The following is a 70,289-nucleotide window of genomic DNA, read 5'->3' as shown; positions in this document are numbered from 1 at the left end:
GATGCTAAAAATGGGCAAGAAACTTTTAATCACTGTCCAACTCTCTAAACTGTTTTACTGACAATATATCCCATCACAACAAGCCACATACCAATGTGCTATTCACTGGCCTCAGAGACAATCTCACATTAGCAGACTACAGCACATCATATTGAAATATCATAAAAACTATCAATTATGCAGGTGGTTTGTGATGTTGTATAACGTCTAACTAGCATCTGATTTCCCTGAGGTACACTAAATAATTAGGAAGTTACCATGGGAAGGGATTTGCCAAGAAAAGTTGCTAGTGTCTGGTAAGATTATATACAAATGGCACCTGGCAGTTGAATCAAAGGAGTTGGAGAAAAAGATATGAAAAACAAAAAGATTAAAATAAAATAGAAGCATGTATATTCTTCAGCACTGATTTGTCACATAAAAGGCCATTAAAAGTCTGTGGAAATTGATAGCAAGTTCTACTGAATTTTGCTCCAAATTTTGTGAGGAATTTTTAAAGCAAATTCATTGAATACACACTGAACATTTATTGGAAAACTATTTACATTTTTAATGGATATTTTAAAATAGAATGTACTTATTTCACCCAATCCTGGCTGTTTTGCAGTTGTTGCTGATGTTTTGGAGGGGTTGTAGAATCTTTTCATTGACAGTTTCACTTTAAAAATGGCACACAGTTTAGACCCCGATCATGCAATGAGCTGACCCATGCACAGCACTGTTGACTTCAGTTGGAGCTGCAGAGACTCACACCTCTGAAAAATCAGGCCCCAAAATGAGTTACATTAGGCCCTAAAAATTGAGGACCCCAAAAAATAGTGGCCACATTTCAAATCAGGGGGAATTCCAATGTCAAGTCCTTTGTTTGGTCACTGTTCCCCCAGAATACCACTTGTCAAAAGCACTCAGATAGGGTCTGATCAAAAGCCTATTGAATTCAGTGAAAAGATTCCCTTTAATTTCAATAAGCTTTGGATCAGGGTCATGTTGCCTAAAAATATGACAAAGGGTGGCATCGGAGCCACCATGCAAGCTATTTGCGATTGGAATGCCTTCTTTCACTGGTGGGATCCTCCATTGGCCAGTTCATAGTTCACCAGTGGCAGAACACCATGTAGTTGCATTGCACTGGAGGTTCTGGACCAAAATTTTACCTACTCACCTAAGAACATGAAATAAAAATATTTGTCTACACCTCTTCTCTTTTAGGTTAATTAATTAAGCATAAGAAATGTGTGCCAGATTCTGCTATTTCTTTCATTGCTGTGATTCCACTGCTTTCTATGGAGCTATCTCTGATCTATACTGCTGTGAGACTAAAATCACATTCAGTGATTGTCTGTTGTACAATATAATGAAAACAACCTGGATAAAATTTAAAGCTCAAAGAAATGTTTGAATTTAGTCTTACACTATGTCAGCACATCATGAATCCAAGACACATTATATCCATAGCACCAACTCATATTTCAGCCCTCATGTCAGTTTTCCTTTCAGTTTCATCTAAGAAAAGAAACACTTAGCATTGTTTAAATCAATTATTGTAACATCTGCTGTTTAATCTCTTTTGGATCGTTCTGCGCCTCAATTTCCTCTTTATTCTCTTTAGCCTTGAAATCAAATGTTCTCCTGAAGCACTGCAGCATGCAGTTAGAGAAATCTGGTATATTGCTGGTTGAAGTAAGGCTTGTCTTTATGGATTGACAAAATAGAGTCATAATAAGATTAAAATAAATAAGTTCTTATGGGATCTTGCTTGTAAATCATTCTGTATTGACACAAGAGCCTTTGCAGCTTGAGGCTTATGCTAGATGGATACTGAAGGACAGCTAGTCAAAAAATGATATATCAAAGGGAAAATTCACTCCTGTGCTGAATGCCTGACCAGGGCCCATAGATAAATGTGGTGACAAACAGTCCCTGTCCTGGAGAGTTTAAAGTGTAAACAAACAAAGGCTAAGATAGACAAAGTGTGGGAGGAGAAACTGAGACACCACTGGTGAAGTGACTTACCTAAGGTCACACAGCAATGAGGTAAATGGCAAAGCTGGGAATAGAATTTAGATGTCTTGAGTCCCAGTATCATGCCCTAGCCACAGGAACACATTGTCTTTCCAGTGCATACACTGACTGTAGCACAGTGGTACCTCCTTTGTTAATTATAGGATGATACTATGATTATTGCAGGTTCCTGTGCTGACAAATGTTGAACTTTTAATGCAACCTACTGAAAAATCATTCTTCTTACTGTTTTCAAGTGTGGTTGGTTGCAGAATTTCAAAGGGCATTCATACTGTATTTTACATCTCTAAATTCCTTGTTTCCAGGTATATCATCTTGGTTAGTAACTGCAAGAGTTTCACAAGGATTCTCTTGTTGACTGTCCTCCTCATTCAGGAACCTCTTGGGGCATACCATTTTCTTATTCTTTCTTGAATAGTAAAATTTGTCTGTAGGCCACTGATGGCCATGTTCTGCAGTTTCTGTAAACTGGTTTCTCTCCTTGCTTGTGAACATGCAAAGAGAGTGCAAGAATTCTGATTGGGTAGTTTTTCACATTCAGTTTGTACCAAGGAAAATGCCTACACAAGGTGCAAGACAGTGAAGAATCAAATCTCCTAACTTGCTGTCCAAACTTTAAGATGCTGAGCACCCACAATTCCCATTAAAGTCACTTAGATGTGCAGGTGCTTGGCAACAATCAGAATTTAATCCTATATTATGAAAGTATAAAGCCAGAAAAAGAGAGAGAGAGTAAAAGAGCAAGGTCTCCTACATAGTGGTCACCACTAGAGTCTTTGTTCTTGCTTAATTAACATTACCAGAATGTTATCTACACTTAGCCAGAGGACTACCAAGAACACCACAGTAAAGTTGATTACTTGCAGCCAGCAATTGTTGCCATTAACATTTTTAGTTCTTCTGTTCCGCTAGGTATGCTGGCAGGGGACAGCAGCAGTAAGTCTAGGCGGTTGAGTACAAGAAAGAAGCAGATGTTACTGTCCTTTGCCACAATTCTTCCTGGACTATCAGTGTCCAGTAGAAAAAAGCAACTCACAATGAAGCTCATTTAGTGCTGCACAGGGAAATCAAATGGTACAGTCCTTCCCCTAGCAACCCAAGCACTGTCTATCCTGTGTTCAGCGCTGCCTGTTCCCTGCACCATGGAGGTGCAGAGTGGGGTGAGGCCATGAGGCTCTCTCTTCCCTATCCCTTCAAGGCAACGTGCTTGTAGGGGTACACCACAGAGAGAGCAGAGCTCCTATACTCTTCCAAGTGCAAGGACTGTGACTGTGTCTTTGCGTGGGGCACAACAGCCTGTCATAATGTGTCCCACCCCTAGGAATGACACTGATGCTCATGTATAAAAATTTTTTTTTAATGCAGAAAATCAAATGAGAAGAAACCTGACACATTATATACTTGATTATAATAAAAGATGACTAAAAGGGCTACTATCAAACACAGCCCTGAATTGTTAGCCTCACCCACAAAACCATAGCTGGGATGGGGGCTTGACCCACTATTGCCATGGTGCCGAATAGTCATTTTTGTCTCAGACCCTAGCCCATGCTACTGAGTTTAGGGTGACCTTCCTGGACTAACAGGAAAACAGAAGACATTGCTAATATACCCAACCATGTGTTGGACACAGCTGACTCATAGTTAACGTTTGGAAAGCACCTAGCACATTAGTGGTGCTACTAGAAACAAATAATCGCTAGTGGTCTGAGAGCCTTCCACAAAAACGCACAACCAAGTCAAACCAAAACCATAGACATTTTATGAATAATCATCCATTTTTGTAAACCTTTCCACCCCGCTTCCCCACAACTCTCTTCTGACCATCAGATATTACCACTTTGTTTTCTCTTACCCCAGGACTCAGCCCATATATGAATACATTAGTGTTCAGAATCCCATACATCAAAACTGCTAGAAGAAAAGGAAAAATACAAAACTCCTCCCTCCCAATTTCACTATATGAATTAGTTGACTAGAGAATAGTACTTTTCCATAGATCAAGAACTGGATTAAAAAATATGCACTTAATTTACATAATGGTAGAATTCCCTTGTTGAACAGGATATATGAATATACCTTCATAAACACATTCTGGAAAATTAGTGGGACTGCTGTTTTTGGACAAGCCACCTTACTTTCTCCTCCAAACGTGGGAAAGGCATCAGAAATGCAATTTCTGGGAAAGCAAACTGAGGTTTGGACTAACATTTGGTAGCCACTGGTTCTTTTGTGCAGCTGCCAAAAGAATTGTTTATAAAACCCAGGTATTTGGCCCATGTGGTAAAGAATATGAATTTCATCACAGACATTTCATCACATAAACAGTTTTAACAGAAGCATCGTTATGACACAGAATACAAGCATTTTGTGTAGAAACTCTATTCTGGCACAGAATTTAGGTTGATATTTTATAGCAACCAGCTTTCTGCCAATATACTGTAAATACAGTATTTTACAACCAAAGTAAAAGTATACCCTCTGTATTAGAGAGCGAACAGTAATATACATATATAAATAGCGGGATTTTACAGAAGAAACTTTGTACAATAGTCTTATTAATTAAAAATGAGACATGCTTATTTTCAACAAGGCAGATTAGACAAAGTGAAAACATATCAGTATCAGTGTAATTTTGCATTAGTAAAATAGCTCTATCATAGGTTTAGAGGATGTATATTTTTTCCTCAAAACTGTTTAAGAAGTCTTAATTAGTTTTGGCCTCAGCCTTGTCCCTTCAAGCCCCACTGACTACACAGATATGACAAATCAGGAGACAAGAACTGGGTCCAAAGGCACACAAACAAAGCCAGGGTGGTCCCCTCAAGCAAGTCAGGGTTTATTTGCTCTCAGTACCCCTGGTACATTAGCAGCCTGTGGAGAATGGGGAGAATTTCCCACTTTTGACAGAAGCCCTATGTTGAATTGCCTGTTGCTTTCTTCCTATCAGTGACTCCCAAATGACGTATAGAAATCCTATCTCTTGCTTTCCTGGGCTGGGGTACATAAGGTATTATTTTCCCCTCTCTCTCTCTCTCCCCACCAGGAAGGCTGTAAATGTATTTCTACCTAGTTGTCTTCCTGCTAGAAGACTATTTTGAGGCAGGGATTTCTTGTCAGCTTGCTTAGGGAATTTGGTTCCTGGTCATTCATGAAAGCCTTAGCCTATGCAAACTATCCTTACTTGTGTATTGTCTGTGTGCTTTGTGGAAAACAGTCCTCTATCTTGTAGTCCAGGGGTAGGCAACCTATGGTACAAGTGCCAAAGGCGGCACACAAGCTGATTTTCAGTGACACTCACACTGCCCAGGTCCTGGCCACCGGTCCGGGGGGCTCTGCATTTTAATATAGTTTTAAATGAAGCTTCTTAAGCATTTTAAAAACCTTATTTACTTTACATACAACAATTGTTTAAGTTATATATTATAGACTTATAGAAAGAGATCTTCTGAAAACATTAAAATATATTACCGGCACACGAAACCTTAAATCAGAGTGAATAAATGAAGACACAGCACAGCACTTCTGAAAGGTTGCCAACCCCTGCTGTAGTCAGTCTCTACTGTCTCAGGGTATATTCATATCCTGTGACCGTTTTCCCTTTTTCGCCATGTGTTTGGTCTCTTTGAATATCTTTCTAAGGTTCTGGTTGGTATCAGGTCCCATCATGGCCCTTTTCTCCTATCTGGTCAGATGTGCCAATTCCTCCAAACTGAGATTACTAGGGCAAACATTTCTGGATTCTCAGTTTCTCTTGGGGAATAGCCACTCATGCCTCGTGCTCAAGCTCTCGGCTTCCATCTGCCTTTGTTTGTGGGCTGAGTCTCATGTCTTGAACAAAGAGGGAGCAGTGACACCTCACATCACTGTAGCTTGCAAACGCCTCTTGGAAATTAAGTTTTTTTCTCCATTTGTGACTGAGTGTTCTCAGCTCTATGATTCTGTACAGTCTCTTGAGAATGTGCACCATCTTGTGCTTTTAGGGCCATTTTCAGTGTCATTTTTAGTTTTGGCTTTGTGAACTGGCTTGCCTTCTTCTCTTTTCATTGATTGGCTGTCCCTTGACTTACCACTTCAAAACACATGACAGTCAAATTTATCTCTTCTTCCAATGCAAGATGAAACAGGAGTAACTAATTGTAGATTATCAGGGGATCATTTTGTGGATGCTGGTGTGTGTGTTTTCAGCACATAGCCTTTACAGAGATGAAGCATTGGAGGATACTATAAAAAAAAGGCCCCCCATTTACCATGAACAGATTTCCTGTGTTGTTTTTTTGTTTGTTTTCTCCAGTTCATCCTGCAGTATTTGCAGGCTCATCCTAGAAGGAGTGCTCCCCTTACCACAGCTGCAGTTCATTATTTGTGAATAGAACTTTTTGCTCTCTGTAACAATAGTCATTGGTATCAGTGGATACTGATTCCTGTCATGTGACAGGATGTAGGCTTTCAGACCCTGGCACATGTCAGATTACTGGAAGCAGGAAATAAAGTTCAGTCAAGTTTACCTGCACTCGCTGTGTGTAACACCTTTAAAATATGCTGTTTTGATGTTTTCACTCAAGTAGCGCCATTTAAAAATACATAAAATTATTTTGTGTAAAATTTCAAAGTTGTTTCCTTTTCACAGTGTTCAAAACAGACTCATTTTTCATTCCTATATGTGTCTTGCAAAAGACTAACTAAGTAAAATTTTAAGTGAAAACCTTATCAAAATCCAATCAACGTAGACAAGACAGTGAATATGGTACTGTGGAAGCTGGCAAGCAATGATGATTACCACTCAGTGAGACATACGTTTGATCTAGACACAACATGTGCTTGTGTGACAGAGATGTGTCTGTCAATAAAGTCCTGCAGAGGCATGTGATCCAAATACAGTACATATCTCCAAGATAATGGAAGTGTTTGAGCACCAAAGGAATTTCCCAAATTGTGGAAATGCTACAGATGAAAGAGGTTTATTCATTCTTCATTCACACAAGGAAGCAATGGAGAAAAGGAATCAAAAGAGTTAGTGCTCCATTGATGCAACCCCTGGTGTATCACTAGGGCTGGTGCCTGATGTTCATGTAGGCAAGTTGACCAAAATACCTGTGCATATGCACCTTTTCTAGAACGCTAGCCTGTTTGAGAAAAGGCAGAATGGCAGATTGTTCTTTCCTCACAGTAGTGATAGATGTGGCATCTGGCTACACTGTGATTCTGAGACACCCTTCTCACCTGCTACTCCTTTCGCTTACCCCATCAGGGACAAAAGTTGATCCCACCACCAACTCAGGTGGTGCAGAATGCTGATTAAATGTGCCTTTGGCAAGCTCAAGACTTGATGAAGATGCCTCTCTGAGCAAATAAATTCACAGATTTTAATCATTATTGCAGCAGACTGTATTTTTTGTAATATTGCAGAAAATACTTTTCTTCTACACAACACACAATTACCTGTGAGGCTCATTACCGCAAGACACCATTTTGGCCAAAAACTTGAGAGGATTGAAAAAAGGATTAGATAGTTGTATGGATAACAACAACATCCAGAGTTAAATTAGCATTGATAAAAATAACATTGGAAAGGACATAAACACTCACACTTCAGGATATAATGTAGCCCTTAACTGATGGGGTATAGTAGGAAACTTTCCCTGCTATTGTTATTCCCTGGCTACCTACTGAGAAAGCTTCTTGCACCTTCTTCTGAAGGATGATACTTGCCATTGTTGGTGACTGGATACTGAACTAGATGAGCCCCTGGTTTGTTTCACTCTGGCAAAGGTTACATTCCTGTGACATTTGTGAGAGCATGGGGGAAATGTAATACACTAGCATAAGACACCATCCTGTCTCCACCGAAGTCCATGGGAGTTTTGCAATGGACCACAATGAGAGTAGGATTAAGCCCTCAGTACACATGCTTCTATCTTCCTCTAATGGCTGGTTGGAACAGAGATTATAGCAGCCTGCTACATACTTTCAGCTATAAAAGTTCTCCTTTAGCTCAAGAGAAACCTGTAGTTTTGGTGCTGAAGGTTTTCGGTTGGATTCTCATTACAACCATTGTGTCTTGATGTATGCAGTCAGCTACAGCTCATAAGAGAAGCAATGCAAGATACAGCATTTTATTAGTAAGAAGCCCATGGAGTTTCGGGAATCCACCACTGCTGTCAACAACTGGCAGCATAGTTAGGAATAGGTTTCAGAGTGGTAGCCATGTTAGTCTGTATCAGCAAAAACAACGAGGAGTCCTTGTGGCACTGTGGAGACTAACAAATGTATTTGGGCATACATTTTCATGGGCTAGAACCCATTTCATCAGATGCATGAAGTGAAAAATGCAGGAGCAGGTATAAATACATGAAAGAATGGGGATTGCTTTACCAAGTATGAGGTCAGTCTAATGAGATAAATCAATTAACAGCAGGATACCAAGGAAGGAAAAATAACTTTTGAAGTGGTAAGAGAGTGGCCCATTACAGACAGTTGATAAGAAGGTGTCAGTAACAGTAGGGAGAAATTAGTATTGTGGAAATGAAGTTTAGGTTTTATAATGACCCAATCACTCCCAGTCTTTATTCAGGCCTAAGCTGATGGTATCCAGTTTGCAAATTAATTCCAGTTCTTCAGCTTCACACTGAAGTGTGTTTTTGAAGTTTTTTTGTTGAAGGATTGCCACTTTTAGATCTGTCATTGAGTGACCAGAGAGACTGAAGTGTTCTCCTACAGTGCATCATCAAGGATCTACAACCTATCCTGAAAGATGATCCCTTACTTTCACAGACCTTGGGAGACAGGACAGTCCTCACTTACAGACAGCCCCCGAACCTGAAGCAAGTACTCACCAGCAACTTCACACCACATAACAAAACACACCAGTCTAGGAACCAACCCCTGCTACAAACCCCGATGCCAACTCTGTCCACAAATCTATTCAAGGGACACTATCATAGGACCTAACCACATCAACCACACCATCCGGGGCTCGTTCACCTGTACATCTACCCAGGGACAACGCTAGCTATTTTGGTGCCCTATGCAGCCCCCCCACGGGGGGGGGGCTGTGTGGGGCCCCAGGCCTCCGTGGGAGGAGCGGAGGGGGACACCCTAGGCCTCTGGGGGAAAGCGAGGGGGCGGGGGCTGGCCCCAGGCCTCCGTGGGGGATGGGAGCTGGCCACTTCCTGTAGGAAGTGGAGTGACCCAGCCCCAGCCTGCTCTGCTCCCCTGGTTCCCAGTCTTGGGGGAAGGGGAAAACTGCCTCCCAACACTCATTGGCGGCACAGCTGGGAGCCAGGGGGGTGGAGCAGGCTGGGGCCAGTCCACTCTACTTACCGGTGAGTGCAGGACCGACTGCTTCTGGAGTCCTCAGGGGAGAGGGAGTGGGGCAGGGGTGGGAAGAGGTGGGGCTGGGGCAGAGCAGGGGCAGGGGCCCTGGGGAAGAGCCAGAGCAGGGGCTGGAGCAGCATGCAGGTGTGCAGGGCACCAGGAAATTTGGGGCACCAAATTTCCTGGTGCCCTACACAGCTGTGTACTTTGCATATGGGTAAGGACGGCCCTGCATCTACCAAGGTGATATATACCATCACGTGCCAGGAATGCCCCTCTGCCATGTACTTTGGCCAAACCAGACAGTCTCTACACAAAAGAATAAATGGACACAAATCTGACATCAGGAATCATAACATTCAAAAACCAGGGGGAGAACACTTCAACCTCTCTGGTCACTCAATAACAGACCTAAAAGCGGCAATTCTTCAACAAAAAAACTTCAAAAACAGACTCCAGTGTGAAGCTACAGAACTGGAATTAATTTGCAAACTGGATACCATCAGCTTAGGCCTGAATAAAGACTGGGAGTGGTTGGGTCACTACAAAACCTGAACTTCATTTCCACAATACTAATTTCTCCCTATTGTTACTCACACCTTCTTATCAACTGTCTGTAATGGGCCACTCTCTTACTACTTCAAAAGTTATTTTTCCTCCCTTGGTATCAATCAGTCCCTTAATTGATTTATCTCATTAGACTGACCTCACACTTGGTAAAGCAACTCCCATCCTTTCATGAATTTATACCTGCTCCTGTATTTTTCACTCCATATATCTGATGAAATGGGTTCAAGCCCACGAAAGCTTATGCCGAAATAAATTTGTTAGTCTCTAAGGCACCACAAGGACTCCTCATTGTTTTTTATAGTTAGGGATGACACCCACCAGTGCTACTGTGATTCCACGACTTGATTTTATTTACACAAAAGTTAGACTGGTGCCAAGGCAAGGTCCTGTGCTGGAAATGGTGATCAGGGTGATTACAGACAAATGCACTGTAATGATCATTTTGGGCACTCACGTTTGCTAACAGTGTGGTGATCACTCAAGAAAAATAGCATCACAACATTTATTTAAAAACCCCACAACTGTTAATGAACACTAGCAAACAAAGCAAAATCAGAGAGAGGGGAAATTAACTCTATTGCTATTAGCCAGGAGGAAGCGGGGACACAACCAGACTATAGTTCTGGCACTTGTGCTAGGAGGAGGGTATAGCTTGCAGGACGTCACTGAAGTGGTAACTGCTAGAGTAAAGCTGATGGTAGATAATCTCTGGCTATGTGGTAGGCAGATGCCAGGACAGTATGGAAACCTTCTGTCATGTAGAGAATAACCATGGCCTGATTTTGCAGTTCCCTTTTGTGCTGTATGCACTCTCCCTCCCACCCCAGCTCTGACCCTCTCCATCTGCAGCTTTGTGCTCCAAAGAAATGGTTTGAGACTGTCACTTTCCTTGTCTCATGTGTCTGTTCCTGCATCTCTCTCCTGCATCTTCTGTCTCCTTCATGTCCATCAGACCTAAACACTTCATGTCCCCCTGCCAAATCTCCTGATCTCTTCCTTCCTCAGTTGGTTCAGCTGCTCTGGGTGACTCCACTTTTTCACTCTTTTAGCAGCTACTGGAGGGTTTGCAGACCAATCAGCACAGTCAATTTCTGTTTTTTATGTGCAGGTGCAGCACCTATGAGGTAAGGAAAGTAGCATGGATTAGCAAGAATAGTTACTGCAATGCCACGTTCACATCCCCACTGCTTGCTACCAATATGGAAGGTGTAAAAGGGAAGTGCCACCATCATTTCTACTTTGGTTCCAGAATAGCAATCAACAAATACAATGTAATTTTTCCTGATTTTCCTTCCTTTTCTTCTGTGTAAATTCTTTAATTCATTCCAAAGAGTGAACCACATAAAAGATCAAAATCCAGACCAGGAACACAAGGCATCTTGGTAAAAGCACCTTTTTAAAATAACTGAACACTTTTACATTTTTAGGAAGGGAGGAGGGATATATTTTCCAGTTCATAGACACGAAGTATGGCCAGAGCCACTGTGCAGAGAAGCCTGTAGATGCAACATGGTGCTGTGTAATCATCACTTCTGTTAGTAATCAGATTCTTACAACACTCAAGCCCTGGCTGAACTGGGGCAAAAGGAACTAGCATGGGACCAGGAAGCAGATGAACTTGTGCTTCTGTATGCACAGAATGCACTATCACCACCTATTGGCAATAAATAAGAAGTGGAGATTATAAAATCTCAAAATGTGAATACAAAAAACCTGATTGACAGATGCTAAGATTTTAATGGCAGGCACTGTATTTTCAGGGGGCGGGAATTGAGACAGAATTCTGTTTGTAAACAAATATCCAAAAATTGAAAATAACCTCATCTTTATTATAGGACAACCATTTCAAAGTTAGAAAATTTGGACTAAGTTCCACACACAAAAAAACCCCTTAACTTTGCTCCTTTATCGCTGTTCATAAGTGTCCTAGTGGGATATCCATATATTGAAACTTCGGAGTTTCAGGTTAACAAATGTTCTAAATCACTGATTATGAACAAAAAACTAAAGATACTCTTACAGGTATATTGCCTGCCTTCTCTCCTCCATGATAAATAAGTAACATCCTCACTTGGCTTGGTCAATGGGGTTCTCTGAGGTCTATGGCGTACTCAACTACAGTGAACTAGATAAACATATGTATCTGATATATTGGGAGAATGTGATCTTGAACACATGCCCGGAGGGTGAATATGGAAGATACAATGGGATTTCTTGTCTCAGGTTCAATAATTCTAACCCATCCGAGGTAGGCTGGGGAGTGGCAGTCTCCCATTCAAGTTCACATGACCTCTCTCAGCATGACATTCAACAGAATCAATAATTACTGGAATGTGAGAGGGTAGAAAATACCTTTGAGGAAGATATTTCCCCAACATTAGAGTCTTTTCCTTTTCAGATTCCTTGTGAGCTTCCATAGCTTCTGTTTCATGCTCTTTTCCCCTTCTTCTTGGTCTGCTTTTGAGGTATCTTCAGGGACAGTCTTGCCTCTCAATTGCTTTGAGCTGGACTTGAACTTTAATGGGATTTCTCTGTCTTTAAAAATCTTCATCTTTCTTTGAACAGGCAGAGAGCAGAAAAACCTCCTCAATCCGGAAAGAGGTTCTGCTTCAGGCAAACAAGCTGTCTCAATATTTGTTATGGTGTCTAAAGTTGTAATGCAGACTGAGGCTACAGGGTCATATTTGAGATCATCAAGAGCTGAAACCAAGAAGAAATGCAAGTCAAGGCACACAGTATTAATGAGATGACATTTCATTAGGCTCCATTATCTTATGCCATTTTCCTGGACCCCATGCCATATCCCAACATCAGACGCAGAGAATATATATTATTTCTAATATGCCCTATGTGCCAGGATGAGAATTTAGCCTTCCTCACCCCCCCATCACCACCTTCAGGCCAAAGCATTCAGTCATCACACTAGTTAGATGCCATAGATTGAGAACTACCTAGTTCAGGGGTAGGCAACCTTTGGCATGGGAGCTGATTTTCAGTGGCACTCACAGTGCCTGGGTCCTGGCCACCGGTCCGGGGGGCTCTGCATTTTATTTAATTTTAAATGAAGCTTCTTAAACATTTTAAAAACCTCATTTACTTTACATACAACAATAGTTAGTTATATATTATAGACTTATAGAAAGAGAATGTCTAAAAAGGTTAAAATGTATTACTGGCACTCAGAACTTTAAATTAGAGTGAATAAATAAAGACTTGGCACACCACTTCTGAAAGGTTGCCAACCCCTGATCTAGTTCAATTTGTGAAGTCTTCATTTCTCCTCTGTAAATGGGAAAGCTGGAACACACTCACACCTGGGAACTCTCCTTCTATCAGAAGAGGGGTTAGGAATTGTAAAGGGATGTAACTAGAAATAATGGGATGACATTAAGCACAAAAGATGTAGACTAAATGTGAAAAAAATGACAAATAGTGAAGTCTTTCAAACTGTAGTATAGTCTTCAAGAAAAAGGGGCTGGATGCCTTATGACTTGACTGATGTTTACCACATTACTACACAAAGCACTGTAGGGTACATTCCTGAAATAGTGCTTTTTCCCCCATTTCTAATTCATTTTATAAGCCTCATTTGAATCTATTTTAAATAAGAATAAAGACTTCAGTGCTGAGGATTGGGACTGGTCTATAAAGGCTTTCATTTTCAAATCATTGGTTCGAATTCTATTGGATAACTATGTGAAATGAGTTAAGAATACAAAAGGCGTTGTAGTGCAATAGTCTAGTATCCTATCATGGCAGTGGCTGGTACCTGATGCTTCAGAAGAAAGCAAATAAAAACTCAATATGCCTTTAAGCTAAGTATGTAATACTATATCATAAGGGAAATAATATTATGAGCCTAATTTCGATCTCAGTTACATTCGTTTTACAACACTGTGACACTACAGGGCTACATCACTGGCCCCTTTTTGCCAGCCCACTGGGGCAAAGGGGCCATAGAGCTGTTTTAATTGATCTCCTGAGCACTTCCCCAGTGGAAGGGTATTCCCAAGAAAGGCAGAGCCAGTAGTGGCACGGTGCTATCCTCACCCCTCAGCAATGGGGCCTGACCAAGGGAAATAGCACATGACAGGAGGGCCATTGCCCAGGGGAGCTGGACGCAACTTAGAGCAGTCCTGAGACTATACAAGGATTAGGGAGCAGCGGAGGTGATATAAACCACCCCCTGCCCTGCCTCCAGACCTGTGCCAAGTGCAACTCAGCCAGATGGCCAAATATTCCTCACTGACTTTAATAAAGGTTCTCCTATTTTATACCTGTCAATGGGAGCAGAATTAGGTCCCTTATATTTATATAATGGGCTTTCATCCTGAAGGATCACTAAGCACTTTATACACTTAAAAATTCAAATACAAACTATACACAAGGATTCCTTCAAGTGCACAATCCCGCTACACACATTTCAGGACACAAAATGAAGACAACTTTTATCCTTCTGCAGCTCCAGGAGGATTTAGATATGCACAATGTAGTTGCTCCCACTGAAATTTGGCCAGGACACGAAAATTCAAATAGTCTTATTAAGGGCATCTTCAATAATCAGAAAAGACTGAGATCTCAGCTTTGGGTAATGCCTGCAGCAGCATGCTGCCTCCTAGAAACATAGTCTGGCATCAGTTTAGAACTCATTCAGAAGGAAGAGTGCTGCTCACTGAATCATAATTTTCAGAGTACTAGCCATGTTAGTCTGTATCCGCAAAAAGAATAGGAGTACTTGTGGCACCTTAGAGACTAACAAATTTATTTGAGCATAAGCTTTTGTGGGCTACAGCTCACTTCATCGGATGCATGTAATGGAAAATACAGGAGGAAGATATATATATATATACACACACACACACAGAACATGAAACAATGGGTGTTACCATACACATTATAAGGAGAGTGATCAGTTAAGGTGAGCTGTTGTCAGCAGGAGAGAAAAATAACTTTACACAAAACTATTTTCCATGCTTATCTTCCCCCCGCCCCACCCCCACAAACACAGTTCCTTATATCTCCTTGTCAAGTGCTGGAAATGGGCCATTTTCATTACCACTACAAACAGTAGTTTTTTTCTCCTGCTGACAACAGCTCACCTTAATTGATCAATCTCCTTATAATGTGTATGGTAACACCCATTGTTTCAAGTTCCTTGTGTGTGTGTGTGTATCTATATATATATATATATATATATATATATATATATATATATATCTTCCTTCTGCATTTTCCACTACATGCATCTGATGAAGTGAGCTGTAGCCCACGAAAGCTTATGCTACAATAAATTTGTTAGTCTCTAAGGTGCCACAAGTAATCCTGTTCTTTTTGTGAATCACAGTTGCTATCTCACACACTGGACCTACACTGTTGCTTGAAGATTTCCCATCCAAACGTGCAACCAGCCCAACACAACATTGCTTGGCTTTGTTGAAAGCGAAGGAGATAACAAACCAAGGTAAAACATCCAAATATGGTCAACTGTACACTGCAGAGCCAAGAAAATAAATTAGCTTTACACCACCTCAAGATAAATAAAGTTATCTTTATTAGGAAGTGCTAAAAAGCTACTGTGCAATTTATCCCAGCACTTATGAGTCTTCACTGAGCTGTTCATAATGACATCTCGGTCTCCTTCCTGAGGGACACGACCAATTCATAGCCCCTCAATGTGCCCATTTTTATCTAAATTGAATTTTCTCCCTCATCATGTTGCCTGATTTTCTAGTCTTAAAAATTCCTCTTCCTTCTTCCAAGTCTTAATTAATCTAAATGACTGAGTCATCAGCAAATTTCACCACCTCACTAGTCATCCCATCTTCCAGGAGGATATTAAACATATTGAAAACAGGTCCTATTACTGATCCTTGAGAGACTGCAACATGCTTTTTGTGTTGCTTTCTGTCTTTTAACAAGTTATTAAAAAATGCCAAAAATGTACTTCTCGCTCTCTGGTTACTAAGTTTCCTTAACAGTCTTTTGTCAGGGACTTTATCAAAAGCCTTTTGAAAAGCTAAACTTATTTATTTCCTCATTTATCCATTACTTTCTTAACTCTTTCAAATAACTCTTGTCTTAGAAAGGCAGCATTCACTATGACAGAAACTATGCTACCATTACTGATCCTGGATTATCTGGACATCACTCCTCTAAGTGCTTTACAAATGTAACCATTTTCTCATCTATTTTTTCCAGGCACTGAAGTAAGTTGTCAATAAATTCTTAGAATTTCCCTTAGCACCATTAAAAAAATTGGTACAAGGTTGGCAATCCTTCAGTCCTCCAGGGATGAAATTCTTTCTAATGATATATTACATATTTTTGTTGAACTCTTGCATAAGACCCATCCATTTCTGGTGATTTATTGCAAAAAATATAGGAATTATTTATAATAAAAATATTGCCATCTCAGTCCAGTAACTTATTAGACAGATTTCAAACACACAAAGTGCACTCTTCTAGACAGCTGCAGCAAAGATGCCACAAAAAGGTATGGCCCCTGGAGCCCAAACTCCAGTCTCAGCCCTCGATGATGTCGCTCCCAGTCCAGGTTGAAGCACATTGGTGAGGCAATAGGGGTGCGCAGGGGGTAACATGCATGGTCACTACTCATGCTGTACCTATTCTGCAGATTAATAGGAAGATTTCAACTTTCTGGGTTGGTCAATGTCAGTTTGGCATTTTTCAACACTAAAGTAATTGAAAAATACATTAAATCCCACAAATTCATTAGAGTGTAAGAATTTAAACCCGTCTAACTAACCCACCCGTCCCACCAGCTTTTTCACAGAAGGGAAAGAGGCAGAAGAAAAGATCAAGAAGTCTGACTTGCATCACATGCTGCTGCAGGGTCCCCTGGACAGGAAGGAGATTGAGGCCTCAGAGAGCAAACAAAAAGCAAGGCCTTTAGACGATATAGATGCCAAAGACTCTGCCAGAGAAGTTGGCCCGCTCTGTGGTACTTCCCTGCTTCTTTGTCTTCCCTGTTAATACGGCTTTGGCAAAAGCTGTGGTTTCCCTCCTTGCACAAAGCCTCCTTCTGGGAGAGGATGGCGGGAGAGTTAATGCTGCTTGGATATGTCATATAAAGATGCCATGGAGAGTTGCTGCTTCTCCTGGCTCCCTCCCAACCCCAGCACGTTCTTCCCTGATCAATGGAGCACACCACCACAGAGCAGCAACACAAGGGCTGCCACAGGCTTGAACAAAAGACAGAAGCATACTGCTTAGCAACTCCTCCAGTTCTGTGCTTACTGCCTCTACTTTTTGCCATTGGAAATGCAGAGGCACTTCAGACCCAAAGGCAGGGGATTGGAAGGTAAGGAGTGAAATTCTGTTGCCATTGACTTCATTGAGGGTAAGATTTCACCCAAGACTCTGATGATTATGCCCATGTTGCACACATTAAGATATACATTTAACTCACAACTGAAATACATATAGCAATGGGAGGATCCAGGATCAACTTCTTTTTTTTTTATGTCCATAATTTTGTTATCCCTGATTTCATACCAGTTTTACCGGAAATCCTGTTTTCAGGGAGAGACTTCCAATTTGCCACCTGCAGAGAAACCCTGTCCATGCTGGCCCCTTTGTAAGAGAAAACATGCAGTTCCCTCAGTCCTCTAATGTAAACAAGTAGAGGATAGTCCTTCTAAGACTGTAAGCTCTTCAGTGCAGGGACTGGACTTTATTTTGTATTTATACACAACATAGCCCTTCATCCTTAACTTTTGGCTGTTACTGTAATACAAATAACAAACAGTGATACTTTTTTAGTTTCCATTAAAATCTTAGCACATGTCCACTGAGCATGCTCTGATACTATTTTTCACTTTAGTTTAATTATTTTCTCCAAAACTTATTTTAACTCATGCAAAACTAGCTGTGCAAAGATTTAAAATTTAGCTGTTATGCATTATTGATGAATAAAAACTTAGCTTTCTTTTAATTCAAAAGTAGCAAAAGGGATTTTCCTCAGCATTTTCAGAAATTCACCTGTGGGTTGAGACTAAACATGGAAAGTTAAAGTCTTCTTGAGATTTTTTTTCAGAAGGTTATGAGCTGAGCTGAGAAAATGATTGATTTGTGACCCTTTCTATTTTCTGTAAACCAGGGATGCTCTTTTTTCTCACACAGCAAAAGACTCACAAATATTTGTGAAAATAAGCAACCATAGGAAGGTCCACACCACAAGCATTTGCATGAACAATTGGAAACCTTTGATTTCCCACTCCTGTTTACAGAAGTTTCATTCTTCCATTCAGGAAGATGTGATTTGTGTGAGCAACCACTTATCACAAAAATAGCAAATAATGAATAGCAAATTTTTAAATAAAACAAGCAGAATAGATCAATGATAACTCATAGGCTGAATGAGGTTTGTATGAACAGTACTGTTTGCATTTTTGGAATAATGAACAAAATCTGTAGAAAACTGAAGTCTGCTCACAAATAATTTGCAAGCAAACTAAAGGGCAACATTTACTGAATAAATTATCCATTACAAATATTGCAGTTTGCCCTCCTAATAATAAACGAGAACAGGTGTAACAAGTATCTATAATGGCACTCTCTCTGTTTATAGCCTTAATTATTATTTTAAAATGTAATTGGTACTGTCTCCATTTCTATAAACTCCTCCTGAATTACTGCCCAGAGGACAGGTGGGTGGGGGAGGCAGAGGCCACCTGATAACAATAAATGAAGACGCATTATAGATTGCAAAAGAACCTGGATCACAAGCAATTTCTTACCATTGAGCAGTAGCATCACATCATCTCTGTCAACTTGAATTAAGTTCAAATTCTTTAGTGTGAACTCTGGATATGCAATACAAACAAAAATCAGGTACTTTACATAACTTCTAAAGTTTCACTCCTCTCAAATGAAGGAGGTAGGAAGATGCTTTCTCGGGAAATCTGACAAATCTCCAAGTCCCAAGTTTCCTAAGAAGTTCCCAATAGGCCAAATTCTAAAGGAGGCTAGAGGCCAGGCCCTCAGGGAGTGTAAAATGATTTTAGTGGAGCTGCACCCATTTACAACATCTGAGGATCTGATCTCTACAGAAATTCCCATGGGACCAGCTGAAGAAGAGCAAAGGTAGGGCAATTCCTCTAGAACAGCAGTTCTCAATGCGCAGCCCAATTAGCACACAGCTGTGGCCCAGCTGTGTGCTAAAAAAAATTCAAAATTTGCCATTCTGGTCTGGCAGGGAGCAGGGCTGGCTGAGGGGGAGACAGCCTCTTGCAGCCTACACCACCGCTCTTGCCAGCACGGGACTGGTAAGCGCCACAGTGGGGTAGGGGGTGGGAGAGTGGGTAGGGGTTTTTTGGTGGGGGGGGCACTCTGGGAACTAGGGGTTTGCCCCAGGTTTTAGATGGGGCTCCACTCCAGACCCCCTTCTCAGGTCCTGGCTGCCAGCCCGTCCAGGCACTCTGCTCTTGGCCAGTGCTGGGGGTTCCAGCCGCTGCTCGGCTCCCCACTGCAGCATGGGGTCCAGCTCTGGCTCCCTGCTGCATCCCAGCCCACACTGGGTGCTGGGCATAGGGGACTGTGGGCAGTTTTAGGGTAGGGGCATTGTGGTTCTCAACTTGTAGCCCACAATGATAAACGGGTTGAGAACCATTGCTCTAGAAGGAAGAAAATAGAGAGAGTCTCTGGGGTAACAGGAGAGAGGGACTCTCCTAGATGCAGAGGACTAAGCCGTTAGGACATCAATTGCCCCATTTTTTGTACAAAACCCTGGGGTCTGATTCAGTTCAGTAACTTAGGAGCCAAGGATGCAGTTCTCACAGCTAGAGGAAACAGAGAAGAATGATGAAAAAAAATGGGTTTGAGCCATTGTGTTTACCTATAAACCTGGCTGCTGCCTCTCGTAAAAGGGGCTGAGGGTTGTTTAGGTAGGCTATGCTCTTAAGTAAGAAGTCCCCCACCATTCTCCTGCATTTCCTCACCTAGAAAACAACAAGAAATACACCATAGTAAAGACTCTCCTTCCCACTTGGGCCAGTCATGTGGGAGAGCACGGAGTTCACCACTGTCCCTGGGTAAAAGGACACCTTCACACAGCTTGGATTCAAATGCAGAGAGATTCGATTAATCACCTCTGATTGGGGGACTATTTTAATGATGCTTTCAAGGCTCTGACATCCTGACCTTGATGGTATGACATCTGGTACTGACCAGCAGGCACTGAGACTAGGAATGTCCCTACAGTAAAATAAGCATTTAGAGTCAAAGAGACATCTTTTAAAAACTGGAAGTTGAATCTTAGTGAGGTAAATAGAAAGGAGCATAAAGTCTGGCAAAAGTTAAAGTATGGTTGGGCAGGCCAAAAAAGAATTTGAAGCACAATTAGCAAAGACACAAAAACTAACAGGTAATTTTTTAAAAGTACATCAGAAGCAGAAAGCCTGCCAAACAATCAATGGGGCCACTGGAGGAGAGGTGCTAAAGGAGCAGTCAAGGAAGACAAATCAGTTGCGGAGAAGCTAAATAAATTCTTTGCATCAGTCTTCACTGCAGAGCATGAGGTGGAGATTCTCACACCTGAGACATTCTTTTTAGATGACAAACCTAAGGAACTGTCCCAGATTGAGGTATCAGTATAAGTGGTTTTAGAACAAACTGATAAATTAAACAGTAATAAGTCACCAGGATCAGATGGCATTCACCCAAGAGTTCTGAAGGAACTCAAATATAAAACTGCAGAACTACTAACTGTGGTATGTAATCTAATCACCGAAATTAGCCTCGGTACCAGATGACTGGATGATAGCTAATGTGTTGCCAATTTTTGAAAAAGGCTCCAGCACCAATCCTGGCAATTATATGCAGTAAGGCTAATTTCAGTACCAGGCAAACTGGTTGAAACTATAGCAAAGAACAGAATTATCAGACACACAGATAAACACAGAATGTTGGGGAAGAGTCAACATAGCTTTTGTAAAGGGAAATCATGTCTTACCACTCTATTAGAATTTTTTGAGGGTGTCAACAAGCCTGTGGACAAGAATGATCTAGTGGATATAGCGTACATCAGTCATTCTCAAACTTTGGTACTGGTGACCTCTTTCACATATCAAGCCTTTGAGTGCAAGCCCCCTTATAAATGAAAAATACATTTAACACCATTATAAATGCTGGAGGCAAAGTGAGGTGAAGGCTGACAGCTCGCAACCCCCAAGAGGTCCCGACCCCCAGTTTGAGAACCCCGGATGTATGTGGACTTTCAGAAAGCCTTTGACAAGGTCCCATACTAAAGGCCCTTCCATTAAGTAGGCAGTCATGAAATAAGAGGGAAGGTCCTCTCATGGAACAGTAACTGGTTAAAAGATAAGAAAGAAACAGTAGGAATAAATGGTCAGTTTTCAGAATAGAGAGGGGTAAATAGTAGGGACCTCCACGATCTGTACCGGGACCTGTGCTGTTCAACATATTCATAAATGATCTGGAAAAAGAGGTAAACAGTAAGATGACAAAATTTGCAAACAATACAAATTACTCAAGATAGCTGAGTCAAAAGCTGACTGAAGAATTACACAATCAGCTTTCGACTTAACTTTGACTTGTGAAGAGTTACAAAAGAATCACACAAAACTGGATGGCGGGGCAACAAAATGGCAGATGAAATTCAATATTGATAAATGCAAAGTAATGCACGTTGGAAAACATAATCCTCCCAACTATACATACAAATGACGGGGTCTAAATTAGTATTTTACCACTCAAGAAAAAGTTCTTGGAGACAGTGTGGATAGTTTTCTGAAAACACCTACGCAATATGTAGTGGTAGTCAAAAAAGCTAACAATGTTAGGAACCATTAGTAAAGGGTCGATAGATAGTAAGACAGAAAATATGATAATGCCACTAGATAAATCCATGGCATGCCCACACCTTGAACACTGTGTGCAATTCTGGTCACTTCATCTCAAAAAGGATAACTGAGTTCAAAGAAGAATTAGATAAATTCATGGAGGATGGAGGTCCATCAATGGCTATTAGCCAAGATGGTAAGGGATGCAACCCCCATGCTCTGGCTGTCCCTAAATCTCCAACTGCCAACTGTTGGGACTGGACTACAAGGGATGGATCACTTGATAATTGCCCTGTTCTGTTCATTCCCTCTGAAGCATCTGGCACAACCACTGTTGGAATACAGGATATTGGGCTAGATGGACCATTGGTCTAACCTAGTATGACCATTCTTATGTGACAGGTTTTGTTGGTATTTTTATAAAATGCTATTGTCAATAATTAATTATTCAAGAAGCTGAGCTTTTTGCTTCACAGGAAACTGCTCTTGCTGCTGTGTGGAATGAAGAAGCTTCCATGTAGCAGCATTAGTTGTGTAGAAAGGAAGTAAAATGGGAACATGGGGTGGGGCATCTGTGGTGATGAAAGACAGATTCTAGTGTCTTCTTAGTGAGCTTAATACACTGACGAGGACACATTATATTGCCTCTTATGCTTCTCCAAACTCAGAATGAGGGGAAGCACTAGCTTGCACCTCCTGTTCCCAACCCCATTGAAAATCCAGAGTTCACTTACCAGAAAAGTGCACATCTCTTGCAAGACCTGAAGATGGTCACTCAGTGTCATCTGTCTGAACAAGTTTCTGGGATGGTTCCACCCCATTACCTGTGCACACTCTGCCAAGGTGTCTCCACATGCCTGAAAGATAAAGAAAGATATGGAGGAGTTCCCGAGGTTACAAGAATTGAAAGCTGATGATTGGTGAGAAAATACAACCGGAATGAAGAATAAGGTCAAAGACTCCTAGGACATGGGAAGTGAAGGGAGAGGTCAGGTGTCTCTTGCCTCTCATCACAGGGTAAGATTGAGGATGGTTGAGGATAAGATTCTCTACTGGAACCTGGATGTAGAGAGGAACTTCCACATGGCTAGTGATCCTAAAAATTCAGGTTCCTTAGCTCTGACTCACTTTTAGTATCTCATGATTATTCCCCTGCATGACGAGCATCAGAGGCACCAGAGCATAGTAGATTTCATTATGGATGACAGGTCCAGGTTTATATTTGTTCACACATTTCAGCATTTTGCCAAAGGCAATGATGGCAGAAATGCGCACTTTCTCTCTCTCCTGCAAATGACAAAAGATGGGGAAACCTCTCAGGGTGAAAGACTCCTGCAATTAACTACTGCAATTATCTCCACATAACATAAGTGACATCATCAACACTGCCAATTAGCATACTCTTTAGATATATAGAAGCAAGGTGCAAAACAGCATAAGCTACATGTCAGTCAGCACTACCACAGCATATGAATTGTCTTATCGTGGTGGATTCGGTCCAGTGGCTGTTTGGTGATTTGATTGAGTTTCCTCAGGTCCTTATCACAAAAATCATGACCACAACCAGCACTCTTGCTGGCAGTCTATAAGAAAGCACCAAGAAATGAACAGACCATGCACACTGGACTTCCCTCACAGTCCTTCCAAGTCAGGACTGAGGCACATCAGCAGGGCAGCATGGAGCTCCTTGCAGTGCCATTGTTTGTGCGACCCCTTTTCTGTGGATAGAGGGCAGCAGTATCCTGTGTTGTCACACAGATACTTATCACTAGCACTAGAATTCACAATCTCTTTGACTGCAATTATAAAATGGCTGAAATGAAACACAGAAGTACAAACTGTAAAAGGGACAGAGTAGGGACAAAAGCAGCTAGATTCCCCAGCACAGTGCTCCACCCCTGGCAATTCACCGCTTGTTTCCTAGTGAATTTTTCAATGTATAGGTCTGTGGGGCAGTGCTGGGGACCTTGTCCTGACCAAAATGCAGTCAAGAAGGGAACAAAATATGCATTTTAAACAAGTGCTGCTTTCAGGCCAGGCTGCAGTAGTTTACCTTAAACAGTCCATCCTAGTGAGATACGATGTTGTGTCTACAGAAGGTGTGCTCAGCAGTGAGGGGGTAGGGCAAGGTGAAGAGGAGGGGATGGTGATCTCTGATTCCCTCTCACTTTCCTCTTCTGTCCTATCTGGGAGAGGGCAGTGAAAAACCCATGATTCCTCAGACTGAACCTGGGAAGGAACTCCCACCAATATGGCTCCATGGTCCTCAAGATCTGAAAGGGTGCCAGCAGCTGAAACCTCTTTCTCCCCCTTTCTGCCCAACCCTCACCTTGCACATGCCAGGGCCATGTAGAAAACAGTGAGTGAACTATGGGTGAGGAATGCAGTTTGACTGATTGGCAAGTGCTAGATGCAGAGAGGAGTGGGTAGAATGTGTATGTGTGTAGGAGGGGAGATAAGAAAATTAAAGAAGGGGAAGGGAAGAGAAGGGAATAGATTAAAAGAGAAGAATGAAGAGAATAGCAGACAAGAAGAAAGAAAGGAAAGAGTATGTACAAAGAGGGAAGATAAGGAAAGAAAGGTAAGGGATGAGGAAGGCATGAAAGGGAAAAGATTAAAAAAAGAATATGGGTGAAGGAAGGAGAGAACACCAAAATACTAAAAGGAAGGGGCAATAGGAGGATGGAAGAAAAGAAGGGATTATTAACCATTATCGAAAAATTACCTTGCAAAAAGATACACCAAAATATACATAAAGAAAGAAAAAAATGTTGTGAATGAACGGAAAATGAAAAGAGAGGAACAAAAACAAAGCAAGACCAATTAGTAACAAGATCTTTTATTCATTCCACAATACTCTGCTGTGTACCTGAAGTTCTGTTAGATCAGCAATGTGATGGTAGAATTCGGTGGCCTGCTCAATACATATTACCTGGGTTGCAGGGCTCTATTTATGGCCGTGAAAACAGATGTAACTAGACGTAATGGGATTAAAAGACAACGTAGGCTGGTCCAACTGGAAACATACCCTATCACTGAGGGTCTTTTGGACTGTGGAGATCTCCCAAGGGAAATGGTGGAAATCTGTTTGCTTTAATTATTGAAAATTAGACTAGAGAAAGCCCTGAAGGAACAAACCTCCATTTGCTCCCTCAGATAACGAAATGACTTAATAGGCCTTTTCTATGCCCTATCTGTAGGATTTTCAGCATTACTGCACTGTCTGATGTGCCCTGCTTGTTTGTTATTTGTATGCTGAAGAATTTCTGACTCTTCATCAATAATGCTTTGTGAAAGTGCTCATCATATGACCTGAAAGGCATGAACAGCACAGGCCCATTTACTCAAAGCAAATTAAACAAGCAAACAAGTATTGGAGGCTCTTTGCCTTCAGCCACTCCATTAACTGTATCCTCTGTAACTACCACACTCCTTTGTATAACATTGTGCACACATGCGGAGTCATTCATGCTATTGCCTTACGTCAGTAATTAGCTGCCAAAGAGGCCGGACGATATGGCAGAATGCAACCTTGACCTCTTCCCCTTCCATGTAGTAAATAATATTTCTTAGGGCTTTCACAGCCTGCTCTGCAATCCTCTCCTCTTTCTCTTTTAGGAACTCCCGGAGGACTGGAAGGTGATTTCTGAGATGTGTCGCCTGCACAGAAGCAGCAGCCTATTAAAAGCTACGAGAACTGGTAGAATAGGATTAGTAAAACTAAAAATGCAATTAATTTAGTCTTTGGGGGGATTTAATTAGTAATTTGTAAACTATTTCTCATTTTGGAAGATGCATTTGTTATATTTGCAAGTATTCCCTGGATTGTCTGAACAAATAATTTTCAGACTATGAGTGGGTTATCCACAGTTTGCCAGCTGTCTGCTCCAGTTATCCATAACTCTGGATTTGTGATTGGTCACAAAGTACTGTTTCTGCTCCCTGATTGATGACTGAAGCTATTTAACAGGAGAACAACAAAAGGTGAGTGTCCAGTCTTGAAAAACAAACTTCCATTACAAGTTTGTGACACTTTGAGGATTTATGAATATTTCCATACTGGTAGCCATCGTAATAGTCACAAATAACCAATTGTCAGACACTATGAATGCCAGTTAATCAGTGGTTTATTCACTAAAAAATTAATAAACATGGCTTTTCATTATGCGATCAACTCTAAAAATTACCAGTGACAGAACAATTTACTGTACAATGTCTTATCCTAGGTTTATTTTATCCCTTATCTAATGTGTGTTTTACAATTTTTTCTTGTTCCAGGACTGCATTATCACCTACTGGAGCTCATCTAATTGTTACCCCCTAAACTATGATCAAGCCCAGTAATTTTATTTCTTCTTGGTTTGGTTTTACTCTGTTTCAGTGACACTGACACAAGTGCCTTAGTTCTCACATAATTGCTCTGCATTCGGTTCTGCATTACCATCATTTCTAGTGTATTTTTCTGGGGTTTGTTTTATAATTGAATAATATATCTCTCACCTTCCCTGGGTGGAGAGCTAAATTACTAATTCCTCTGAGTCCCAGGAGCCTCATGATGGGATTTGGCTCTTGGATCCATTTTTTCAGTGGGGCCAAGACGTCGAGTTCCAGACTTTGGGCCACAGAACGGTGCCAGAGAAGCTACAAGCAACACAAAATGAGATGCAGCCAATTAACAACAGACTTTCCAGTTCTATTCTCTGGGTAGATATCATCTTTTTCCTGAGAAATAAACTGTGCTGTGTCGAGAAAGCTCACACCTCACCCAGAGGTTTAAGCCAGCCATTTTGAGCTCTGGGTTAAACAGCTGTTTTCAAGATCAGATTAATATTTAGATTTGAAGGGAAATCTCCCTTACTGAAATGGTGATAGTGATGGTTTTCACTGAGTTAGATTAGGGGTCATTTAGTAGAGATGACCCTAAGAACTGAAAAGTGAAAACCATGGATAAAATGTGCCATTTAATATGGTCCAAGAGAACTAGAACCATCTCCTAGGTGATCTGTCTCCATCCCAATAAGACTTGCTGTTGAAATCTTCTACTGCATATGCCCCATTCACTTTTGGGATAGGTCTGGAGCAAGATGCTCTCTAGAACTCCAGCTCTGCAAGTAGCTAAAGAAACTTACCTGAGCATAGAAGGCCCTGGACATAATTTTATCATGCTCATTCTCACTGTTGAGCAGCGGGATCAGCTTGTTAAAAATCCTGTGCAGATGAAGAGGCTTCAAATGCTTCACCATGGCACTGCAACAGGACACAAACATACCTGTGCGTTTTCAGGTGAAAAAAGAATTGTGTAGCAAGTTCCTGGAACAAAGACCCCAACTGATTCCAGGCTGATAAATGAGTGACTTTTGTCTCTTACCTTGTGATCTCCATTATTCCACAATAGTAGTCACTGGGGCTGGAGAGAAGGTCCCACCCTCTGTGTTCCTCTACATAGTCTAACACCTCGAAGTAACCAGCGCCTGAGAGGAGGATCTTCACAGCCTCCAGAGCACAGCTAGATTCAAAACAATTCCAGTGTTACTGAGTGACATCAGTGCCGCTCCTTGTAGTTACGTGAGTCTACAGAAACCCCACGACACAGATACTGTATTATAACATAATATAATATTACGCAGGGTGCTGAGAATTCAGGTTAACAAGAGAATGGAGAGACCAGAAGTGGGCAGGGGGAGCTGAGTGATCACTGAAGTAATGGGAGAAGGACTGTGGGAGCCTTTTCTTCTCATTTCTGCTCAGATATTGCACTTAGTTTCTGTAGGCATGATACAGAGACTATCCATTTTGTCCATTCTTTGTAAGTAAAGAAACCCTGCTGACTGTATGGAAATGTAACACACAGTGAGATAAACCACACGCTCATCAGAACAGAAATACTATAGGAGTTACAACCAGACTAATAAGAACCTTGACTTTTCAGTAATTACCTGGAAGGATCGAATGCCTTTGGCCTGTGCCCCTGGCCACACTCTTTCCTGTAGACCACCATGTTCTCTAATGGGTTCTGCTCAATGACTTGCTGGACATGACTAAGCACTGCCAATAAGAGGCTGGGGTAAAGTTCCTGCACTGCATCTCTGCAGCCAGGGACAGAGAGCATCTCACACAGTGCACACGTTACCTGAAAAGGGTAAAACAAGATTCTGTTACTCTTCTTTCTTAGGCCTGGTCTACACTAGGGGTGATAGATCTAAGATACGCAACTTCAGCTATGTGAATAACTTAGCTGAAGTCAATGTATTTAGATCTACTCCCCATGGTGTCTTCACTGCAGTGAGTTGACTGCTGCCACTGCCCCAATGACTATGCCTGCACCAGTGGAGTACCAGAGTTGATGTGAGAGCGCTCGGGGTCGATTTATCATGTCTAGACTAGATGCAATAAATCAACCCCCACTGGATCGATTGCTGCCCGCCGATCCACTACCCTTAGAAAGAAATGCAAAGGGTATTAAATTGACTCCACATGATGCTCAGACACAAGGCTCATCTAGTTCTCAAGGCTTTAAGGAAAGGGAGGGCCAGTATAAATCTATGATCTAATGAGGAATTTTCCAGGCCCTGAGAGGATGGCAGAGTGTTCCCCTTATATACTAATAAAAAGAAAGCATCCTAAAGGCTTTGCATTTCCAGTTATACCTTTTGCTCTCAAAAAAACAGCCTGTGAAATGCTAGGATACTCACAGCAACAGGCCGGAGGGAGGTCTCATCATCAGAGATACTGCTATTGACTTTTTGGACTGGTTTCTCCTCCAGGATTGTTATCAGCAACTGAAGAACATTGAGGGTGGTTTCTCTTCTGGTGCCCAGGAACCTCCATAGCTCAGTTGTGTTGCTACGAATTTAGAGGCCCAATAAAATAATACTTTGTACTTATCATAGATTATCAGGGTTGGATGGGACCTCAGGAGTCACTTCTATAACAACTTCCATTCTAAGATCTCAGAGGGCTGCAGTGAAACAAGTCTCACAACACCTATGTGCGGTACTGTAAGTAAGTATAATTATCCGCATTTACAGATGAAGAAACTGAGTCTCAGAGCTATAAAGTGATTTGCTCATGATCAAACAACGAAACACTGATAGCTGGGTAAAGAACCCAGGGGACTCATGCTTAGCTCTGTGCTCAGACCACTAGATACCATTTATCCCTCATGAATGGACCATCTATGTGGATCAAACCTATACTGCTATAACTCGTCTCCCTATCCAAATATATTGGTGATGTCTTGAGTAGAAGCATGCCCGGGGTCAGAGAGCAGAAAAATAAGAAACAATGTGTCCTGGGAAAGGAAAAAAGAAGGAAGAAGGGATTCCCCACCAATCACATGGACATGACACTGGTTCCATTTGCCACAACTGTGTGTTATTACACCAGGAAAGTAGGCTGTCTCACGGTTTCCAGTAAAGCCAGCTATGTCATTTCCATACAATCAGCTATCACACGATATAGATTATAACACATCAAATAATCACAATTAGAACAGGTCAAAACTTTTAAAAAATTGACTGAATTTGTTGTTAAAATTTCAACTTTTGCCAAATAAAAGATGAATTTTTTTGTGAAAATTATATCCTATTTTTCAACTAGCTCTAATCACAAACCAGTGCAATGAGGAGAGTAACATGAAATCCGAGTGCTTAAAATGCTGAGACAAAGAGAAAGAAGGAACATACATTTGGAGACCCAAGGCAGGAAGAGCACTGGCAAGCTTTCTACCTGTCCCATGGGAGATGGTGGTCCAACAGGATAGGCACCACTTTCTTGGTATTGTTTCCAGCCAAGAAGCACACTGCCCTCAACATTTCCTGCCTCGTAATGGGTTCATGGATGAGGCTGAGGCGCTTGTAAATGCCAGTCAGAGTGTCATCTACCTGCAAGAAAAACAGTTAAAGGTTTTTTCCTATACTTGGGTGTATGTGTTTGTATGTTTGGGATGGAGGATCTTGTTCTATTTCCCCCTCCTGGTGAGTTTAAATCTCAGTACCACACTGATGATCACTCAGCAATAGGATGAGTTCCCCTCTCCAAAGAGGACACCTTTCTAAAGAACAAAAGAGGTCAATTTCTGGAGTGCAGGGGACTCCCAGAGAAACACCAGATAGGTAAATATATTCCCAGACAAAATCCTTTTTTGGGCAGGCAGAGTTACAGCTGGAATTTTTCTACCTACCAACCCACCCACCCACACTTACTTATGTCTTTTATACAAATAATTTTATATACACACACATACATATGTGACACATATATATACACATACATACACACACACACACTCTCCACAAAATAGCAAACATATTTCTATTACATGGCTTATTTCAGATTAAGACAAAACAACAATCAGTGGAGGAAATCTAAAGTTTTGTTGGGAGAGAGGACAATATGATCCCTCTATAACATTTTGTATCTTGAACTAACTCTCATTCCATAGGAAGCTGCACCTCTCCACAGGCTATGGACATCCCCTTTACAATTAAAGCTGCAGGAATTGGAATAAAGAATGACAATATTTCCTTTCACTTACACACACATATGCCATAGACCATAAGAATCTCATTAGAAGGTTGTGGTTCATGAAAAAAAAAAAAAAACTTTTGAAAGTCATGGAATTGAACAAGTCAAGGATTCACAAATCACCTTAACTATAACCCTACATTTCCATCTAATGTATATAGTATAACTACTGCAAACCCTGTTTAGAAACCCTTTTCACAACAGTGAATGACAATGGAAGTGCCTCTCTTCTCTCCTCTGTGGCAGTGGTTCTCAAACTAGGGCCGCTGCTTGTTCAGGGAAAGCCCCTGGCGGGCCGGGCTGGTTTGTTTACCTGCCTTCTCCACAGATTTGGCCGATCACAGCTCCCACTGGCCGCGGTTTGCTGCTCCAGGCCAATGGGGGCTGCAGGAAGGGGAGCCATCACATCCCTCAGCCCGCACCACTTCCTGCAACCCCCATTGGCCTGGAGCTGCGAACCTGCAGACACGGCAGGTAAACAAACCGACCTAGCCCGCCAGGGGCTTTCCTGAACAAGCAGTGGCCCTAGCTTGAGAACCACTGCTCTATGGGGATGTGGTAAGGCCTCAGCCTGTTTGCTGAATATTTCTGTAGTGTGGATAGGATACAGTGTGTATCAGCATTCCTGACTCCTTTACTACCTTTATTCTACTTTCAGGTGCAACTCTCTGCTTCTCTGTCCTCAGAAGGTCATTCAGTGTCTTGGGGGAGAGACAAAAATTGGAGACTCATTTTGTCTCCCTTTTCCCTAGCAGTGTTATGGATCCACACAAGTTCTCCCCGGTATCATGGCTGGGTGCTGTGTCCCTGCTGCAAAGTTTGCCACCACCTCAGTCCAATGTTATTCGGTTTATTGAATTTACCAGCTCAACAAAACGTAGCAAGAAGTTTATAAACTCCATAATTCTCACACAGCTCTCAGAGATGTAAATATTCACAGCTAATAACTCCACAACTAACAATACTACCTTCTAATATCAGTCTATGTACCAGATCTCATTGAGAACAAGTGACTAAAATGGACTCTGTGGATCAACTTGTCAGATACAACATTTCAAGAAAAGCAAAGTCAGAAGTCTGCTAAAAGCAGAAAATATCTTTTTTTCAAAGTCATAAATCAAACATATATTGTCTGATTCACCTCAATCTTCCCCAGCCAAGAGAGCACATATGCTAAATTTCGGGGGGGGGAAGAGTGTTTTGGAGTGATGGAGTGAAGTACTTGTTTTGAAGTGATGGGGCATCAAAATCAGGTGTGTAATAGAAATGCTGATATTGCTTTGACCTAACTATTTTGCATCACTGTACTTTAACGTTTAAAGATATCCTCTCACTGCTTATAAGGCCTTTCATGCCTTTCTCAAAGATTATGAAGTTTGTGGAGAACTTCAGAAAATTCCCAGTTTCAAATTTTCACATCTAACAACTACCGTATTTTCCATATAGCCTTACTGAAAATTGTCCAAATCCTCTCTTCTCTTTACTTCTCAATGTACAAAGCAAACTGGCCCAAGAGGAAGCATGAGAAATTTCAGGGAGAAAGGAGGTCCCTGCCCCTCAGAAATCTAGAAAGACTTCAAAATTGGGCTTATAATAGAAGCTACTTTATGGGCTTACCCATAGAGTCATTATTGTGGCTCCATAAGCCACTCTAATCTACACTTTTAACTAGAATATGAGATAATGGCAGTACCTCAGCAAAACCAACGTCTGCACCCAGATTCTGGCTCCCCGAAGAGAGGAGCCATTTCACGACTTTCTTACAAAGTGCATTGGAACTAAGATACTGCACAATTTCAGCACAGAGAGCCGGCAGCCACACCTCCTGGCTCCAGAACAGAGAATTCTAACAGCAGCCTCTCTCACCATCTCCTACCTTCTCCAGGTCAGCTCCCCGTTCTTCCAGAATCGCACTGAGCAGTTCTCCAGCTGCCCGCGATATTTTTTCCCTGGGATCTGTCAAGCCATCAAGTGCTGTCAGAACCAGGTTTGTTAGCTGAAGTGGGGTAAAATACTCTGCAAAAGCCTAAAACAAACAGAAAAGAGCATGTTATGGTAACACAGTTCCTAAAAGTCTTTGGTTTGGGGTATTTTGTTTTCTGATGAAAATTCCAAGTTTTCTGAGCAAACCAGATATTTGTCACATACAAAAAAATTGTTTGGTCAAAAACCCAGTTTTTCAGTTGATTAACAGCATCAACGGAAAATTTTTGAATAGCCATACTCATACTATAACTGTTATTGAGCAACTCCAAAATCAGGTTACTTTTTCATTACCTGTAACTCAAAAAAAACATTTTGGCTAATTTGTTTCAAAAGAAAAAGCTTCCTTGGACTTTACAGTAAATGCAAAATTAGGACAAATCAATTTTGCTAGCCAAAGTTGAAGGGGAGTTCAAAAGGGCTTATAATGATATGTGGCTGCATCCTTCACTATAGAGCTGTGATCAATGGCTCTATACTCCTCACATAAGGAAACACCATTCATTTTTCAGTGCACTGAGTGTAATTACCTTAGCGATTTGTGAGGTGTTGTTGTAGAACACAGAGGGACTGTATGTTCCCAGATTTTGTAGTGTGTCTACCTTCTCCACTCCATGTCCCTTCTCAAGCTCTGAAACAGATACACCCATTTGTGTCATTTGTCATTTCTCAGGTGACATTTCTTTCCGTTCTTGTCAATGTATCTGAATGTGGCCATGATGCTAGCTGGAGACAAGTCTACAACTGGTTCAAAATTCAGTAGAATAGCTGGTGAGGGATATAACACAAGCCTTGCCCTTGTATCTAGTGTATGAGCACTATTCACTGGACTGATATCAGCCTGTGAATTAATCTGGAAAACGGGCTTCATTCTGAGCTATTCCTTCCTAAAATAATGTTTTCCTTTTGAAACTGAGCTTCCCACCCTTCAGGAAAATTAAACCAATCATATTGGAGCATGAGCTTTCATGGGTGAATACCCACTTCATCAGATGTATGACCAAACATGGCCTCCCTCAGCCCCATCTCACACTGTTAAATGCTCCCCAAAAGGAGCCAGTTATGCAGAGTAAACTGAGATTTTCAAAATATACTTCCTCCCCTTACATACATTCAGCAGTGAAATAGTTAACAATGTTGACACATAAAATATCTTTATTGGTACCTGAATTAGCACCCATTGAAATGAGTGGCACAGTTCACACCTCAGAGATATTGTTTCAGGGTCTCTGCAAGCTCAGGCATACACCCCTACATTGGTTATACTTGGTAAACATATTTTCAAGGTTTTCTTTTCAAACCATAATGACCAGCGATTTTTTTTTTAATGAAAGCGGAGATTCTGGAGAATGACTGAGAGGCTTATCCACACTTTCTTCCTACACCATAGCTACTCCTTCAAGCCCTCCCATGGCGAGGTACTCCTCAGTTTGACAAATATGACCTTAATACTAGATACTTGTTATAAACAACTGTATATATTGTATTTCATTTCTCTATGTACTTTGCTCTTTCCCTTTCACTTCCCTTCCCTTATCCCTCCACCCTCCTCAGGGAAACTTGCATCTATTTCAATGACACTCCCAGGCACAACAGTTCTGTATGAGCACTGATAAGCTCATCAAGGCAGGGAGCCATGTTTCTGTACTCCATGCAGGGCACTGTGGGCTCAACTGGAAACATATCCTAAATAATAAATAAATAAATAGCTAGTAGCAGCTGTAGCCCATTTCACTACTTTCCTGATGATGCAGTGCCGCGCTATAGAATAACAGAAATGATTACATTAGGACTTTGAAACCAAACTGTTGGTAATAATAAGAAAGGCTTGTAAGGGTTAGCTCCAAGGAGGAAGTTTTCAGTTTCCAGTGATGTAGAAAAAGGATGTTTACTTACGTTTTTTAACCAGCTGGATACAATACAAATTGTATACTGCCCGGGCTGCCAAGAAGCAGATGTTGTCCACAGGGTCATGGCATCGAAGGGCAAGCAGCCTAACCAGGGGACCCAGTCTGCTGAATTCAATTGATGTCTAATTAAAAAGAGAAGAATCCAATTAGCAATAGATAACATATAACAGGGTGTGTGATCATCAGGGAATATATGGGCACACCTGGGCCTTGTGCCTGTTAACATGCTTATGATGGGTATGTGTAGACTGGCTGTCGAGCATATTACTGTGCTTATGTAAGCAGAGTCAGGATGAGCTCTACCCTGACATCTGGTGGTGAATTATGGGAAGTGCGGAAAGAATTTCAGGAATTGTGAATGCTCAGGTATTTGCATGGGCATGCCCAGCATAGCCCAATGCAGCCTGGGAGGGTTATTTTGACAGCTCTGGGATCCCCAATTTCTTTGTTATTGGGGCAGGATAAATAAAGTGTTGCCAGCTGGTTATGTGAATGAGGAACTACCAGACTGCTTTATAACAGAGATGTCTCAATATAACTTAAGTGACACTTGCTAAACAAGGGACATGGGTTCCAATACCCAGTGAAGAGAGAGAGGTTGGGGATTGGTGTGTGTACTTGATGGTATGGGCCCCTTTTTAGGGCCTTGAACACCAGTTGCACTGCCTCCTCTCTCCACTGTAAAAGAGTAGAACTAATTTTGATTCCATTAGGAGTCTATCTAGAGACTGCTGAGCTGAGTTCATGTTGGGCCAATGGTACACACAGGGCTCCCCTACTAAGAGCTGAAATCACTGAGTGCTGTGTTAAGTAGTGGGGGAGCCTGAAGACCTATCGTTAAGTGGCTGGCAGAGCGGAGCAGTTTGCAGCATGTTGGAGCAGCCCATGGAACAGTGAGCGTAGTGAAGCGGTTTGCAGGGACAGCTGGAGGAGCGGCACAGCTGGTGTAGTGGAGCTGGTCATGGTGAAGGCTGCAGCAGAACCTGCGGAGGGCAAGAGCAGTTGGCACCTGGCCCACGTGAAAGGGTGCCGCCTTAGACACCCTGTGGTGTGACTCCTCCCACCCATATTCCACCCAGGCTGGGAGTGGGGGGTAAACTACGCAGAATAACTGCTTGAATTCTGGGGTGGCAACTGATCAGAAAAAAAACCTTTGGGGTTTTTTTTTTGTTGGACCTTTGGGTGATGGACTTATAGACCTCTAAGGACGAAAAGGCATTGCCAAACGTACTTGGAGGTGGGTTTTTGTTTATGGTTTGTGTTATCCTGTTTGTGGTGTTTCTCAATTGGGATAAACCGATTGATCCTTCCCTTTATTAAAGGATTTTTGCATACACATCCAACCTCTGTGCTTGTGAGAGGGGAAGTATTGCCTCTTAGAGGTGCCCAGGGGGGTGTGGTATGTAAGTGTCCCAGGTCACTGGGTGGGGGCTCGAGCCGGTTATGCATTGTGTTATTGAAACGGAACCCCTGGATACTGAACCTGGCCCTTGTTGCTGCCAACTCAGAGGGGCAGAAGGGTTACCCAGATTTTATAAGTGTATCTTTAAACACTGAAAATGTTTATGGTATTTAAATATGCCAACAAAAGCCCCATAATTAAACAGGATATCCAATAACAAAGAGTCATCAACAACAAAAAGGTAAAGGGCCTGATTCTCTGCTTCCCTGCACCTTGTGTTTCGTCATTTATACCTGGGCAAACAAGGGCCAAAACGCTATTATTTTGGCTACATACAATTTTACATGTTGGGGGAACTGCACTAGTGTTAGCAAAGTGGAAATTTCAGAGAGAAGAGGCCAGTTTAGGCAAGCTCTAAGAATGCAGTGTGAGCCTTGAAGCTTTCCCAGTTTGTTTCTGAAGAGCCTGTGGGTGATTTGACACATCTCACTAATGCGACACAGGTGATTTCAGTGCTCTCCCTCTTAACGTACACTGCATGAGACTGGATTCAGGCCCAGAGGCTGGGGTGGTCCTGTCGTAGGGTTAGTTAGAGATGTATTGTTTTTATTTAATAAGAATGAATTCTGAATAATGTTTATTTTGTGTTTTAAGCATTTCCCTCCTAACAGAATATGTTGCTTCAGTTATAGTCTCAAATTAGCATATTGTAGTTAAAAATAAAATGGTTTGAAAGCCTGAATATTTGAAGTTAAGGTTCTTCACACAGTCTTCACTGTGACCTAAATCTGGTACTCACCACCCACCTAATGGTGGTACAGGTGTATTAGAAGCACTGCCTATGATGACAATGGGCCAGACCCACAGGTGCACTAGAGTACTACTTCGCACATCTGAGGGGAAGAGCAAAGGGTGTTTTTTCTCCTTCCCAATTGATACGCAAGAATTCTAGGCATTGGGTTGGTCCCCAGCACAACTCTGAACAGCCTCAATATTCCTCTAAGTGGGGCTCTTACACCAGTGGGGATTGATGGAGCATAGAAAGCTCCTTCCATGTCGCTTTTGCTGGGGCATAAAACAGCACTGTGAGGGAGTGGCTTAAAGCCAGCTCTAAGAGCCTGACATCTCTCCTGAATTCCCTCATGCCAGAGGAATCTCCAGCTGCCCACTTAGGAAAGCTTAAACCCCCTTTGCACAACTGGCATAGTACAAGGGACCAATAACTTTAGAAACTGTTCCCATCACTGAAAATATAATATATTCTACATGGGTGCCTCAATGATTGTGGCTCTCTGGTAACTTTAGAGAATCTGTGTAGCATGCACAGGGTCAAAGTCTATATCAGGCCTGTTTTTAGATGGAGCCATGTGGGGAGGATGGAGAAGGTATACTGAAGAGGATTTCTACTCTATATGTTGAAGGTGAATTAAGAAAATTGGGTTCTCAGGTTCACAGTGGAATGGAAGATCAAGAAGGAGGTTTCTTTACTGTATATAGGTGAGAGATGTTGGTGTGTTTCTCCATGAATGGTTAGGTGAACTAAAAAATGGCCAAGCTGATATGAGGTTTGTAGTACTTGGTTTATGAATGGCAACCATCCATATTGAAAGATGATAGCGTAAGTGTTAAAGCAGTTATGTTGCTATGTGTCATGCAGCAGCATCGCGAGTGGCTAAAAAGTCCGATTCTCAAGCAACAGTCCTTGCCACAGACAATGCAAGTGTAAAGCGTAGGGCTAGAAAATGAAGCCAGCGCACTACTAGTCTGTTGCTAGCTGCATCTTCCCAGCTTCTGATGTTGACGTTGAAAATTTTCTAGTCCCTTTTGCAAACACTTTTGAACCTGAGCCTAGGCTGGTCTAGTGGCCTTTGAGCATCCAGAGGTTCCTTATACAGGCAGTCCTTTGGAATACATCCGTCATCCATCTGGTGCAGATGACCAAACCCATAGAGATATCTGTGTATAGGGATTAGACTTGGTAATTTATTTTTCTAAAGTACTTCAGCGTCAGGAACTTTGGTTTCCCACTTGATATTTAGAATATGGTGAAGACAGCACACATGGGAGGTATTTAGCCTTCTCTCATGCCTGCTGTGGCTGGTCCAGGTCTTGCCATCATACAGCAGCATGCTCAGAATGCACATATGGAAACCTGTATCTTGGCATTCGGTGTCGGTTTCCTGTCACCCACGCCTGGTTAGTAGGCTGAATGTGGTGTCTGCCTTTCAGATGTGAGCATTAAGTTCACCATCTAGAGAGAAGTTATCCAGTACAATTTGATTCTAGAGAGCAAAACTTGCGCACAACTTCAAGCTAGGTACCACTATTAGAAGTTCAAGTGGATCATGTTTTCAACACATCTTGTGCCATAATCATTGTCTTCTTTAGACTGATGCTTAGTCCAAACTCCTTGCGACCTATCACAAAGTTTTTGGAAAGTTGATGGAGCTACTCTTCACTGTGCGTGACAAGAACTGCATCATCAGTGAAAAGAAGTTCTCTTAGCAGCAGATGTCTGACTTTGCTTTTTCCTCTTAGATATGCAGTGTTGTGAGTTTTCCATCTAATTTTGCATGAAAACCTACACCTTTGGTGCTAGATGAGAAAACGTGACAAAGCAGCAGAGAGGGGAATATACCAGGTGCCAAAACACCTCCCAGTTTGATACCCCAGCAGCTTTCAAAAAAACTGTCAGATTGATCACCATCACACTGGACTTCAGCCTTCATGCCATCATGGAAGTACTGAAAAAGACTGAGGAGGATCGGGGGGCAACCAATATCTCTAATAGTTGGAAGTGGCCCTTTCTTCTGACCAGGTTAAAATCCTTTGTAAGATCGATGAAATTCAAAGAGAGGTTTTTCTTGTTCTTGACACTTTTATTGTAATTACCTTAATGAGACAACCATGTCAATAGTGGATCTACCAGATGGAAGCTGCACTGACTCTCTGGATATAACTGGCTTCTAGGCTGTTGATTACTACACATGGACCCAAACCAAAACCCACCACTCTGTAAACTTTGGGAAAGTTCAGATTCAAATTTTTCAGCTCAGATCCATCTTTATTATACACAGAATATGAGATGAGATTTTATGGTTACCACTAGGAATGTAGAGATATATTTTGGAGTGACGTGCGGGGGTTGTGGGTAGACAGAGATGGGTGTTATTTAACTGGGCCATATTTAAAGTTGTTTACAGAAACTTGTCTCAAACATTTCATATAACTATGATGTTATAGTTAATTAAATGATACTTATAATGTTACCTATATAGTGAAGTTTTTTGTTTAGCAATTTAGAAACATTTAAAACCATTGATATGTACTTCTTGTTACTGCAGCACCATTCAGTACACTTAAGGAATACCAATATATTTTGGGGTAGGATTATACAAGGCAACAACCAGCTTTGTGGGTGATTAAATTCCATTGTAAAGCTGGTGGTACAACTGCAATAAATATTATTTCAAGACAAAAAAGATTCAACAAAAAACAGCCTGAACAGGAGAGGAAATAACTCTTTTCTTGCCCTGAGAAGTTTTGAAAGACCAGTGCTGTTTGCATTAACTTTACATTGACATCACTTTGGGGAATGGATTGAAGTGAATAACTTCTCCAAGGAGAAGTTTGAGCAGACAAAGTGCCTGTAAAGATTTCAGGGTAATTTATCAGAAAAATAAGATCTGTCATAGCTTGAGTCCACTGAAATCACTGGCAAATCTCCTACTGACTTCAATGGATGCAGTATCAGGTCCTACATTTTGTTTGTTTGTTCTGGAGTAGTAGGCTGCTTATTTGGGCAAGTGTGTGTGTTGAAGTGTATGTTCTTTATTGAGTCAGGTCAGTACAGGTGAAGGGTTACTCACGTCAAAATTGGGAAGCTTGGCCACACATCTTAGGATCCGGGCACTGCACCACATTGCTCGTTCCCGCTCATGATCCTTTCTGGAGATTAGCCAGGGCTCGAGGTGCTGTAGGAAAAAATGAAGATCACTGCTCACAAAAACAGTAAACTCCTAAAAGATTGTGGCCCAAATCTACCAGTAGCTGTTGTAAACTCGGAGTAGCATCGCTGACTTCAGAGAAACTACTCTGATTTACACCAGCTGAGGGTGTAGTGGGTCCTTTGTCTAATGGTAGGTCAGATAAAAAATGTAGCATTCTCCTCTATATGTAAATAAAGTTTATGGGTTTTTTGAAAAAGGGTTCTCTTCTGTGTTTTCCAGAAATTCATCCCATAATAGTTCCACTGAGAAGGAAGACTGGCATAATAATCTGCTCTGCCAAAGAGTGACTCCTTCCTTCGCTCTGAATCTTAGTCAGTGGATTCAGAATTTGATAGGGTATAAAATGAAGTCTATTTTTATCTCTGGAAATGAGGGTAACACCACATAGGAGGCTTATCCTGCCCAATTTTTCTAGGGAAAGTGAGATTTGCGGGGGGAGGGATGTCTCTCCTGCCTACAAGTCAAGATCTGGGGGAAAGCACTTCAGAGAGGGAAGAGGAGGGAAGTATATTTCTCAGTTGTTATAAAAGTGTTGACATTTCTTTTACATACATTAGATTGTTCTAACACCCTGACATAGATGCCAGAACTAGGGGTGCTTGGGGTGCTGCTGCACCCCCTGGCTTGAAATGGTTTCCAATATATACAGGGTTTACAGTTTGGTTCAATGGCTTTCAGCACCTCCACGATACAAATTGTTCTAGCACGCCTGCGCCCTGCAGTATTATAATCTCTCTAACATATAATCTCTGAAAAGAGAAGAGTATGGGAGGGCTAATTAAGGCATAAATATTATGGCCCAGATTTTTAAAGGTATTTAAGCATCGCTGCATGCAACATTGCAATGAGTAACTGATTTAGGAGCCTATGTATCAAAAGGGATTTAGGCACATAGGAGCCAAAATTTCATTGGTCTCCTAAATGCCTAAATCACTTCTGAAAATGAAATGCTTAACTAGTTAAAAAATTGGACCTATAGGCTTGTGCCCAGGACCCCAGCTCTTGGAGTTGTCTCATGAGGGCACAAGCTCAGCTTTCATGATTGTTAAGAAAAGTTTGAAAACATGATCTGACCATAGTGTTGTAGAGATTCCCGCCTGCGTCTGCAAAGAGCCTGAAACAACAGCTCTCAGAGGTATGAACTGCTCCATGCATCTCAATGGGGTATAGACTCCAAGGGAATACAAACCATCCTGCCAAAACAGCCCAGTAAAGTACTCTATGTATGGCAGAAAGAGAAGAGTGGGCCCAGACCACCCACCTAACCAGATATACTCTGGCTGCTGGGTTAAGTACTGGGAAGGCCCTTTACTGCCATCCCTGTCTCTCTGGAATTAAGAGCCCCCTTCCACCCACGCTTCTCTCCAGCGTACTAGGGCTCTGGTGCTGATCCCAAGGGTCACAGGGGTCCCATATGACTGTCCCTACCTCTTTGGGAGAGAAGAGGGAGCTCCCTGCCACTGCCACTCCCTTTGATGGGGGGATAGGGTCAAAATGCTGGGGCACAGAGCTCCCATGTTGTGGTGTGCCTAGAGCCTCAGATTGTCTTAATTCAGCCCTGAACTCAGAGGGTACAGTCGAACCTTGATTGTTTAATCTCTCCTCTATAACTCTCTTTTCCTCTCTTGGATGCCCCTCTACTGCTTACCTCCAAAATCTTCTGGGCCTCCACAGGACATTCAAATACCAAACCCTCAAGCATTCCTCTCAAGGCATCTATAGTTTCCTTGTACAGAGACTAGAAGAAGAGGCAGTACAATAGTCAGTGTCATACAATCTGACATTCTACAGGCAACGAGAGGTGTAGAAATACTTCTTTAGAGAGATAGGATGAGTTCCTTAGTCTCTCTATGCCTCAGTTCCCTATCTGTAAAATAGGGATAATAGCATTTCCCTACCTTACAGGGGTGTTGTGAGGATAAATACATTAAAAATTGTGTGGTGCTCAGACACCTGGTAATGGGGGCCCATATAAGCATCTACGATACATAGGGAAAGTTTTCTGATCTGATAAATAGGAATAATTATTTCTCTGCTTCAGATATATGTACTCACTATTATTTTCTTTAAAGGGACAAAGAGTCCTATGGCACCTTATAGACTAACAGACGTATTGGAGCATAAGCTTTCGTGGGTGAATACCCACTTTGTCAAATGCATGTAGTGGAAATTTCCAGAGGCAGGTATAAATATGCAGGCAAGAATCAGTCTAGAGATAATGAGGTTAGTTCAATCAGGGAGGATTGGCCAGTGAATGGCTAGCCAACTACAAAAGCAGTTTCTCCTCCCTTAGTGTTCACACCTCAACTGCTAGAAGAGGGCCTCATCCTCCCTGATTGTACTGACCTCATTATCTCTAGACTGATTTTTGCCTGCATATTTATACCTTTGTCGCTTTTTAGAGATCCAGACTCACACGGCTACCCCTCTGATATTATTTTCTGGCAACCTGCCTTAAATTCCTTCTAAGAACAAGAAGTGAAATAAGTTTGCCATTCTTAGCAGAGATTCTGATACAAAGCCAGATGAATAACAGCTAAATTGCTACATACACACTGGGCTACATATGCACCAAGTCACAAAGTGAGAAAAAGAACTCACCATTTAAACATGAAATTATGTCATCAACATTTTTTCTCTAGATCTCAGAAGGAAACTATCTTATTAGGCCCAATATGTCATCATCCCCTGGAGGACTACTGAAGTAAAGACACATGGGGCTTCTCTTGTGACTATATTTTTTTATAGGACAGATTACCTCTGGGTGTTGGCATTGTATATTATCACATGCATCTGCTAACATGATCTCTATTGGAGGCAGAGAAAAGACACTTTTGTAGCATGCCCGGAGTAGAACAGCTTTCTTCTCAGACTTTAGTGGTGGCTTCAGCTTTCTGACAAAAGAGAGAAGCCCCCTTAATAGAGTCATGACAATGTCTGGAATCCAAGGTAAGAAAAAATATATCATCCATTATTCTTTAAACACCCCCAAACATAATGGGGTGTTTGTTCTGACCACAGTAAGCAATAGAAGTAAGAGTGTGTGTGTGTGTGTGTGTGTGTGTGTGTGTGTGTGTGTGTTTTGGCACAGAGATAACTGCTCTAATATAATGCACCAAAACCTATTTTAATAAGTGTCCTACTTAGGGATAAATTCATAGACCAAAGATAGGAAAATTAGCTTTTCCTCACTTTCTTTAGTTCGGAGTTCATAAAGCATGCAGTAAGCTAGCTCTGGTTGTCAAGAAATATTTCTTATGGGTAAATATTGGTATAAACTAGGAACAAACTATGTTTGAACTCTGAAGTTTTTATTGACATTTAAAATATTAATTTTATAAACCACAAGGCTTCCATTGCTTTAGTCAGAAATTATAGCGGCACCATCTAGTGGACACAATACTGTAGTGCCTTCCTTTGCACATATAGCATGCTGTGTTTATGTGTTTGCCTGTCACTCCACAATGTGTATGTTGTATAGCCTTTATAGGCTTGGAAGGATTAGATTTTTATTGGTAAATGCCAATGAATGTCAATTTCACCATACCAATACACAAATATTTCCACTGATAATCATAAAAATGTACTGATAGGCAAAGAAAGAAAAATGCTGCTTGAGAACTTAAGAGTTTGATTTGGATATATTCTTTGTATATTTTGACATGTGATGTTGATAATTTGTCTTAAGTGTTATAAATCGACATCTACTGTCATTAAATAATTATTGTCCAATTCCCCACGATTTTCCAGAACTGTGAAAATTTAAATTCATAAAAATAAAAAAGTACCTAAAATAAACTTCATTATCTGTCAAAATTATAAAAAATAAAAATTGAATTCTGCCCAGCTTAAGTACGCACCACTTCCCTAAACTACATGGCATGTGTAAGCTTGCTCAAGTGCATGGTAATTATATCACCCTCTGCTAGCTCCAATACTGTTATACAGTTATGACAGTTTCATGGGTTACAGCTGGTAGATATTAAACAGAATGTAAACTAATGCTTTTAAAGTATTTGCCTTAAGCTTTCAGTGCTAGTAATATCTTAGCCCTGGAATGTACTTTTATTTAAAATTCTTCATATCCTTTCTCCTCTGCCAAACTGACCACCATATTTAACAAAATCGTATTTGGCATCAAAATTATTTCAACAGTTCTTTGTTGAAAGACTGAAATATTCTGTGAGCATACTTTTAACAGGCTAACAACCAAATTAATGCAACATATGCAGTATGCTGTATAGGTGAGCAGCACGTTAAGTTTCAGCTGGTTAATTAATAATCAGAGAGTTGAAGCAATTTCTCACGACATTTTGTGAATGACTAATTTGTCCCCTGAAGCTTATTACCCAGGATTCTATGCATCTATAAAAAGAGTTTGTTTCAACTTCATGGCAAACTTTGTGAAGACTGTCTATGGTGTGGAGTTTCAACTCAGAGTAGTACAGATGGTGGCCATCAGAGAGCTGGTTATCTCCCTAATTCTCTGCCTGGCCCTGGCCCCAGAGGTTAGAGTAGCTTGAGGAGTTGTCTGTCATCTGAGGATAGTTGGAGCACAGTGCACTCTGGCCATACCTTCTCTATGTCCTGATATACCCATTACACTGGGGATTGGCATAAGGCTTCCTGGACATCTGGAGTGCACAGTGACCATGTCTGTTGCTAAACCTCCTCATCAGTGCAGAACATGATCCTACCATGGTCTTTAGCTTCCTCTCTGCCCTCTTTGGGGTGATTTGTGCTCCCAGCAGTACTAGGGAGTAAGAGTCTGCTGTGACTGTGGCTGGCCCATGTGCAAGTGAGCACAAGGGAAGGGGAGAAGGCTCTTACACAACTTGAAAGGGGCCAGACACAATTTGACTCATACTCTTATCTTTAGTCTGGGCAAATGTCTCTCTGCAGCTCCTGCACTTTGTAACCTGCACTCAGGCCTTTAAACAGGAAAAAGGAGACCAGAATCTGAAGAAACAGAATGTTTGTGGTGTGGTCTTTATTACTGATCTCTCCTCAACTATGCAGTCAGGCACTGCTAGCCACATACATCACACCATCTGTTTCAGAAATGCTGCAATAAATTACTGAAACTTTGACCCAAACCCACAGGGAAACCTGCTGTACTATAAGCTTTTTTTTTTTTTAGTTCCTCACAGAGAAGTTCTTCACCCTAAGAGGGGCTTGGATTCAGGATCACTAGAGCATAAAGTGAAATAGGCAAGCAAAAAAAGTGCTAATATTCCTGCTTCTTCCAGATAACAAATTAGCAAACAGGACATGACACAGGAGCCAATATTCCTGGGTGTAGTATGGAGCAGTGACTCAAGACTGAAATCTAATGGAAGGCTGGTTGAACTTTCACAATACCTCAGGTTCGTGACAACAATCATGGCCTGCTGGCGCACAGGATTAGACAGCAAGTTCACTGACTCTTCTTCAATCAGCTTCTGTAAATCAAAGAGGAGACAAAACAACAGCAACTGAGCTCCAGCTTTACCCACCAACCCTCCATCCTTATTTCCACTGCTCCCGAAGGACCCATGTATGGGATATTATAAAATTCTGCAGCATCAATCAGTACTAACTCCAGAGAGAGACAGAGGGGCTATTTAATCTCAGGGGCTATCCAGATCTCAATTGTAAGAAGAATTTCTGACTATAGAAGATGATGTGACTAAAATAATATCAAGTATTTTTTAAAGGAGGAAATCTAGTCAAACCCTGATATATCATTTCCCACGTGCCATAAAAACCTTTTTAAACTGGCTCAGTCAATATCACCACAATGAACAGGTAGACAGCTATGAAAGGTCCTGGGTGGGGCTGCTAAAGGCACACAGGTGCCATGACAAGTTCAGTATCGAGAGCAGTGAATGGCTAAAAGCAGTGTTGGTGGTTGTTGATCGGTATCTCGGAGTGCTAGGGGTATGCATTGCGCATGTGTTTAAATGCTGAAAGGAGCTCTCGGTGGGTGCTGGGCATTCATTCAAGACGTGAGTGACTGTAAATTGGGGAAAGACTCCAATAACAGCAGGCAGGGCTAGTTCTGACAGGCCATGGAAACTGTGGTCACTGAGTGTAGGTCTACACTGCAGTTAAAAACCTGTGGCTGTCCCATCCAGCTGGCTTGGGCTCAGGGGCTGTTTAATGGCAGGGTAAACATTCTGGATTTGCCTGCAGCCTGGACTCTAGCACCCTGCAAGGTGGGAGGATCTCAGAGCTCAGGCTGCAGCCTGAGCCCGAACATCTACACTGCAATTAAACAATTCCTGAGCCTGAGTCCTGCCAGACTGAGTCAGCTGGCACAGGCCAGCCATGGGCGTCTAATTGCAGTGTAGACATATTCTAAGGGAGGTAGAAAGTTTGAATTCTGTGCATGCTTGTTTTTCTCTTCTGCTCCACACATGGAGAATGTGCGGAAAGGCAGAGCTGACTATGTGCTGGGCCTCATGGACCCAAAGATTGTGTATTTTTTCCCCAGATCCTGCTAAGTCTAAAACTGCTTGGTATTGAGAAAACCTCCCCCCGCCCACCAACCAGTGAGACACGAGGGGAAGTGGCAGTGGGGAAGGGTGTATTTGAAATTTTGGTGAGAGAGTAAGTGTTCTTTCCTCACCTGCTGCCCCTGAGCTAGATTCTTCCTGTGGCTCTCTGCCCACCCAGTCATTTCTTGTTGCCTCAGCTAGGGGTTTCCTCCAGGCTCCCAACCTCCTGGCCATTTCATGCTGCTTCTTACTGGGTGGTTTCTCTCCTCATTATTTCTTCTGTCATATCCCAGGTCTTTGGCCCATGGCTAGGGCTCCCAGCCAGCCGCTCTATGTTACCTCTGCCCAAGGGCTTCCTCCAGTGTCCCCTTGCATTCCCATACATTTAATGTTGCCTCTGACTGCTTGTCAGGAATCAGGGCCTATGGCAGAGCCAGGCTCCAGACAACCTTACTGAACAAGTACTACTGGCCAGCTTGTTTGGCTACACTGCCTGATTAGTTGGAAGGGCCTGCAGACTGTCTTCTTAAGCCCTGCAGCAGTTCAGCAGGTGCTCAAAGCATTTGCCCAAGGCTGTGATAGCTACTCTGCCTGCCTTGTTCCAGCCTTGGACCCCACCATACCCCACTCCAGGTAGTCAGATTCTGACCCTCGGCTCCAAATCAGGACCTGTGACTTTGGCTCTGACCTCTGGTTCTGGCATCTAGCCTCTGCCTCTGGTTCTGACCCTGGGCTCCAATTCCTGGCAACCGACTCTTGCTCTAAGTACTAGGCCTAACTCCTGCTCTAACCAGGTGGCACAACTGCGCATGTCTTGGTCACTGACAAGTTTGAGTAGCCCCTACACAAACAATACAGAATCTATGGCTGATGCAGTGTGTATGGAGTCTAGAAAGGCCAATCTCTCTCTCACCTTCATCTCCAACCCCAGCTCCCAATGAGCCCAAGCTCCCCTGCCTGACAAGTTCAATTGTAATCATGTCACATGTTGTGGGTTCCTAAATCAGTGTTGGCTCCTATTTCTGCTACGCCCACAGCTATACCCCACTGACCAAATCAGAGTGGGTTACTCGCTTGCTTATTGGGGAGGCCCTGGCTTGGGCATCTCTGCTCCTGAAAAAAAATAATGAAGCCCACTTCTGGGACAATTTGAAGACTTCGTTAGAGCAAATGTGTGGCTGAAGCCATGTTTCAAATGTTGTGGCAGGGATGCCAGCGAGTTACTAAATATGCAGCAGAGTTCTGATGTCTGAGTGGAATTCTTGGGATAAACTGTCTTGCCCAAGGAACTCACCATAGACCTGCATAAGATGGTGGAAATATCTGACTAGGCTGCACCCAAGGACATATGCCAGGTTCAGTGATTCCTTGGGTTTTCTAATTTCTACAAGCAATTTATTAATGGATTCTCTAACCTGGTTGCACCCATAATGGCACTCCTGCAAAAGGGGATCAGATTGGTCTGGTCTGCAGAGGCTTAATTGGCCTTTGACTGAAGAGGGAATTCACCTCAGCACTCATCCGGATTCATGAAGATCCCACTAAACTATTTACAATTGAGCCCAGTGCCTCACACTTTGCCATATGTGCAATATTATCTCACCATTTGGGGCCCCACAAACATCTCCATTCCTGTGCCTTTTATTCTTGGAAGCTAACCCCAACATACAAAAAATATATTTGGGAAAGGGACGTAGGGATCAGGGTGGTTTCTGAGGAATGGCACTGCCTCATCCCTGGTCCAAGTCCTGATGGACCACAAGAATCTGGAGTACCTATGGACTGCTAGATGTCTTAACAAACACTTAGAACTGCTGGTCCCTCTTCTTTGCTTGCTTCAACTTTGTAGTAACCTATCACCCAGGGACAAGAAACAGGAAGGCAGATGCCCTATTCCACAAAGACGAATATCATAAACCTGAAGAAGAGCCCTCTGCCACCATCCTCAAGGTGTCCAACTTTGTCAACAGGATGATTTATAGCAATCTGACATCCTCCATCCACTCCTTGCTCCCCAGCAACCCTTTTGCAACCCAGATCCATCAGAATCTGAATGATGCAATTAGCCAACCATATTCCTAGTTCTGACTACCAAATGGCCTCCTCTATCACTCACTTGGATTGTGTTTACATTCCAGGAGGACAACCTCAGCTTCAGGTATTAAAACTATGCTGCAGTTCACTACTTGCAGGCCATTTTGGCTAATTCATGAGCTGGAATATGGTCTTGAGGAGCTTAAAATGGCCAGGCCTATGAGCTTAGTGCAAGAATTATATTAAGTCCTGCAAGCTGTATGCCCATACCAACAACCCACAATCAAGATCCTGAGGGTTGCCCCAGCCTCAGTCTGCTATAATCAGTGGATTTCATTGTAGAACTGCCATGCTCCCACGGACAGTTAGTAATCCTGGTTATTGTCAACCTCCTAATAAAATGGTGCATTTCATCCCATGCTGTATTGTTCCTACCACACGTTGGATGGCTTGACTCTTCCTGGAAAATGTCTTTTGTTACCATGGGTTACTGAGGGGCAATGTGTCAGACTGGGGTCTCCAGTTCATCTCGTGATTTTGGCAGGAATTTCTCAGACTCCTTGGCATTGAGTCCCTCACCTCATCCACCTATCACCCACAAACTAATGGACAGAGTGTCAATCAAATCTTGGAGCAGTATCTTTGCTGCTTTTTGCGTTATCACCGTGATGACTGACATCCCTTGCTGTGTGATGTCAAATTTGCATATAACAATGCAATCCATCCATTGACCCAACATAGTTCATTCTTTGCAAACTATGGCTTTTACCTCCACATCCATCCAGCCTTGACCATAAGTTTCCCAGTACCAACTGCTGTGCATTTAGCCTCCCATCTACAGCTGGTGCAAAGGGAGCTCAAGGAACACTTGCAATCCACCCAAGAAGGGTATAAACACCAGGTGGAACAAGACTGCCAGGCTGCCTCCAATCTGGCCATAGGGGACAAGGTGTGGCTGTCAGCCCAGAACCTTAAATTGAGCCACCCATCTGCCAAACTAGAGTATCAGTAGCTGGGCCCCTTCAAGGTTATAGAACTTATGAACACAGTTGCCCTCATGTTACAGCTACCTGAGTCCTTGAAGATCCACCCTGTCTTTCACATCTCACCTTTTAAGCCCTACACCAAGAATCCATACCCAAATTGCTCCAAACCACCACCGCCACCCATAACAGTTTTTGGACAGGAGGAATATGTGGTTGACCAAATCCTCAACTCATTAGGGGAATGCTCCAATACCCTGTGGACTATAGTCCAGACAAATGGTTTGGGAACCAGTAGAGAACATCCATGCTCCAGACCTATTGTAAGAATTCCATCAGAAGTACTCCAAGAAACCAAGCCCTGAGGTCCCTCTGAGGCATTCTTGGGAGTGTGGGTGGGGTATTGTCAGGAATGAGGGCCTGCAGCAGAGCCAATCTGGAACCAGAGCCTGCAGCAAAACCAGTATCTGGGCAACCTAACAAGCCCAGCTGGCTGTAGTAGGCTGACTGATTGGTTACACCAGCTGATTGGTTGGGAGATTCAGCAGACCAGCTCTTAAGCCCAGCAGCAGCAACAGTTCAGCAGTTGATCAAATTATTTGTACACAGCTGCAATAGCTCCTGCACTTGCTTGTTCCCAGAATTGCTCCCACCTTATTCCAGTTTTGCTCTTGCCTTGTTCTAGCCCTGCTCCTGCCTTGCCCCCATCTTGCCTCACTCTTGGTAACTTAGTTCTGACTTTTGGCTCAGATTCCTGGCTCTGACTCTCGGCTACGCACTCCTGCTCTAACCATGAGGTGTGACTGTCTACTGTGATCATTGACACTGCTACCACTTCATGCTGCCTGCTGCTTCCTCTTCCTGTCCCCACACCTCTCACCCTGCAAACCAGGCCACCCCAACCTCTCTGAAACCCTAGCCAAGCTGCCACAAACCCACATTGGCCCTACCTCCAGTCAATTTGCCCTGATTTATAGGGGATCTATGGACTAGTATAAAATAAAATGACAATTATATTTATAAGTGGGGACAAAGTGGATCAGTGGGACCATGGAAGATCCCAGATATGCTTGGACCAGCCTTGCAACCAGGTTCCAGCAGAGGTCATTGATTCAAAGTCCCAGAGCTCTGTGTACGGCTGCCATGTGCTCAAAATGTGGGAGCTCTGTGTATAAATTCCATCACATCCAGCTTTTTACTGTCAGTGTTGCTCAGAGTTCTCTATAACTACCCAACGAACAGAGACCCTTGGCCAGATTCTGCACTCGTTTGCAGGGTGTAAAATGTGATTAACTCCCCTGATTTCAATGGAGTTACTTTAAGACTGTAAATGAGAGCTGAATTTGGTCCCATTTATATATTTTACTCACCACCATGAATGCCACAATGACAGCTTTCTGCGAGAATTCATGGGCTTCTTTTGCTTTCTGGGTGATGTCACCAACAGTTCCGGTGAATGCAGCCATTGACTTCAGAAAGCTCAGCTTCAGACCTAGGTTCTAAACCCCACCAGAAATGGGGAGAAAGATAGTTTAGTGGATTAATCACACAGACCTCAATGTCAGGAGAAATAAAGTGGTTAGGTTGTGGCTACACTAGAATATAAAGGTGAGATGTTAGATCTAGCTAGCTAGCTTCTACTGGTAGAGTAAAATGTTTACATCTTCCCCTCTGCCAGGCTTTAATTCAAGTTTATGACACTAAAACACAATGACTCTCTCTAGGCTAGAGTTTTAGAAGATGTTAATTAGACCAAGTTAGCTAATATCATGCCTTTACATCTTAATCTAGATAGCGCCTTAGAGTGTTTGTGTCAAAACATAGTATAATGAGATATTGTCCCTTACCCATCCTGCCTGTTCCACATTCTAAGGCTGTGTCTACACTAGAGACATTACAGTGGCGCAGCTGTGCCAATGTAAGGTCTCCCATGTGGCCGCTTTATGCTAATGGGAGAGAGCTGTCCCGTTGCATAATAAAACTTCCATCAATGAGCGGTGATAGCTATGTCAGTGGGAAAGCATCTCACACCAGCGCTTCTGTCGCTGAAACATATGTCAGTCAAGTGGGTGTTTTTCCCCACAACCTGACAGACAAAAGTTTTACCAACAAAAGTGCTAGTGTAGACATAACCTAAGAAATATTCTCTTTCTAGCCAACTAATATCCAATACCTGTTCTCATTGGCTGAACTCAGAAGCAAGGAAAACTTATGTGTTGCGACCTTATGACCCACTGAAATACAGGAACATAAAAAGGGGTCCATATATATCTAGTATCTTCATACAAGTATCATTTGTTTTAATTATCATGATTAACAGAACATTTCATTAAGGCTGTAACTCATCATATACAGTAATAACAATCACTCTAACCATTGGAATATGAATCTGAAAAATCAAAAGCTACACCAGAGGTAAACTTTTCAGTTTAATTTAAATAAGAAGGGAACAGCCTGAAACCAGCCTGTCACCATACTTATAAAAATATCCATTAGTAACACTGATCACATCCCCTCACTTTCCATGATCAGATATAAAGAAAGACATTTTCTACACCCTACACCAGATCCTGTGACCAAGAATTTGACAAACCTCCTTCTGTTCTCAGGACATGAGGAGAAGACAAATCTCAGAAAATACCCCCTTTCTCCCTAACTCCAGTTCTCATGACCAAGTTACAAGTGAGATCACTATATCTGGACAACACTTCAGAAGCCCGCCTTGCTAAAAAAGGTAACTGCCAATATCATCTACTAGTTGCAGGCCTGGTCTACACTACACATTTAAACCGAATTTAGCAGCGTTAAACCAATTTAACCCTGCACCCATCCACAGAACGAGGCCCTTTATATCGATATAGAGGGTTCTTTAAACCAGTTTCTGTACTCCTCCCCGATGAGAGGAGTAGCACTGAAATCAGTATTGCCATGTTGGATTAGGGTTACTGTGGCCGCAAATCAACGGTATTGGCCTCCGGGCGGTATCCCACAGTGTACCATTGTGACTGCTCTGGAAAGCAATCTGAACTCGGATGCACTGGTCAGGTAGACAGGAAAAGCCCCGCGAACTTTTGAATTGCATTTCCTGTTTGCCCCAGGCGTTGGAGCTTTGATTCAGCACAGGTGTGGCGATGCCAGATCCCAATCCACAAGAGCCTCCAGCATTGACCGTACGGGGACCAAATATCCCTCAGAGGATAATGGAACGTTTGACTGTTCGCCTGTATTGAATGGAGACAAATCTGTTTTAGTAAGAGCTACTGTTTACCAGAAGACGATGAGTGACAAAGCAATCTTGAAAAATCTCCAGGTTATGATAGATAGATGCCACGCACAGCAGGGCTCAACAACCAGTTTGCTGTGGACAACTGTACGGAAAGCCAGCAAGATCAAATGGAACGTCTTGGAGGGAGGGAGGGGGACTGAGGACTCGAAGCTTCCCATGTCCTGCAGTCGCCAAAAAGCTTTGCATTTTGGCTGAGATCCAATCCTGAAGGCGTTTCAAAACCTTTGTCTTTTGCCAGAGTTCAGGAAATTATGGTCCAACGTTTCAATTTGCCTCGCCCCCCCCACATAAGAAAAGAAAAAAAAAATCATATTCTCGCCACTTTTCAAATGTCACCGTAAGAGTCTGACTGGATGTGCTGGCTACGACAGGGATCGCTGCCAGATTGCTAACAGCAGCATCTCCCCTGCCTTCCCAATGGCAGATGGTACATACAAAATACTGAATAGCGTCTCAGCATCACCGTGAGTGCCTTGGCTGGGCCGGTGAGGCGGCCAGGGGCGGGTTAAAAATGGAATGAATCCTGTCATCTCCTGGCGGACAGGACAGGTAACAAAATGTGGATTGTTAACCTACTCCTCAGCTATAGCAGCATGGTACCTGAGATCATCACCGCCCTCTCTCCCCTTCATGTCTAAAAGAAGAGTTTCATGCTAACGTCTTGAATCTATATAGCAGTGAGGAGGCTGCGTTCTCCTCTCCCCCAACCTTTCATTGTCCTGCCTGGACTATCAATGACAGGCTGGAGGGCTGCTCCCCCTCAATTTATCTCGCTAAAAATCCAGTGTTTTCTTATTCCTTGCATTCTTCATTACTTCATCACATCAAATGGTACGGAGGGAGCATGCTGCTGGATAGCCCAGGAGATGTGTGGGAAGAGGGAAGCAGTGCGGTTACTATGTTGCACGGGCGGACCCTGTAGAATGGCATGCAGCTCATCATTTCTGTGGGAACTCTGGGGCTCTCTGACCCGGAGTCGGCTGGGTGGTGTGGTCTAGTGAAGACGTGCCTCATATTAGGCAGCGATCTGGGACAGCTCTATTTTTAGGACAAAACTAACAGAAGGATATGACCGGGGGAATCTTCCATTTTTGTCCATGCGCTCCTGGCGACCTCAGTGTGGCCAGCCGGCACCCATGACACATCATGGTGGTACAAAGATGCTGATAATGTCATCGCCCATTTCCAGTTGCAAAGAGTATCAAAATATGATTAAAGAACCGTCATGTCATCACCAATTTACAATGGCAGACAGTGCAAATTAGGGCATGGTACCATCTTAGTCGACCTTTGCAAGGCAAATGGAATGCTTGCTGTGTAGTGTCCTGCCAGTACCATCCTTGTCAGCACTATCCTACATATGGTGCAATGACAAAAGGCAAAATAGGCTCCATGGTTGCCATCTCATATGGCATCTGCCAGAGCAATGCAGGAAAGAAGGGCGCAAATGATTGTCTGCCGTGCTTCACGGAGGAAGGATTGAGTGACGACATTTACCCAGAATCACCCGCGACACTGTTTCTGCTCCATCAATGCATTGGGATCTACCCAGAAATTCCAATGGGCAGGGGAACTGTGGGAACTATTGGGATAGTCACGGGAATAGCTACCCACAGTGCAATGCTCCAGAAATCGATGCTAGCCTCGGTACATGGACGCACACCGCCGAATTAATGTGCTTAGTGTGGCCGCGTGCACTCGACTTTATACAATCTGTTTTACAAAACCAGTTTATGTAAAAATAGGAATAATCCCATAGTGTAGACCTACCTTCAGAAACATCTGAAAACAGACAAGGGAGAGGCACAGGGAGTGTAGAGGGAAGGGACCTGCTAACTGTACCTTACTTTTTTATGGAGCAGTTTTTCAAACACCATGTCATAACTACAAAGTGAAGGGTAACAACCCTCCTGTGTACAATACTATAAAATCTCTCCTGGCCAGATACACCAAAATTCTTTTATCTGTGAAGGGTTAAGAAGCTCAAGTAACCTGGCTGACACCTGACTCAAAGAACCAATAAGGGAACAAGATATTTCAGATCTTGGGGAGGGGGAAGGCTTTTGTTTGTGTGCTCTTTGTTTTGGGTGTTGTTCTCTCTTGGGACTAAGAGGGACCGGACATCAGTCCATGCTCTCCAAATCTTTCTGAACAAGTCTCTCATATTTCAAACTTGTAAGTATCAGCCAGGCAAGGCATGTTAGTTTTATCTTTGTTTTCTCAACTTGTAAATGTTCCTTTTGCTAGAGGGTTTACCTCTGTTTGCTGTAACTTTGAACCCTAAGGCTAGAGGGGGTTCCTCTGGGCTCTTTGAATCTGATTACCCTGTAAAGTAATTTTCTATCCTGATTCTACAGAGATGATTTTTACCTTTTTCTTTAATTAAAATTCTTCTTTTAAGAACCTGACTGATTTTTCATTGTTTCAAGATCCAAGGGTTTTGGATCTGTGTTCAACAGGACTAATTCGTGAGGGTATACTCTTAACCCTACCCAGGAAAAGGCGTGTACGGACTTGATGGGAGGAGGAATTAGTCTCAGATCTACCCAGGAAAGGGTGGGGGGGAGTTAGAGACTTGGAAAATCTTTGGGGAAAGGCAGAGTTCCAAGTCGCTCTTCCCTAAGATTTCGAACACGCTTGGTGGTGGCAGCTTACTGTTAACCTAACCTGGTAAATAAGCTTAGGAGGCTTTCATGCGGGTCCCCACATCTGTACCCTAGAGTTCAGAGTGGGGAAGGAAACTTGACACCAAAAAACACCAAACCAGAAATCTTTGTTCTGCTTAAAGAACTCTTAATATCTTTAAAAAAGGAAAGATCATGGGTATTATAGAACAGCAAGTGTTACTTCAGAATCAGGAAAAGTAGTTAGATGGATCACTAATCTGATTCAGTATGGCAATCCCTACATTCTTATGCTGTGGATGCAGTGCAGATAAGGGGCCCTTACAGTGACCCCTTTCCAGAACATTCACAGGAGAAGCAATAATGGATGATGTCCCAGCAGACAGTTTCCTGTCAGCTTCCTAGTGGAGACAAGCTGAGCCCAAAACAAAGATTGCTGCACCCCAGGAACTCTAAAGCTTAAGGAAGAGAAAAATATCCATAGCAATAGTCCATGTTCATAGTACCGTGGCTGAGGCAGTGTAGCGGCAGTAATGGTATAACATTTGGGACAGGATGTGGTCCACCCAGGGCAGGATGTTGTCCTTTATTTCCTTGGCCACCTGGTCATAGCAAAGGTGAAGGGTGCTGGAAGCCATACTCCATTTATTCTGCTGTGCATCCTGTGGTAGAAACAGAGATAAATGCAAACTCATCCTTCCAGATCACACTCTCATGGACAAAGCCCCCACCACACACACACACACGCACGTGCACGCACCAAAACTGCTTCACTCTCCAAATATTCAGTGCTAGAAAATTGTCTATAGGTAAGAGAAAACCTGCAGATGAAGAGAGGTTCTCAGAACAGCTGAGATTGATAGGCTTTATGGTCAGAGGGGACCATTCTGATCATCTAGTCTGACCTCCTGCATACTATAGGCCATAGGATTTCACCCAGTGATTCTTGCAGTGGAGGAGGCAACTATTCTTCTCTGCCATGTGAGTGAACTCTACTGAGGTCAGTAACTTGTGATTGAACTAGAGCAAATCCGGTCTCTCTCTTAAAAGGACATCCACTCGAGTCAAAATTTTAAGTAGGTAATTTACAACAGATGTGATATTGCAAGAGAAATATCCATTGTGTAAGCAGGGTCTGAATGAGCTCTCCCTTAACCTCTAGTGATGAGCTAGGGAGGAGGGGGGAGAAACTTCAGGACTAAACTGTATTTACATGACCACAGTTACTCTGCCTAGGTATTCAGCAGACAGAGCTGTGTGGCCAAAATGATCAGTTTTGCCTGATGTTGGGTCAGTGCCACCCTCTTTCAGGAGACAGAAGAAATATTGAAACAGGGGAAAGCTAAGCAGCATCTTCTCCTGTGCAGGGCAGTAATTCCAGCACACTCAAGTGGCCTCCAAGACAATGGGGTAACATTTCTCAGAATTCATTCCTGCAGTCCTTTACTCACCTGAATAATCTTTTCAAAGTCCATGAAGAACACACTACTCTCATGAACAAGACTTTGCAGAATTGGACCCACAGTTTGTATCAATCAGCAACGTTATTGCAACGTGAAGGCAGAGATTTTAAATCACACAAACGCAGAAAATTCAAGTTCCCAAAACAACCTTAACTCTCCCACCTTGTACATGTGCATTACAAGAGGGTCTGTGATGGGGCATACAAATGAGGTGCTGTGGATGCAGTCAGCCCTCACCCAGACACACTACACCTGCAACAGGTGTCAGGCTTGGAGGGAAGGGTTAAAAGGGAAAGTTACTTAGACTTAGAATCTCCTGTGTCTAGTGGCACATGAGATAACACATTCCCCCCCCCCCCCCCGCCCCGCTATCTGTCCAGAGCAAGATATTAAAAGGGGAGAGTACAGCTCAGTCAGGGGAGGAACTGATTCAGAGACTGCTCCCTACCAGAGCTTCCCTGAGGGACGAGAGGTCACTGGTGATGAATCAAACAATCGTCCCCCATCAGGCCTATCTGCTGGTGCGGAATGAGTCTGCTGCAGGTGGTGCCCCTCCTGCAGGCCTTTTGTTTCCACCCACTGGACTGGGAGCCCTGCAGCAGTTAGTCCTGAGCCCAGAAGTGACCAGGTCACAGGTCTGTCACTAAAAGACCCCACATCATCAGGTAGTGCAACCCATTCTTCTACAAACACAATTCCTACCGGAAAAAGGCAGCACTATCCTTTGTAAGTTTAAACAAGTACAGATGACCCCAGAAGTGTCACTGAAAAGAAAGGATGGAGGGGAGTCTGAAAAACCTGTCTGCTTTGCAAGCCTCACTTGAGCCCTGGTTTCACAGTAAAATAACACGTCAGCTGTACCTCACTGGGTGAGGTTTCGTCTGGGTTCAGAATGTTAATGAATTCCTGAAGCACGACCAAGATGTCCTTGAGGTGACGGGTAGCTACGAGACTGATGGCAGAAGCAATCCCCTAAAACACAGAGTCATGCTTCAGTATGGAACATTTCCCTTTCCTTGTTCCTCACCTGTACCCTCCACCTCAACTTTTCCACCATCCAGACTTCACTTCCACATCCCTTCCCAAGCTTTGGAGGGTCTCTATTCCATTCGTATAGGGAGGGACAAGCTATCACCTCCATCATTACTCTCCTCCTTTCCCTAGTTTGCTTAGAGATCTTTGATAGCCTTTATATTCCTTTTCCTTTCCCCTCCTCCACTCCAAAATTATGTAATTTCTCCCATTCTAGTTCACAGAGAGATATTTGGTCATTCTTCCATTTCTCTCTATGCCCCCCTCTCCAGTCTATGGAAATTCTCATTAGTCCCTTTCTCTCTCCACAGAGATTCATTGATGACCCCTCCATTTCCCTCACCTCTCTCTCAGCTTCCTCCTGCTGAGAAGTCCGCAGTATAATGCTGAGGTACTCCCTCACCACATCTCTGTTTCTTGATGCCCGTAGAACTGCCCCATAAAATTTATATGGGAAAAACTATAAAAATACAAGATTATCTTTAGATACAGGGGAATGATTATTCCCCATTAATAAATTTTAAAACTCACCATTTGCAGTATATAAGAAGAAATAATTTCTTTGGTGTTTTCATATCTTTGAAAGAACTTCACATCATTATGGGCTATGAGTAAAGAATTGTGAAGTCTGTTGGAACACTAATTAGAGCCAGTTACAATGTGACCTCTGTGACATTGCATTCCATATGATTTTATGAAAATATGCTAACGACTGTGGCTATAATGTAACTGGAATATACTTCATGCAAAAGGTTTCTTGTAAGGTATCATTACAAAGCTTATAATCTACTGAGTGTGTTCATCCTATTTGTATAAATGTATCACTCTTGTATCTGAAACTAGAAATATGAAATATAACTCTGAGGTCCTATTGTAATTATGCAAAGTGTGGGCCATTAATGGTGGCTTGGAATCTTAATGACTCCCATTAACCAGGACAATTGGTTGTAAATGGCTCTGTTTACTTGTAAGTCTTTCTGTATACCTGTATGCTGGAAAGTGGCATAATGAAGTCTTAAAGTGACATGTGATCAAGTTCAGCTTGTAGGGTGGAGCACTGTAGCAGTGTTGCCTATAGGAATCCTTAGGTCACTGGTTCGATTCTGGCTCGAAGGAGACATGACCACATGTCACTGTAGGAGTCTAATAAGTGATGAACACCAGCTGCTCCAATTTTCACTACATTGTTTTACACCATTTGAGGATCTGGCCCCATAGTTGGAGGACCAGAGAAGAGAAGACAGTATAATGGGAATATCACACATGAGAAACATAATTTGCCCACAAAGAGTAGATTATATATGCTGGGTTATTAGCAACCATTTTGGTAGTCCCACTGCAGCACGCAATATTCAATATACACTTTTGGGGTGGATCACCACCTAAGGGTATGGCTACACTTCGAATTTTGGAGTGCTGCCGCGGCAGTGCTTTGAAGTGTGAGTGTGGTCGGAGCAGCAGCGCTGGGAGAGAGCTCTCCCAGTGCTGCGAGAGAGCTCTCCCAGTGCTGCATGTAAACCACATCCTTTATGGGTGTAGCGTGCAGCGCTGGGAGCTGCGCTCTCAGCGCTGCCTCCCTGATTACACTGACGCTTTACAGCGCTGTATCTTGCAGCGCTCAGGGGGGTGTTTTTTCACACCCCTGAGCGTGAAACTTGCAGCGCTGTAAAGTGTGAGTGTAGCCAAGGCCTAAGACTTATGGCAGAAGTGTATTTTAAAAGGGCATTGGAATGAGGAGAGCGTAATCACTTAGACCTGAAGCCAGCAAAGCACTGCTGCACATGCTGAACTTTAAGCATCTGAGTAGTCCCACTGACGTCAATGAAAGCCAAATGGAAATTTAAAATTCTTCTAACAGAGAATATTAATTCCACTTTCTCTAACAAATAATCCTGTTTTTGTAGGTTTCCCCATATAAATTTGATGGTTAAATCAAGAGGCCTACACATGTGCTGAAAAATAAACATGTGCCTAAGTGTTTTGCTAGATGAGGGCTTTGACACACAGGACTCAGAGATTCTTCCCCAGCATAAAGGACAGCATGGAAGAAGACACAAATACAAGAACAGGAGATGAAATTAAGGAGAGAGCAGTTAAGCTAAACGTTATGAGTGAAGAGTAAAAGGAGTGGGTAGAAATGATCTGCACTGTAGAATTCTACTGTGTCAGGTATTCTGGTGCCATCAGGGACAACTGCCCATTGAACATGTTGTTCTAATGCTGCATCACTTACAGATCCCCATAGCAAGAGCTTTAATATGTATTTCTTAAACACTGACCCTGGGCACCTTGTAATCCAGCCAGTCTTGCATACTTTCATCTTCCCGGAAACCTCCCCTAATGCAGGTAGTCTGCATTTGTTGTTTCACTCCTATTCATTAAACCCTAAACCCAGAACTGACCTTATCTTGGCACCTCTGAGAATAGCTTTTGCTTTTCACAAGAATCTCATTTGCGAGCTCACAGGACCATGCATCATCCATAATGGCTTCCACTGACCTTTCTAAAAGCTGATCAGGGTAGGGAGAAAGTCTCTGTTAGGAAGAATATTTACAGCTCTTCAAACTCATTGCTACCTATTTTCAAAGTATGCGAATAGCCCGACATTTAGAGACAGCTAGTCTGAGAGTCTTTTATTGATGCAAGAAATTAGGAACAGAGGAATTGCTAGAAAGCCTATTTAATCTGGTATTCTGTCACCAACAATGACCAGTACCAGATACTTCAGAAAAAGTGAGGGTAGGGTTATGACAGGGTGAAGACTTAACATTACCCCATGGCCCGCTAACCAGCATAACTACGCTAGGTACACTGAGCAAAGTATGTTTCACTGGATATTGACTCAGTGCAGGGTACTTTCTTCCCAGGGCAGTGAGGAAAACAGGATGCTTCAGGAATCCCAGAATGCACTGCTACAACCTTGCTGTAAAACGGGCTGTATGTGGATGCACAAACATGGTTTTATTGCTATGTGGATGAACACAGTTGGCAAGAGCAGGTAAGTCAATCAATCATTTTATGGTACAGATGCTCCTGCAGTGGTTCCCTTGTGCAGTATAGACACATGCTGAACATAGGTGGAACACAGTAGACACATCTTTGAAGAGCTAATGGCCCCTAGAGAGGATGAATGTTACCTGAAGCAGCTTGTTCTTCCATTTCTTCTCTTCCAGAGTTCCTTCACTATGTGCTGGAAGGGGCAGAAATGCAGCTTGTCAGCAAAAGTGTTTTGAACGCTGTTCAGATTGACTCAGCAAGACATAATGGAGACTCCGAATACCAGCACAGAGTGAGATGTATCAGCTAGGATGTGTGCTTTAGCTTGGCGATCAATATACACATATTGCATGCAAGAAAACTATTCAACCACTTGAACAAATTACCAAGGGAAGTGGTGGAGTCTCCATCAGTTTATGTCTTTAGATCAAGACTAGAAGATATACTTTAGTTCAGCAGAAGTTATTGGGATCAATACAAGGGTAACTGGGAGAAATTCTTCTGGATGTTATACAGGAGGTCAGACTAGATGATTGAATGGTCCCTTCTGGCCTGAATATCTATGGATCTATGAAAAAGTTATTATCAAAGCTGATGGAGATACTGCACAGCTGGCATTTCCAGGACTATATTTAGAGACTTATGACTCTCCATCCCCATTGCACCCCAACACAGGAAAATTCCTGTTGAAAAGTCAATGAGAGCCTGAATAAGGACTAAGGACCTCAGGATTTGATCCTAGCTAAATAATATAGGAAAAAAAACAAGGTTGGCAAACAGATTTTCCTTCCCTTCCAGATCTGACTCAGGGAACCAGGGCTACTAGGAAAGAAAGTCCCTAATGCACTCAGGAGGTGTGGAGGGAGTTCTGACCTGCCTCACTCATCAGATCTCCAGTCAAACAGGAAAAGACACAAGAATGGAGCATAAGCCAATAGGAAGACTGAAGTGTGTTTGTACATCTAGGCTCAGACCTAAACCCAGTGAAGCTGGAAGAAATGGATTGTATTACAATGTATTGACTCAAGAGCAAATGTCAATCTGCAGTGGTGTGTTGGGCTGGATAAACCACTATGAGCCGGTCTTGCTACCATTGAAATCAGAAGCAAAACTTTAAATGACTTGAGTGGGAGCAGGACTGTGTAAGTCTATAAGAGCTGCCTTAACACAGATGCATACTACTTCCATGGGACCATGCAAGTGTACTCTGAATCAACAGGAAAGTTGACTCAGAGCCTGTCACACACAGCAGCTGTTCTGGGAACCCACCTCCCATTTCCTTACCTTCTAGATATTGTATAAGCTCAGGAATCATCTCCATCCACAACTGTCCCAAATCTGAATGAATCACAGGATGGAGAGAGTTGAGAGGGTGGAGGGCATGCACCAGCTGGAGAGCAACAACCCCACAGCCTCCATCTTTGTAGGGATACAATGAAATCACCTGGAAAATGAAGAGCCAGCGTTCAATTCAAGACTCTAGAAGCAAAAGGAAAGGTTGGGAGATTGAAGTATAATGCTTCATTTTGTCTCTTAACAGGTTGCTTGTGCTGGGATGGAGATCAGGACGGTCTGGAACAGGTTTATTTATTTATAGCATAAATGGCATTTGCAGGTCCCCCTCATGTCAGAGATTCTTTCACACAGATAGCCACAGAGGCCTGCTTTCAATTTCCTGTTGCCACACCAGACAGCACCGGAGACCCTAAGTGATCCAGCCACGATGTGCAGGCAGATCTGGAAGATTATCCTTCGAAATGGTCACTGCCCATCACCATCCAGTATAATTTAAGAAAGGCTCAGCTGGCCCAACCACTGCAAACTTTGGCTTCATAGATGACATATTTTAAATGTTTTATGATTTTTTATTGAACTAAATGAAAGTTTCCTGGACCAAATAGATAAGTTAAAGGAAGAATTGCTCACCAAAAGATGTAGCAGGAGTGCCTGAGGGGTTGGGAGTTCAGTTGCTGTCATAAAAAGAAATGGAAACTTATTGAGTGTACTGGAGAGCTGGGGGCAACATACTGAGCTGTGAGTTAGAGATTAGACAATTTTTTTAAACCTGTAGATAGTGTTTACTGATCAACAGAGTTGTTCTCTAACTTGTTATAAGGTCAGTCTCAGTTTTGCCACTCTTAGAATATAGAATATCAAGGTTGGAAGGGATCTCAGGAGGTCATCTAGCCCAACCCACTGCTCAAAGCAGGACCAATCCTCAGACAGATTTTTCCCCAGATCCCTAAATGGCCGCCTCAAGGATTAAACTCACAATCTTAGGTTTAGCAGGCTGATGCTCAAACCACTGAGCTACCCTCCCCCTTCTTGGACAGGTGAGTATGACCAAAAATAAAACAGAGCATTTAAACACCTGGCCAGGTGTCCAAGACTCCTGTCAGCATCCCTGCTATGAGTCACAGAACATTAAAACTAAAGATACTTAAAGGGTAAGAAGTGAGAAATAACTGGATGGAAAGACAACTGGATAAGTAAAAGACATCAGAGTTGGAAAACTATCAAGAAAGGATGCTTGTAAAACAGAAAACAATTATGTAGATTCTGGAACCTTTTGAACACCATTGTCTTCATATAAACATATATAATGGTAGCCCCAGAGTATTTATATGCCTCTTGGAGCTTTGCTTTGCAACTTTTAGCTATTTAGGGTGTCTCAATCCAGTCTACTCTATAATAAAAATATGAACTCTAGGGGACAGTCTCATTCAGGATCACAAATAAAGACTTGTGTTGCTCTCTAAATAGTTCAAGGTAGAACCAATATGGCTGGGCATGATTTTCACCTTCCTGGGAAATTTTCTTGTACACTTGTGCTTCTTTTTAGGTACATCTCCCTGCTCATAAGGCTCTTTATTTATAGATTTCTAGCATTCAAAACTTGAATGCTGAGAAGAGTTTTGGTCAGTGTATGAAAACTGGAATGAAATGCAGCACTTTCATTGGTTGCTTATGTCTTTCCATATGTAATGTAAGAGTGTATACTGAGGAGTTGGGTGCGCTCTGACTGCATGAGAAGATTCCACAAGAATTGCATTGCCTCTTGCTAAAAGGCTAGGTACCTTACTAGTGTCAGTCCAGTAACCTTCTCCAGCAGAAAGTTTCATTCACGTCTTATATTATGAAGGAGATTTAATTAAATGTAGGTGTTCTGATACTAACGTCGTCTGTGGAACTCCGCCAAGTAAGGAGATAGGCCTCCTTTCCCTGACTTTATGAACAAAGATGTCAAGGTTTTGCAGATGGGGATCAAAGTGTTGACGTACTCCAGAGGGCACACGAACTGCAATAGCATTTTCCAGGGCACCTGAAAGCAACAAACAGCATAGGTTTGGATATCTTTATACATGTGTAATCCATGCACCTCCTAGGTGTGGTGGTCTGTCCTGTGTAGTGGCACTGAGATCACTTAGAGAAAGATTAATGAGTCTGCTCTACAGCCTTAGTTAAGAGCCATGTGGCTTTTAGCTCATGCATTTAGCTCCAGAAGTCCCAGCGTTGATCCTGCCTGATCACAACTGAGGTCTGTCGGTGTTACACATGCAACATCAGCTCTCTTGTGACTTTCCTTTTATCAATGGGAATAAATTGCTGCTTCTTAACCAATACTTCAGAACTCTGACCTCTTACTTAATGGCAGATACAACTGCTTTTCTCTGCCTCTCACAATAGCCCATCCAAATCTATACTGTTTTGTTTGATTATTCCTTCTCATTATGGTCCTGATTCCTTTGGTATGCTAAGCACCTCCAGTAAGTTGGCATTTGAGGGGACATGTTAAGGAAATTAAAGCGAGTTAAGCATACTCAACATCTCACAAGAAGAACTCAGCACTTAGTGGGATCCAAGGTACTCCTTTCCTCTCTTCCTAGCCAATCACATACTGCCCTCTTCATGACCAACCCAGGCTCTTTTGCATATAGATGGCTCTCATAAGGAACACATCCAAAAGAAGATCCCTTGGAGGCATGTGTCAGCTGGTGCGTGCAGGTGAGGAAGTCAGGGGGAACCCTTTGGGTGGAACTACTGGAAAGTTTGATCAGTCCATGTGTATTCATGCTTACCAGGTTTAGGGTGTTGACACTATACACCTGGACTGCCTCTTCATCCCAGTCACCTTCAGGATTCTATAAATAGATGAAAAATCAGGACAAGTTTATCTATTTGCCTTCTAACCACATTGAGATGGAGGGGAAGAGGGATAGAGTAAGTGACTGCAGGTATCTAGAGGAATGTTTAAAAGATAATTATTTGAGTCCAAACACAGTAGTCTTTAAGAAAACAGTTGAAGCTCAATTAAATCCCCTTCCTTCTCCCAGCTTGCCATGTCCCAAAAGCACTTTTCACTGAAATTTTGAAAAAGTGAAATCATTCCCATTCACATTAAGGTTTGTAATTTTTTGTTTTTACAAAAACCAAAACCTGCATTTTGGTGTAAACATACTTGACGCCATCCCTTTAACTTAAATAAATGTAATTGGTGGATACTGGTGAAGACAGCAATAAGGGGCAGAAAATTATACAGAACATAGTATGATATTTTCTACATCAATGGTACATAGTTAGGGTAACTATCCACCCCGTTTTTAAAGGGACAGTCCCGTTTTTGGGGACTTTTTCTTATACAAGTGCTTATCATCCCCCACCCGCTGTCCCATTTTTTCACAGTTGCTATCTGGTAACCCTATACATAGTGGTATATACATTCATAGCAGGAAAAGGTATAGCAGAGTTTGAAAGATCCAGGGAAAGGGTAACAATAATTGTTAAGAGGCCAGGAGGATTAAAAATAAGTGAAGACATTTTTCTGTTTCTTACCACGGTGAAGACAGGGAGTTCACACTGCCGAATGAGAAAATCCACAAGTACACTGCCTCCTGGCAGGATAAGATAGTCACAGCATGCAAAACTTCTAATCAGCTGCAAGAGGGGACTTTTAACCTCCAAGAGACACACAAATGAAGACCATCAGTGATATTTAAAAATTCCATTGTGCACCACAAATGTACTGTCTGAAATGCTCATCCCCACAGTAGAGTTTTTTACATTGTGCTTCTTAAGTAGATGATCGGGTCTTGCTGATCATAAATGAGAAATCAGAGAATGCAGCTGCATCATCCCTGTTGTCAGACCCACAGTGCAAACAATCTGCCCCAGCCCAACAGGCAAAATCCTTCCCATTAGTTACACTGGTGATTCTATACATTCATCTCCCACTCTACAAGTTTAAGACAAATCTGTTCCCAGACATTTGAGTGTTCTCTTACCTGATAGTTGTTTTCCTGTATGAGGAGAGCCACAGATTGCACCATGGTGTCTTTTACTTTGTCCATATGGGGAGCTGAAAGGAACACAGACAGGGGTTTTGGCAGGCTGGAGTCTATCACAAGAAGCTCCTCACTCTTTTTAACTTCCTTTACCAGCATTCTTGCCTTTTTGTGGATTAGATAAACATTTGGTTAACTCCTTCTTAGACTCTGTGCTCCAGGAAAAGTTATGTACGCACAACCACTGTCATACTATAAGATTACATCACCATTTCATGATGCACCATCACGGCACAGTAGCATTGCATCACGCCACAGGTATTTTGGGACTCTTTCAATATGTTGCAAGCCTCACCCTAATCATGTGAGACAGCCCTATCATGGTGAGGATTGTTTTGCCTGACCCTGCTCCTGCTGCCAGACTGAGACTGAATAGGGCTATGCTGGTTTATACCCACTGAGGATCTGGCACTGTTAGAACATCAGTAAGGTTGTGAACATGAATTAAGATTGGGAATGTATGCTTGAATTCAGATTTCAAATATAAAATTGTTCAGACATTCACACACAAAGTTCTAACGCCAAGCTTAAATCTGCCCTGCACACAAGAGGCTGGTTCCAAAAATCTGGGGCAAGAGCCTCAGCTGGGACATGGTTCCACTTAAGTCAGACAAGTAAGTACCTGGTCCCTGGGTTTGACAGTCAGAGGCACACTGATAATTCATATCATTTTTATGCATTCATTTGGTACTCATGAAAGGGAGACGCTGATGGCACTTGCTAGTGCCAGAGAGAATATAAGCAAGTTGCAGACAAACTCCCCCACCACAGTTCCGTTCTTGCGCTTTCCTTTCTTACTTACGCTCTTGGGTAACTTCTCTCAAGACTGTAAGAGCTGCAGTGCACTCCACCTCTTCTTCACCCTCCATCGGCTTTCTGAGGAAAGCCATAATATCCTCCTGATAAATAGGACCTAACAGAAGAGAAGTCTGACTAATAACAAGTGATGTAAAGGGAAGAAAACCCATCACCACATTTCCAAATGCGGTTTTCAGAAGAGTCAGGAATCTGAGATCCTGTTACTGTTGTTTCATTTCAATGTTTCTTTCTATTCTTACCCAGCACCTGGAAGGCTCGCAATGCAGAAGTTTGGTTCCAGTTACTTAGCGTATCAGATATTTCAGTCTTAGCGCAAACCTGAAAACAGAAGAAATCCCTGTCACAGACACATGGTGCCACAGCAAAGGAGGATTTGAAACAATCACAGAAGCTGGAAAACCTGGTACTTCAACACCCCAGGAATATTTAGCAAACCAGCTATTCTAAAAGAGAATGAACATATTTGCATCATTCAGCCCCACAGATAGTCTCTGATATGTTTGTTAAGTTTTCCACTGACAGAAGAACAAGAGTCTGTGTGACTCTGATTGGTGCATCAGAAGAGAGAATTCCTCCAAGGGAGGTTGTTAGGTTCTTATTCTCAAGAGAGGTCTTGTGATGAACCTTTCCTGTTGAGGAGAAAGCAGCACCCACTTCCTGACCTGAGACTAGAGAGCTGAAGAGAAAGGCAGTGCCCCGTGTGATAGAGAAGAGAACAGCAGATGAAGAGGGACAGATCTGTGATGACAGAGAAGGGAATAGCAGTGCTTCCATCCTCGGAGCTGGCATTCCCTTCTCAATGGAATAGCAGGGCAAATCATCCCTAAAATTTCAGTCTTGAGAGCCCTCTGCAGAAATGTTAGATTTTTCACCCTTCTTTAAGATATCTGAGAAACAAAACAGCCCAGGACAAGAGACAGGAAAGTGATGGAGAGCACACAACTGCAAAGGGCAAAATCAAATATCGACCAAGAGTGCCATCTGGAGCAAAGTGACATTATTCTCCATTCTTGACTGGAGTCAACTCTCCTTACCTGTGTGAATAGAGTACTGAGAATATTGTCCAGACTATGGTATAATCTCTTACTCCATTTCCCGTGGCACAGTACAGCATCCAGAAGATGGCACAGGCACTGTGGTAAAAAAGAGAAGAGTAATAAGGAATTATCTATTGAACCAATCAGCTATGGAACTCTCCTTCTAATTATGAAAGCTTTTCCACACAGCCTATCAATGGCTGAATTTATCCCACACTTGTCTCTGTACTTCCTGAACCTCCAGGGACAAGAAGCAGACCATATGCTTCATTCCATAGGCCCCTGAATCTGTCACCTGCCATCATTTGAGATCAGGCCAGTGGTTCAACTGGTTGTATCCTATTCCCAGTTTTCCTTCTGGTTTTTTGAAAAATATCTAACCAGTTCCTCATCTATTTCTTATTCTAGATATGTGTCCCTGCCCAGCTCCTTTTAGACCTAGCCTAGTCTTGGAATCAGTATCTCCTCACAACATGGAAACAATGGCTCTGTGGTAGTGAAGAGCAATCTAACTCCTCTAGTCACTAATAACAGACATACCCTTGGGTTGCTCACCTCTGTGACATAAAAATGTTGTATCTTGGTCCCATACTGATGCAAGAGTTCTGAGATCAAACACTGAAGATGATTTTTCAGTGTTTGAATAGACATGATGAAAAATAGTTGGCCAATTACATCCAGTGTGGCTTCCATCACCTAAGCAGGAGGAAGAAAAAGCAAGGAATAAACATTTGCCATGCGAGATTGAGTATAGTTACCAACATGTCCATGAGGTTCCTGGAAATATCTACAGTTTTAACAGTGATATCTCAAGAAAACTTTCTAGAGAAGGTCTCTCATTTCTGAGGTCTGTGATAGGTTGTTTCTGTGTATTCAGTGTCAAATCACACTGACTTATAGCTGCTGTTTTACACAGTAAAATTTTCATTCTCACCCTGAAATTTGTTTTAACATTCCTCCTTCACTGAATATCAGCATTTCAGATTATTGGACCATCCTGCCTCCCCAACAATGTTTATTAGCCTGCATTTTCCCAGGTTGAACATGATAGTGAAATTTGCTGCCTGTAGTTTTAGCTTCTTTGGGTCCTTTTGATTATTTTTGTGTTCTCACTGGTATTTGCAACATTGCCCAATTTACTGTGCTTTGTAAATTCACTTTCCTCTAAGAGCTAAAATAGGAAAAGTGTGATGAGAACTCTGGTCATATCCCTCTGCCCAGGTCTCTTTTGTTCCATCTGTGCCTGTTCCTCTTCATGATGTCTGTTGTCTCCTTTATCCCTTCCCTCAGACTAACTTAGAGCCTAGGATGCAGTTAGGAATAATACAATTACTAAATAACTTCCTAGTGGGGAAAGCTATCAGGATGTGGAACAGTCCAACAGAAGTGACAGAATTCCCATTGCTTAAATTATTTCACATTAGACAAACCATGGGAGGTGGCAGCGTAGAGAACAACCTAGCATTGGTACCAGGGATAGATAAAATGACATAACAGGTCTTTTCCAACTTTAACTTCTACACATCTACTTCAATATAATGCTGTCCTCGGGAGCCAAAAAATCTTGCCGTGTTATAGGTGAAACCGCATTATATCGAACTTGCTTTGATCTACTGGAGTGTGCAGCTCTGCCCCCTGCCAGAGCACTGCTTTACCATGTTATATCTGAATTCGTGTTATATTGGGTCATGTTATATCGAAATAGAGGTGTATTTATGACAAAAGAAGGTTAGGATTGTAAATCAAAACACTAAAAAATTAGGAAATTCCAGCATTAAGGTAGCATGTGCCACCCTAATTCTACTTTCTTGTATGTATGCACTCTGTATACAGTCTTTAATGACAATCACAGCACCCCAGGATTTTTTCTACAGGACCCCTGCTTCATTCATTCACTGTCTTTCACAGGCTTGGAACTTGGCCAAATTTGGGTAAATTTTCACAGGAACAAGAAAAGGCACAGTTCTGACAGCAGACTGACACCACCACCACCCCAGCAAAACTTAACCCCCCTAGCTCCAAATCATAGACGCTCTAGAGCTTTTCAGGGAAACAATAGTATTTTTTTAACGTAGGAAAATGTATTTTCCCTAAACTTGTTTTGAGAAACAGCTGAACCATTTTTGCTGAAATTCCTGCTCCTATCCTATCTCAAAGAAAAATTCAGATTTCTGGCATGGCAAATTTCAGCCTAAACAGCTGAAGTCTGGCAAAGTTATAAGCAACTGAAAAGCTGTCTTTTAAAGGAAAATGTCAATCAAACCTACCTGCATCACCTATAGTCCAACTACACTTGATAAGCATGTCAGATGAATGTTTCTGCTAAAATTATTAATATTGAAATAGTTAACAATGTTGACATTTGAACTGTCATGATTAGGCTTCAGTGAGAATGCCCAGGTAAGATTAAAAAGGACAGCTAAAACCTCACAGAGGTACTGTTTTAAACTGTCTGACAACTCACATGTTGCTTCATGTTTGGATCTTCACTACCATTAGGGCTAGACACTTAATGCCTTGTCCCAAAAAGTTAATGCTCAGTTCCTGCAGAAAATCAGGAAGCCTTTAGAAACAGAAGGGTGTCCTAGCCCATCCTCACTCACTTCACACCCTGCTTTTTTAATCCCATGG

The 70,289-nt window shown here is 42.4% G+C and overlaps 2 protein-coding genes across 2 annotated transcripts; both read right to left on the bottom strand.

The window, feature by feature from the left end:
- Positions 1-10,105: 10,105 nt before the first annotated feature.
- Positions 10,106-57,354, bottom strand: LOC116820145 (maestro heat-like repeat-containing protein family member 7). The gene is made up of 23 exons (XM_032772411.2): positions 57,293-57,354; positions 55,475-55,630; positions 50,429-50,557; positions 44,924-45,003; positions 42,321-42,456; positions 41,211-41,300; positions 39,422-39,526; positions 34,137-34,272; positions 32,771-32,871; positions 32,134-32,283; positions 29,460-29,614; positions 28,424-28,574; positions 27,668-27,861; positions 27,100-27,237; positions 26,861-26,978; positions 26,232-26,372; positions 25,215-25,391; positions 22,860-23,018; positions 22,466-22,588; positions 19,766-19,868; positions 18,669-18,734; positions 12,262-12,609; positions 10,106-11,026 (listed from the first exon to the last, which is right to left on the bottom strand). The coding sequence occupies exons 2-22, from the start codon at positions 55,604-55,606 to the stop codon at positions 12,287-12,289; spliced, it is 2,907 nt and encodes a 968-aa protein (XP_032628302.1). The 5' UTR covers positions 55,607-55,630; positions 57,293-57,354; the 3' UTR covers positions 10,106-11,026; positions 12,262-12,286.
- Positions 57,248-66,937, bottom strand: LOC116820144 (maestro heat-like repeat-containing protein family member 1). Its single transcript, XM_075063481.1, has 9 exons — positions 66,861-66,937; positions 66,605-66,715; positions 65,743-65,816; positions 65,294-65,416; positions 64,540-64,602; positions 63,638-63,782; positions 60,601-60,653; positions 57,807-57,923; positions 57,248-57,403 (listed from the first exon to the last, which is right to left on the bottom strand). Exons 2-9 carry the CDS (start codon positions 66,690-66,692, stop codon positions 57,248-57,250), a joined length of 819 nt encoding a protein of 272 aa, XP_074919582.1. The 5' UTR covers positions 66,693-66,715; positions 66,861-66,937.
- Between the last annotated feature and the right edge of the window lie 3,352 nt (positions 66,938-70,289).

Source organism: Chelonoidis abingdonii, chromosome 3 (genome assembly GCF_003597395.2).
Source record: "Chelonoidis abingdonii isolate Lonesome George chromosome 3, CheloAbing_2.0, whole genome shotgun sequence".
In the NCBI taxonomy this organism is placed as follows: Eukaryota; Metazoa; Chordata; order Testudines; family Testudinidae; genus Chelonoidis; species Chelonoidis abingdonii.
This window is presented reverse-complemented; position numbering and strand designations above follow the sequence as displayed.

Coding starts and splice junctions, on each gene's coding strand:
- LOC116820145 (XM_032772411.2), bottom strand. CDS start 55,606: ATGGCTTCCAGCACCCTTCACCTTTGCTATGACCAGGTGGCCAAGGAA. Junction 29,615..32,133: donor GGGGAGCTGACCTGGAGAAG/GTAGGAGATGGT, acceptor TTTTTCTTGCAG/GTAGATGACACTCTGACTGG. Junction 19,869..22,465: donor AAGAGATGTGCACTTTTCTG/GTAAGTGAACTC, acceptor GTTGTTTTCTAG/GTGAGGAAATGCAGGAGAAT.
- LOC116820144 (XM_075063481.1), bottom strand. CDS start 66,692: ATGGCTTTCCTCAGAAAGCCGATGGAGGGTGAAGAAGAGGTGGAGTGC. Junction 60,654..63,637: donor GGCGGAGTTCCACAGACGAC/GTTAGTATCAGA, acceptor TGCCCCTTCCAG/CACATAGTGAAGGAACTCTG. Junction 57,924..60,600: donor GGAAGAACAAGCTGCTTCAG/GTAACATTCATC, acceptor GTATTTTTATAG/TTTTTCCCATATAAATTTTA.